This window comes from Miscanthus floridulus, chromosome 18, assembly GCF_019320115.1.
Source record: "Miscanthus floridulus cultivar M001 chromosome 18, ASM1932011v1, whole genome shotgun sequence".
In the NCBI taxonomy this organism is placed as follows: Eukaryota; Viridiplantae; Streptophyta; class Magnoliopsida; order Poales; family Poaceae; genus Miscanthus; species Miscanthus floridulus.
In genome coordinates this window covers 106799434-106870893 of record NC_089597.1, presented here as the reverse complement: position 1 = coordinate 106870893, position 71460 = coordinate 106799434, and the positions used below count along the sequence as shown (strand labels likewise).

At 44.1% G+C, this 71460-nt stretch overlaps 4 protein-coding genes and 4 pseudogenes across 6 annotated transcripts; 3 read left to right on the top strand and 5 right to left on the bottom strand.

The window, feature by feature from the left end:
• The window catches only part of LOC136524335 (fructose-1,6-bisphosphatase, chloroplastic-like), a 7610-nt pseudogene extending 3171 nt beyond the window's left edge, over window positions 1-4439 (bottom strand).
• Window positions 4440-4627: 188 nt separating this feature from the next.
• On the bottom strand, window positions 4628-5570 carry LOC136524334 (uncharacterized; annotated as a pseudogene).
• Window positions 5571-25779: 20209 nt separating this feature from the next.
• LOC136522849 (uncharacterized) lies at window positions 25780-26961 on the top strand. The gene has a single exon (XM_066516646.1). The coding sequence runs from the start codon at window positions 25955-25957 to the stop codon at window positions 26669-26671; it is 717 nt and encodes a 238-aa protein (XP_066372743.1). The 5' UTR covers window positions 25780-25954; the 3' UTR covers window positions 26672-26961.
• Window positions 26962-28085: 1124 nt separating this feature from the next.
• LOC136521564 (small ribosomal subunit protein uS11z-like) lies at window positions 28086-30170 on the bottom strand (annotated as a pseudogene).
• Window positions 30171-33074: 2904 nt separating this feature from the next.
• Window positions 33075-37054, top strand: LOC136522052 (protein OS-9 homolog; annotated as a pseudogene).
• A 2316-nt stretch (window positions 37055-39370) lies between these two features.
• On the top strand, window positions 39371-41745 carry LOC136521185 (amino acid transporter AVT6E-like). Its single transcript, XM_066514889.1, has one exon. The coding sequence runs from the start codon at window positions 39839-39841 to the stop codon at window positions 41291-41293; it is 1455 nt and encodes a 484-aa protein (XP_066370986.1). The 5' UTR covers window positions 39371-39838; the 3' UTR covers window positions 41294-41745.
• Window positions 41746-42299: 554 nt separating this feature from the next.
• Window positions 42300-51210, bottom strand: LOC136520288 (U3 small nucleolar RNA-associated protein 21 homolog). 2 transcript variants are annotated; one of them, XM_066513739.1, is made up of 19 exons: window positions 50377-51206; window positions 49999-50026; window positions 49813-49913; window positions 49314-49517; window positions 48969-49212; window positions 48023-48198; window positions 47523-47605; window positions 47366-47438; window positions 47156-47221; window positions 47028-47070; window positions 45766-45905; window positions 45434-45646; window positions 45065-45149; window positions 44688-44982; window positions 44113-44368; window positions 43741-43954; window positions 43183-43397; window positions 42907-43062; window positions 42300-42679 (listed from the first exon to the last, which is right to left on the bottom strand). In XM_066513739.1, the coding sequence occupies exons 1-18, from the start codon at window positions 50503-50505 to the stop codon at window positions 42913-42915; spliced, it is 2715 nt and encodes a 904-aa protein (XP_066369836.1). In that variant the 5' UTR covers window positions 50506-51206; the 3' UTR covers window positions 42300-42679; window positions 42907-42912. The 2 variants fall into 2 exon arrangements, with proteins under 2 accessions (XP_066369836.1, XP_066369837.1); XM_066513740.1 differs by lacking the exon at window positions 45434-45646 and having other exon boundaries at window positions 50377-51210.
• Window positions 51211-51833: 623 nt separating this feature from the next.
• LOC136521725 (protein S-acyltransferase 24-like) lies at window positions 51834-62218 on the bottom strand. 2 transcript variants are annotated; one of them, XM_066515496.1, is made up of 13 exons: window positions 61803-62218; window positions 60672-60812; window positions 60270-60382; window positions 60053-60132; window positions 59783-59946; window positions 55461-55599; window positions 55288-55387; window positions 54595-54646; window positions 54353-54430; window positions 54169-54267; window positions 53754-53832; window positions 53532-53680; window positions 51834-53013 (listed from the first exon to the last, which is right to left on the bottom strand). In XM_066515496.1, the coding sequence occupies exons 1-13, from the start codon at window positions 62082-62084 to the stop codon at window positions 52582-52584; spliced, it is 1908 nt and encodes a 635-aa protein (XP_066371593.1). In that variant the 5' UTR covers window positions 62085-62218; the 3' UTR covers window positions 51834-52581. The 2 variants fall into 2 exon arrangements, 1 of the variants encoding a protein (XP_066371593.1); XR_010775645.1 differs by lacking the exon at window positions 51834-53013 and adding an exon at window positions 54006-54088 and having other exon boundaries at window positions 53628-53680.
• Between the last annotated feature and the right edge of the window lie 9242 nt (window positions 62219-71460).

The window sequence follows — 71460 nt, the reverse complement described above, 5'->3', positions numbered from 1 at the left end:
AGGTATATTTTATACTTGTTTAACCAAACAAGCTTTCAGTTTTTCTATAGCTCACAGCCTACAGCAGCTTTCCTACAGCTCACAGCCCACAGCAGCTTTCCTACAGCTCACAAGCCCACATCAGTCACAGCTCAACCAAACACACCCTTAATTCACACCTCAACCAAGCTAGGCTGAGCTTCCTGTAGTGTATGTGTAATTCTTTTGAGAATGAAAATTGTGAATCTTTTTAGGAAACAGAAACTTATTCCAGCCACTGCATAGTTTGCATACAGCCTGGTTCATTGATACATCATATCAGCTCACAGCTGAGAATTTGAAGGAAGCAACTATAATAGAATATATGGTGTATCATTTATCATTGATCACAAAGCATATTGCTGAAATCTGCACCCATTCTTGGTGAAAGGGAAATCCATAGTGACCAGCTCCAAAGCTTGGCATATGTTTCATGTCCTTCATTTATTCCACCTTTATACTTTGTTCACGAAATAATGGATGCACTACTATATATAGTTGCTGCTGAAATTCGGCGTACCTGAAGAGCAAATTGATAAATTAACAGGTGGCATCGGATTGCTATGGTGAGGAAGCTTTCAAGTGAGCATTCCTACTCCTAAATTAACAAGGTGGCATCGGATTTTCTTCTATGTTCTTTGCAAAACCGACCGCTGGTGCATATGATTTATGGCCTCTTACGATGCAGACGATGGTAATGATGTCAAGAGGAAAAAGCAGCCTGCGGAATTGACAAATTGTGGCACCTCTATAGGTGCCTATAAAATGAAGCAGAGTAAGACTGGGCAAATGGTCAAATCATCTGGTTATGCTGGTACGGTGCATTAACCCCAAAGAAGAGCACACCAAGAGAAGGAAAAGATGTATTAGGGGGTGTTTGGTTCCTACAGGAAAATTTTAGTCCCTTTCCTATCGGATGTTTGGACACATGCATGAAGTATTAAATATAGACGAAAAAATAACTAATTGCACAGATTGTGGCTAATTTGCGAGACGAATTTTTTTAAGCCTAATTAGTCCATGATTGACAATGTTGTGCTACAGTAAATATGTGCTAATGGCGGATTAATTAGGCTTAATAAATTCGTCCCGTAAATTAGCCTCCATCTGTGTAATTAGTTTTATAATTAACTCATATTTAGTTCTCCTAAATAGCATCCGAACGTCCGATGTGACATGACTAAAATTTAGTCCAGGAAACCAAACACCCCCCTAGTCTATCTGAGGTTCTGGGGTCTTCATTGTCCTGTCCTTTTGATTTATTGTTGTTCTAGCAGAAACAATCTGTAATGATGTTATTTATTCATCTTAGGCCTTGTTTAGATTGGGGTTAGGAATCAGTATTTGGCACTGTAGCACTTTTGTTTATATTTGACAATTATTGTCCAATCATGGCCTAACTATGCTCAAAGATTCGTCTCGTAATTTACAATCAAACTGTGTAATTAGTTATTTTTTTATCTACATTTAATACTCCATGCATGTGTCTAAAGATTTGATGTAATGGAGAGAACGTGAAAAAACTTGCAATCTAAACAAGGCCTTACTCCATGCAGGTTGAAAAATCTTTTGCTAAGGGTGGTTTGCCCTCAAAACTAAAACCAAAGATGGCACTCGATGTAAATGAGATCCTTCTAGTTAAAAAGAAAAGTGTTCTAGGAAAGGATGGACCTAAGGTAAGCCCAGAAAGATGACTATGATATGTGAAGTTCTATCCACACGAATATTTTCGTGTGTCGACTTGAATCAGCTTTTTTCTCCGTTATATACTTATTTTAATATTAGACACCTGCACCAGTTGCTAAGTGCGAATACAATGCTTTTACTTATATATGGTATAATGATATCGGTACGGCAATTATGTTGCACTTGTGGTGTTTTCCTTTCCATCAGGCTTCACGCAGAAGTAGCTGATATGGGTGTTAATCTAAGTTGGAAACCAAAATGCACAAGTTTGTATTTGTAATGTGGTTGCAATTTAAAAGTTATTGCTGCCATGCAGTGCCACTGGAATACTGGATGTTGGTTTGCTATTGTGCTTATAAAGTATTAGGTTGGAAGTATGCTGCTAAAATTCTGAAATTTGAATACGTGCTAGTTCGATGATTCATATAGAGAAGCTTTCTTTCTCAAACGCGCGATTCATATAGAAGCTGATCTGTCTTTGCAATTGTGGGTCTAATGTGGCATGCTTTCCATATTCATAGAGAAGCTGATCCTATTGCTAATGTTTTCATTATTTATTGGTAAAATTTGTAGGCTTGATACACACTATATTGCTTGTCATCCATCTTACGCGTGCGTGCATGATCCATGCGTAAACTCGTGATAAAACAAGAACAAGGTGTGCAAGGCCGGACCACTGAAAGTATGTATTCAACGTATCACAATTGACAACTTAACATACTGTAACTGCAAACTTTTATTATTAATAATGACAAACAAACAGCAAGACAAGGTCCATAATGTAGTACTCGAAATAAAGCATATCAAATCCTTAAATCTTAACCCTTAGCTTTAATCTTAAGCGCTAACAATGCTAACAAAGACAACTCTACGGATCCAAGATATATTTTGCCATCTTGTCTTTCCACCGCCTCGGTTGGCCTAACGTTCTTAGGGCCCGTCATTTCTTGGAGCTTTTCACCTTGAGCACCAATTCTGATGGCGACTAAGTGCTTGTTCACGCCAAGCGGATACGGGAGCTCATTTTTCTCCCGATGCAGCGCAACCCAATAGCCTCCATTCCCGTCGGGCCTCACGTTATCCGGGTATCCTGGCAGGTCACACTACTGGATTAACGCGTTTTGCCGGGTGCCGAATGCACCCGGCAAAGGCTACTTTGCACTCGGCAAAGCCTTTGCCGGGTGCAGCACTCGGCAAAGAGCCTCCGGCAAAAAATTAGTCGGCAAAGATTTCTTTGCCGGGTGCTTTTATCGGGCACTCGGCAAAGACTTTGCCGAGTGCAAACCCGGCACCCGGCAAAGAAAACTGGTCGTTACGGGCGCCGGCTCCGTCATCCCTTGCTTTGCCGGGTGCCATGTCAGAGGCACCGGCAAAGATTTTTTAATTTTTTTTTTCAAATTTTCTTTGCCGGGTGCCGTGCCGGGAGGCACCCGGCAAAGAATTTTTTATTTTTTTTAATAATTTCTTTGCCGGGTGTCGCACCGCGGGGGCACCCGGCAAAGAGTTTTTTATTTTTTTCGTAATTTCTTTGCCGGGTGCCAGATCATGGGGCACCCGGCAAAGATTTTTTTTTTTTTGAAAAAACTTTGCCGGGTGCCCTGGCCCTGGCACTCGGCAAAGCTGGGAATTCCTTTCAGAGAATTCCCAGCTTTGCCGAGTGCCAGGGCCAGGGCACCCGGTAAAGCCTTAAAAATTAATTTTTTTTTATTTTGTTTTTTGATTCTATAATCACAAACACAGCATATAAAAGATATATATCACATCTGAAGCATCACAAAGACAATATAGCATATATATATATCACATCCATCTTATCACAAACTCAATACCACACATATATATCACATCGCGAATACAATACCTCACATACACGACATCACAAACATAATAGGTCCAATTACCATCGAAACAAGTCGATAGTGGATCACAGTGCATCACATGTCCATCAAGCGGTGAAAAAGAGATACAAACTAAAGGTGGGGAGGAAACTTGGTGCCTGGTGAAGGAAACTCGGCACCGCCTGCTTGCGCCTGAGATGGGTCATTCGAACCCGCCGATGGAGGCTGCATAAAGGACAAGATATTCAGGCGCTTACAGTGGGTCATCTAATGAAAGCACTAGTCGAAGTAATATGGATTCATACTCACTGGACTAGCTACAACTGGCGGCGGCGCTGGAGCGAACATCGGCACAGGTACACCGTTCACTTGCCCAAAGTTCTGCAAGGAACATCGTAATCAATGTTATGGGGCAGTAGAAGGTCATCGAAATAGGGGAGCCTCGTCAAGCCGGACTTATGAGTCCACATGTGTTGCTCACCATATCCCACAAAACCACCTTCTTCATTGGGCAAGAGAGCATCTATCTGAGCATGAACCTCGGCACCAGTCTTCAAGTGCGGTCTAGGGTCCGTGACTGCGACACCTTTCCTGAAGTTCTTGGTGTCCTGTCGGAATGGATGGTTGGAATCTAGGAATTGACGATGTTGATCGAACGACGAATACTTACCACCCTTCTTCAACCAAATGAACCTCACAGCTTCCTGGCATATTGGGCACGGGAACTTCCCGTGAACACACCAGGCGCTGAATAACCATACGCCAGGAAGTCATGCATGGAGTACTGGTACCAGACGTACATTTGAAGCTTTCCTTTGTAGCTCGGTCGTATGTCCATACCCCTTCATTCCAAGCTTTGATCAACTCATCAATCACAGGCTCCATGAACACACCCATCTTACTCCCTGGGTGCCCGGGAATTATCAACGTCAAGATCACGTTATGTCATTGAAAGGCGACGCTAGGGGGGAGATTGAGGGGGATAACAAACACAGGCCAACATGTGTAAGGGGCAGACATCATGCCATAAGGATTGAACCCATCTGTTGCCAGCGCAACATGTACATTACGAGCCTCATCGGATTTCAAACGATGCTTGTCATTAAAGCTGGTCCATGCTTTACCATCAGATGGATGCACCATCTTGTCAGGATGGTAGCGTTTGCCATTCTTGTGCCACGTCATCTGTTTCGCGGTTTCCTCGGTCATGAATAGCCTTTGAATCCTCGGCACGAAGGGAAGGTGCCGTAGGACTCGGGCGGGTATCTTAAGCTGGGTCTTCTGGCCACCACCGTCACCAGACTCTACCTCTAGGAACCTGGAGGCTTTACACTTCGGACAGTACTTTGCCTCCTTGAGTTCTTCCCGAAATAGGACACACCCGTTCGGACAAGCATGTATCTGCTCATATGGCATCTTTAGTGCTTTAAGGAGCTTGTGTGCCTCGTACATGGTCTTCGGCAACACATGGTTTTTTGGAAGTAGGGTGCCAACTACGGCCAACACCTTATCGAAGCCTTCTTGACTCCAGTTTAAATCGGACTTCAACCCCATCAAGCGACTTATGGCATCCAGCTGGGAGACCTCAGAATGAGCGTGAAGGGGTTTCTGTGCCGAGTCCATCATGTACTTGAACGCATCTACGGCTGCCTGCATCTCTGCCTCCTCATGTCCTTCGGCAAACTGTGCTTGGTGAACATCATCTACCATGTCTGCTACCCCAGCATCAGCATCGAAAGCCTCGACGCGTTGTCTCACCACCTCCTCTCTCATAGGATAGGCTTCACCATGGTGGACCCACCGGGTGTAGTTCGGCGTAAACCCATTCTTGTGCAGATGTGTACCCATGAGTTCCTTGTCTAGCATTCTCCTATTACCACACTTGTTGCAGGGACACAAAGCCATTTTTGGGAATTTTGCGGCCTTGCCAAATGCACGATTCAAGAAACGATCGGTCTTCTGCATCCATTCATAGCTGGCATCACCCTGACTGGTCCGGCCCGTGTACATCCACTGACGGTCCTCCATCCTCTAGCATATATAACATCACCACAGGTGACCATCAATTGCATCTACGCGGTGTCCCTACTCTCTAATAGGTGAGGATAGGTCCTAATCCCACCCGCGGATGCGTAGATGAGGTTAGTTTCCATGCTCCGCTCCTTTTCGAGACGGAATTTCGGCAGCACCTCCCCACCGTTCTCCTGATACACGTCCTGCAAGGGAGAGTGTGTATCCGGAGAACAACGGAGAGGTGATGCCGAAACACCGTCTCGAACCGGAGCGGAGCATGAAAACTAACCTCAACTACGCATTCGCGGGCTGTCCAAAAAGCGTGGACAATCCGAAATAGATACGGTCGCAGATATGCAAAGGTCCGCATATCTCCGACCGTATCTCTTTCGAACGGGAGACACCTAACTAGGTTACGCGACCAAAAACCACATACGGATAGAGGGGTTATACCTAGGGTGGCGGTGAGGTCCGGGTAGCGGGGCGGTGGAGAGTCGGTGCAGTGGCGAGTCGACGCGGTGCAGGAAGACCCGCAGCGCCGACGAAGACGATCGGGGTCGCCGAGTCCCTCCCACAGGTCCTCCTGCAAAAAAGGGCAAAAATGGTTAGTGTCGACTCAAAATTTCGGCAGCACCTCCCCTGCACGGGGAGGTTCCCAAAACCTGCAAAAAACATGACACGAAGGCCAACAACCACATATATACCAAACATGGCACGAAGGCCAACAACCATATATATACCAAACATGGACACGAAGGCCAACAACCACCAATATATCAAGAGGAGCCATGTACGTTAGTTCTCTTTCCATGCACACGAAAGTATTGAAGTAGTACAACAACAATTACTACTAACCCTACAACTACTACTAACACTACTACTAACAACTACTTAACTACTAACAATGCTAATAGTAAGAACTACTTAACTATTAACAACTACTACTACTAACCACTACTACTTACTAACTACTACTATTTACTAACCCTACAACTAACACTACTAACTACTACAACTAACACTACAACTAAAACTACTAACTACTACTACTAACACTACAACTAACTACTACTAACACTACTAACTACTACTACTACTAACACTATAAGGGTAGGGCTTACCTTGGCGGCAAGAACGGCAAGAGCGAGGGCCGGCGACGACGGCGGGGATGACCGCAGCAGCGCGAGGATCAACGGCCGGTCCGAACGGCGCGGGGATCGACGGGCGGTCGGGTCGGCACCTTCCTCTTCTTCCTCCTCCCCCTTCTCTTTTTCTCCTCTTCCTCCTCCCCTTTTTTTCTTCTTCTTCCTTCCTCCTCCCTTCTTCCACCTACCTCCTCTACTGCTGGCCGGCGGCGGGAGGAGCCCGGCGGCCAGACCACGGGTAGCCAGCCTCGTCGAGGACGGCCGGCGAGGTGGGGCCGCGTGGCCCGCCGCGGCCGGCGAGGCTGGGGCGCCGGGGCCAGGCAGGAGCGCCGGCCGGGCCGAGCGCCGCCGGGGTCGTCGGGGCGGGGCCACGGCCGCGGGGCCGCCGGATCCGGGGCTGGAGCGCCGGCCGGCCGCCGGGGCGAGCGCCGCCGGGCGTGGGCGCGGCTCGCGCGGGCGCTGGGCCACCGGTGCCGGCGCCGCGTGTCGCCTGGACTGGGCGGCAGAGCAGCGAGGCGCGGGAGAGGCGCGGGCGCGGCTGACCGGCGAGGCGCGGGCGCGGCGGAGCGCGGGCGCGGCGGAGCGCGAGGGCGGCGGCGGCGGCTGCGGACAGCAGGCGCGGGGTCGGTCTGCTGGAATAGAATAGGGGTGGGACGGGCCGGCCTTTTTAGTCATGCGCCTTTGCCGGGTGCCAGGTGACGACGGCACCCGGCAAAGAATTCTTTTAATTTTTTTTTTTAAATTTCTTTGCCGGGTGCCACGTCGTTAGGCACCCGGCAAAGAATTTTTTTAATTTTTTTTTAAATTTCTTTGCCGGGTGCCCCATGACCTGGCACCCGGCAAAGGCTTCTTTGCCGGGTGCCCTGGGTGGCACCCGGCAAATTATTATTATTTTTTTGTTTTTTTTACCCCATTTTTTTTGTGGGGACTTGCTACAGTAAATATATCCCTATTTCAAAATTTGGGACAATTATGAGTTCTTTAACAATATTTCCTTAATTTTTTCCGTTGCATTGAATTTTTTCGACTATTCCAAATTTGAACTGCAGGTACATGAAATAATGGAATTTCGTTATTCAAAAAATAGTATTCATGATATTTAGGCTATGTTGAGGCCGTATGCAGGAAGTGGCATGAAATGTCGCGCATCATGTTGTCGTAACATGACGATGTACTCGCGGGGGAAGTTTATTTAAATTATATAAAATCCAAACGATGTCCGAAAATCACGAAACTTGTCGATGTGTCTTGTTATCACATGTGGAGGCCCTGGTTAAAAATTGAGAAAGCACGGTGTTTCGTGGTTGCGACGTCGGCTGCCTAAAACCCAGACATCCAAGATGATGCGCGACATGTGATAACAAGACACATCGAGGCGTTCATGGAGTGCGTGGAGAATCCTCGACGACCTGGAGGCCGGAGTAGCGGTGGATCAGCCTGGCACCGGCACAGCGCGCGCTGGTTGACCGCCAGTGGGACGCCGAGCTCGTCAAGGAGCTCGCCCCGTGCGACCTCTGGATCAAGGACCTGATCGCGCTACCGTTCCAGTTCTTCAAGCAGATCGTGCAGGTGCTATCGCGGCAGGGCACGAAGGAGAAGTATGTCACCAGTCACCCCGTCGTACTATTTTACATGACCAATTTGCATTGGTGCTCTCCAAGAAAACGCGTTCTGGGCAACCACGGCCCATGGACGAGGCCATCGACGGCGAGACCGACGCGAACAGGAGGGTCGCTGCGATCCTGGAGGGCGTGATCGGGCAGTCGGGCTGCTCCCGGCCGATTCAGCGGCAGTGGCTGCGTGCGGTGCCAAACCTGTGGCGTTCTACTTCGCTCGCTCGTGCAGTTCGCTGGTGATCCGAAGCTCCGGCCGGAAAGACTAGCTGAGCTGATCGGAGTCGGAGTCATTCTCGGCCGGTGACTGGAAGACCCACAACCACTTATACGAAGCAATCAACACATATTTAGCAGTAATATAGGTGTTGAATCCTCGATCATGTGACATGTTTGAATTGTTGGCTTGTTGCTAACAAAGAAGCGGATGACGTACTCTTTTTGTTATGCTGTATAGTAGCATCGGGGTTTACGCCCCATTCGTTGGGGTTTGTTTGGCTGATAAGTCATGGCTGAAAGTACTGTTGACTGATTTGGTGTGAGAGAAAAGTATTGTTCGTTAGCTGAAAAAGTACGGCTTATAAGCCAAACAAGCTCAAACGAACAGAACGTTAATTTGATCGGGGAGAAGGGGACGCTGGGCGGCCATCTCGATTGCCGAAAGCTGTCTCATGCATGAGACCGTGGACAACGAGCGAATGCTGCTCGGCGAGGGTGTTCTTCCGGTAGTTCCGCACGGGCGGCCATCGTACCACGGGCCATGGCACCAGCTGCGCTCTACACAGAGCAACGTGCGAGGGAGCCGATCTGTTAGATGGGTTCTACAGAGGGTGCCCGTAGGAGAGAGAGGTGTCGTGGTGATAGAGGTTGCCGACGAGGCCGCGAGAAGAGGCGACAACAGCAATAGTGGTGCTGGAGGCTACGAGGGTGACGACCTGAGTTTCAGAGAAGAAAGAAGAGGGGAGAAAAAAGAATAAAAAAATATGAGGGGTTACATGCAAAGTGTTAGATATTTTCACTGTCACAGTGGCAATGCCACGTTGGATGAAATGCCCACGTGTCCTATATGGACCTACGGTGCACTACATATCAAGTTTATAGATTCAGAAATACATTTTGCAAGTTTATGGACCTAAGTGACACCCAATGACAAGTTCAGAGACCTCCCATGCATTTAACTCTTATTTGTTACACGTTGAAAACAGGCTTGTTTCTCTTCCTGAACCGGATTGAGTGGATGCTTGTGATTCACCGAAACCTGGTTTAGTTCAATTCCAATTGTTCCTAGATGTGGCTCCAATCTGGGCTAAGGAGAGGGTGGAAAGGCTTGGAAGGCCTGATTTCATTTCAGATCGGGCCTATCCGAACAACCATTCTGAGTCGGTCCTATTTTCAATCCGGTTCAAATAATTACAGGTGGAGCGGGCCGTGTTACAGGCCGTTCCGGGCCAAACCGAACGAGGCCTTATATACTAGTATCATACGTAACGTGGCAAAGGAAAACCAGCCTCCTTTAAGGCAACGTGATGATGTATGTATAGTATATATAATGATATACGTGGATAATAAGACAGAAAAAAAAGGCAACGTGACGATCCGCGGAGTTAGTAGAATACTGCAGTTAGTACACACAGGATAACATAACAACTTTTAACAAGAATGAAACGCGCACGCAGAAGGGCAGAAGCAGCAGCAGCAGCAGCAGCACTCCGCCGTGTGCATGATGCGTGCCCCCTCCCACTCCTCTCCTCTTTCCTTTTGCCCAGGCGCCGGCGGCCCCGCCGACCCGGGCGACACGACGACGACACCAAGTGCGCGGGCGCAATCATCCTGCCCGTCCTTTCGCCCAGGCCGCGACCGCCGCGCAGGATCGCCCGGCTTCCGCGCGCCCGGCCGCCGCGCAATCATCTCGTCGACGTCTCGTCCCCCGCGCGCGCCTACGCGGGGCCGGGCACGTACGTAGCCGTGCGACGGCGAGGTGGCGCGCGGGCGGGGCGGATCACGGACGCGGGAATTGATGCGTTTCACGCGTTTCTGCCGATCGGCGAACAGACTTTAGAACGATGTCCCAATTTAGCATTAGCCTCGGCATTTTTTGCCCCCGGGACTAAAGGACCCTTTAGTCCCGGTTGGTAATACCAACCGGGACTAAAGGTCCCTGCCCAACGGTCGTCCGCGGGGCAGGGATCTTTAGTCCCGGCTGGTATTACCAACCGGGACTAAAAGTTTACCTTTAGTCCCGGTTGGTAATACCAGCCGGGACTAAATCTTTTAGTCCCGGTTTGGGTTATGCCCCGGGAATAAAGATTAATATTTAGTCCCGGTTTGGACCCCTAACCGGGACTAATTATCCCGGCCTATAATTCTGCTCAATTCTTCCTCCCCGAGCCCGAGCCATTCCATTATTCAAACTCACTGCCTCTGTTCTTCAGCTTGCTGTTGTTCTTGCACTCTCCCCCTCCATTGGTGTTGCTCTTCGATTTTGGAGGTAACAAACTTAATCCTCTTATGTTTTATCAGTAGCTTATCTCATTTTGCGATGTAGATGCATGTGTAACTTTATATGTTGGACTTTATTATGATTTTATATGTCATTTTTAGCTCAAAATCACATGATGATTTGCATATATGTTTGGATAAACAAAAGTTAAATTAGTTCATCAAAATCACGCCTCGCTCGTCCTCGCTGGAGCACGCGCCATTCTCGTCCCCGGTGGCTTACGTGATCTTAGAATTAATTTTTTCATGAAATGAAAAACTTAGAAAATTGTTAGAAAATTGTAGAAAATCCGCACTAGTTGAACTTGCGGACCGTGTTCATGTCGGCGAGCATGTTCTCTGCCGAGCGGTAACGGACGTCAAGGAGGAGCTTTGATTCTACGAGGGAGAGCGGCAACGGTCGTGGAAGACCGTGTTCCCTTTCTCGTAGAATCGGAGCTCTTCCTTGGCCAAGTACGGTGCCGTCCGGTGGAGAAATGCTCGTCGAGATGATCACGTAAGCAAGGTCAACTAGTACGGATGGTTATTTATTGAAACATGTTTTTGAGCTATAATTTGATGAATATTTGAAAATATGAAATTTACACTAATTTGCAAAAATAAGTATAGAAAGTAGATGACAACTGTTACTGGATCCTCGGCCTCTCGTTCGGTTGCGAAACGACTGAGGCCAGAACTCCCTCTCATTATCTGCGGCAAGTGTAAGCAGAAGATTGTGATGGAGTACCGAGTCAAGAGACAGGGACCCAACAAGGGTCGTGTTTTCTACAAGTGCCCGGATCGCGATGTGAGTTTCTTACGCATTTTATAATTATGGCTAATTGACCTGCTTTTCTTGAATATTTTTGACTAAATATTTTTTGGCTTTAATTTCAGTGGGAGGGCAATGGATGCGATGGTTGGTACTGGGAGGAAGATTATGCTACATACGTGCAGAATTTGGGTGCGCTTGAGGTAGCGGATGCTGCTGATGAGGCAGTGAGCCAGCAGGAGAAGCTTATTGATATTCAACAGAAGAATGATTTGTCTGTTTTAGTTGCGTACGATCACAAAATAATTATGTTACTGAAGTGCATTGTAGTTTTAGTTTGTTTAGTGATAGTTGGGATTGCTTACGTTGTAGCCAGGCTTAGTTAATTAATCAACCGTGTGTGTGTCATTTATGTTGTGTAATAAAATACTTAATTATGTTCAAGGTTTTCATAATTTGTCGTGTAATACAGATTATGTCACGCCATTGGATGTACAATGCCGATCGTCGCTCCCAAGACTTTATAGAGGGCTTGCACTATTTCTTAGGTGTGGCCGAGGCAAATAAGCGGGATGGTTTCATATGCTGTCCATGTGCCCTATGTAAGAATTTAAAGGAATATTCAAGCTCAATGAGTCTTCATTCACATTTGCTTAAGTCAGGTTTCATGTCAAACTATATATGTTGGACTAAGCATGGAGAAAGCGGGGTCATGATGGAAGAAGGTGAAGGAGAAGATTTAGACATTGATGACATTATTGCTCAGTATGGTGCCTTTGATGATACTACAATGGGGGGAGATGAAGAAGAGGTAGCGGTAGAAGATGATCTCGGTGATGCTCTTGGCGATGCCATTCGTGATGCACAACAAGAATGGGAAAGTGAAAAAGAGAAAGTTAAGTTGGAGCGCATGCTTGAGGATCATAGGAAGTTGCTATACCCGATGGCCGAAGAGGGGCAAAAAAAGCTGGGTACAACACTGGAATTGCTACAGTGGAAGGCAAAGAATGGTGTATCCGATAAGGCATTTGGGAATTTATTAAACCTCATAAAGAAGATGCTTCCGAAGCCAAATGAATTGCCCACCACTACGTACGAAGCAAAAAAGGTTGTCTGCCCTTTGGGATTAAAAATCCAGAAGATACATGCATGTCCTAATGACTGTATCCTCTACCATGGCAATGAATACGAGAATTTGGATGAATGCCCGGTATGTAAAGCATCGCGGTATAAAATCAGGCGCGATGATCCTGGTGACGTCGAGGGTGAACAACGTCCTAGAAAGAAAATCCCTGCCAAGGTTATGTGGTATGCTCCTATAATACCACGCTTAAAACGTTTGTTCAGAAATAAAGACCACGCAAAGTTGTTGCGGTGGTATAAAGAAGACCGTAAGGTAGACAATATGCTGAGACACCCAGCTGATGGGTCCCAGTGGAGAGCGATAGATAGAGAATTTTCAAAGTTTGCAAATGAGGTTAGAAACTTAAGGTTCGCCTTAAGTACAGATGGTATGAATCCTTTTGGACAGCAGAGCACTAGTCATAGCACTTGGCCAGTTACTCTATGTATCTACAACCTTCCTCCATGGTTATGCATGAAGCGGAAGTTCATTATGATGCCGATCCTCATCCAAGGTCCGAGGCAACCTGGCAACGATATTGATGTATATCTGAAGCCATTAGTTGAAGAACTTCTAGTTTTATGGAACAAACCAGGTGTACGTGTCTGGGATGAGTACAAACAAGAACACTTTGACCTACGAGCAATGTTGTTCGTAACCATCAATGATTGGCCTGCTTTAAGTAATCTTTCAGGTCAGACAAACAAAGGATATAATGCATGCACACATTGTTTTGATGACCTTGACAGTATATATTTGAAAAGATGTCGAAAGGTCGTGTACCTTGGCCATCGTCGATTCCTTCCTTTGAACCACCAAGTAAGAAAGAAAGGGAAGCATTTTAAAGGTAAGCCAGACCACCGGAAGAAGCCTCATAACCGAACCGGGGAAGATGTACTCGCAATGGTCAAGGATGTGAAAGTAGTATTTGGAAAGGGACAAGGCAGTGAATCTGTTCCCAAAGATGCTAATGGACATGCACCCATGTGGAAGAAGAAGTCCATCTTTTGGGAGCTACCCTATTGGCAAGTCCTAGAGGTCCGCAACGCAATCGACGTGATGCACCTGACAAAGAATCTTTGTGTGAACCTGTTAGGATTCATGGGTGTGTACGGGAAGCCAAAGGATTCACTTGAAGCACGCCAGGACTTGCAGTGCATGAAAGAACGAGACAACCTTCATCCAGAGAAGACAGGTGATGGACGTCATTACTTAAGTCCTGCTAGCTACACGCTTAGCAAAGAAGAGAGGGACATCATGTTCGAATGTCTAAGCAGCATCAAGGTCCCATCGGGATTCTCCTCCAATATAAAGGGTATAATAAATGTGCCAGATAAAAAATTCCTAAACTTAAAGTCCCACGACTGCCACGTGCTTATGACGCAATTGCTTCCAGTTGCTTTAAGAGGAATTCTACCTCCACATGTACGTCTAGCCACCGTGAAGCTATGTGCATTTCTCAATGCAATTTCTCAGAAGGCAATCAATCCAGTGGAACTAGCTACTCTACAGAACGATGTGGTTCAATGTCTTGTCAGCTTTGAGTTGGTATTCCCTCCATCCTTCTTTAATATCATGACACACATCCTAGTTCATTTGGTGAAGGAGATTAGTATTCTTGGACCTGTGTTCTTACATAACATGTTCCCCTTCGAGAGGTTTATGGGAGTCTTGAAGAAATATGTGAAAGTCCGTTCTAAGCCTGAAGGAAGCATCGCCCAGGGCTATGGAACAGAGGAGGTCATTGAGTTCTGTGTTGACTTTATTCCTGACATTGCTCCGATTGGCGTTCCCGAATCACGACATGAGGGGAGACTCAGTGGTAAAGGAACTTTAGGGAAGAAAACATATATTGGCATGGAAGACGATTATTTCAATAAAGCACACTACACAGTTCTTCAGAACTCGTCATTGGTGCATCCGTACATCGAGATACATAAGGAGTTCTTACGATCCAAGTTTCCAGGGAAGACTGAAGCTTGGATTAGGCGTCAGCACATGAAAAGTTTCAGTGGTTGGTTGCGAAAAGAATGTCAAGGCGATGACAATATTGATGAGCAACTGTATTTGTTGGCTAGGCAGCCATCGTGGCATATCCTCACGTACCAAGGGTACGAGATAAATGGGAATACATTTTACACAGTTGCCCAAGATAAAAGGAGCACCAATCAAAATAGTGGTGTTCGCATAGATGGCACAGATCCAAATGGGAATATACAAACATATTATGGCCGCATAGAAGAGATATGGGAACTAGACTACGCACCTAATTTTAAAGTCCCTTTGTTCCGGTGCCAATGGGTGAAGCTGACCGGAGGAGGGGTAACAGTCGACAAAGAGTATGGAATGACAACAGTGGACCTCAACAATATTGGATACAAAGAGGAACCATTCGTCCTTGCTGCCGATGTGAGTCAGGTGTTCTATGTGAAAGACATGTCTACAAAATCAAAGAGAGGAAAAAACGAAGACATCAACTCAATGATCAATGAGCCAAAGCACCACATAATTCTTTCTGGGAAAATAAATATAGTAGGAATTGAAGACAAGTCAGACATGTCCGAAGATTACGAAAGAAATGTCCGAATTCCACCCTTCATAGTGAAGAAAGATCCAAGCATCATGTTAAATGATGAAGACACTCCATGGTTACGACAAGATCATAACCAAGGGTCATACGTCAAGAAGAAATTCACTGTTGTGCCCGCATGATACAACGATGCATGTTTAATATATTATGTTTTAGAGACGGATATTATGTAATATGTTTTCGGAACCCTAGATTGTCTAAAATTGAAAAGTTTTGAATACCAAGTTTGTTCATATCATCAATATCTACAATCCTTATATAGACCATTTTTTCATTTGAGAAAGCTTGAACAAAATGTAGTTCAATTTTCACAAGTGTGTGACATAGTTTTAGAAGTCTATAAGAGATAAGGAAAATTGTGACTAGTGTTTGATAAAAATTTCTCAAATGGGAAAATGATCTATGTAACAATTGTAGATCTTGCTGAGATGATCAAACTTGGTATTCAGAGTTTTTTCATCTGAGGTCATTTAGTGTCTCATTTGAGCAAGTTTGACCAAGTCAAATTTGGTCAAATGAAAAAACAACACTTTGACCCTAGTATTATGGACTCTAAATGACTTCGAATTGAAAAGTTTTGAATACCAAGTTTGTTAAACTCAAAAAGATCTACAATTGTTGTTTTGGTCAACTTTCCATTTGAGAAAGTTTGGATGGTTCAAATTTACGATTTTTAAATTTCGACGCCTACAAACTAGTTTTCGGAACCCTAGATTGTCTAAAATTGAAAAGTTTTGAATACCAAGTTTGTTCATATCATCAATATCTACAATCCTTATATAGACCATTTTTTCATTTGAGAAAGCTTGAACAAAATGTAGTTCAATTTTCACAAGTGTGTGACATAGTTTTAGAAGTCTATAAGAGATAAGGAAAATTGTGACTAGTGTTTGATAAAAATTTCTCAAATGGGAAAATGATCTATGTAACAATTGTAGATCTTGCTGAGATGATCAAACTTGGTATTCAGAGTTTTTTCATCTGAGGTCATTTAGTGTCTCATTTGAGCAAGTTTGACCAAGTCAAATTTGGTCAAATGAAAAAACAACACTTTGACCCTAGTATTATGGACTCTAAATGACTTCGAATTGAAAAGTTTTGAATACCAAGTTTGTTAAACTCAAAAAGATCTACAATTGTTGTTTTGGTCAACTTTCCATTTGAGAAAGTTTGGATGGTTCAAATTTACGATTTTTAAATTTCGACGCCTACAAACTAGTTTTCGGAACCCTAGATTGTCTAAAATTGAAAAGTTTTGAATACCAAGTTTGTTCATATCATCAATATCTACAATCCTTATATAGACCATTTTTTCATTTGAGAAAGCTTGAACAAAATGTAGTTCAATTTTCACAAGTGTGTGACATAGTTTTAGAAGTCTATAAGAGATAAGGAAAATTGTGACTAGTGTTTGATAAAAATTTCTCAAATGGGAAAATGATCTATGTAACAATTGTAGATCTTGCTGAGATGATCAAACTTGGTATTCAGAGTTTTTTCATCTGAGGTCATTTAGTGTCTCATTTGAGCAAGTTTGACCAAGTCAAATTTGGTCAAATGAAAAAACAACACTTTGACCCTAGTATTATGGACTCTAAATGACTTCGAATTGAAAAGTTTTGAATACCAAGTTTGTTAAACTCAAAAAGATCTACAATTGTTGTTTTGGTCAACTTTCCATTTGAGAAAGTTTGGACGGTTCAAATTTACGATTTTTAAATTTCGACGCCTACAAACTAGTTTTCGGAACCCTAGATTGTCTAAAATTGAAAAGTTTTGAATACCAAGTTTGTTCATATCATCAATATCTACAATCCTTATATAGACCATTTTTTCATTTGAGAAAGCTTGAACAAAATGTAGTTCAATTTTCACAAGTGTGTGACATAGTTTTAGAAGTCTATAAGAGATAAGGAAAATTGTGACTAGTGTTTGATAAAAATTTCTCAAATGGGAAAATGATCTATGTAACAATTGTAGATCTTGCTGAGATGATCAAACTTGGTATTCAGAGTTTTTTCATCTGAGGTCATTTAGTGTCTCATTTGAGCAAGTTTGACCAAGTCAAATTTGGTCAAATGAAAAAACAACACTTTGACCCTAGTATTATGGACTCTAAATGACTTCGAATTGAAAAGTTTTGAATACCAAGTTTGTTAATTTTGGTCGAATTGAAAAAACAACAATCCTTATATAGGCCATTTTTTCATTTGAAAAAGTTGTACAACAAAAAATACTATATTTTCTTTATTTTTATAGGTTTAACAAAAATTTCCTGTCAATTTTGGTCAAAAACCGAAAAAAATTGAAACATTGACGTTACAATAATGTGATAATAAATTTCCTATCGAATAATATTAGTTTTATTAATTTTAAGTTACAAATATATTTTTGCATTAACAAAATACTTAGTATTAGTAACATTTATATTCTATATTCATAAAAGAAATTAAAAACTTTAGGTTACAAAATTTTCCTATTTACAATAAATAATTAGTTAATCAATAGTATTTTTTAAAATAAATATTGCAAAGTATTGAAGTTGATATGGAATTAATTGTTTAACCTAGTATTAAACAAAATCAAAACCCCAGGCCAATTACGCTGGCGGGTTGCCAAAACTTTTAGGCCTTCAGTCCCGGCCCAGACTAAGAACCGGGACTAAAGGGTGGGCGGCAATTTCGTTGCGCGCCCAAAAATATCTTTAGTCCCGGCTAGTCAAACCAACCGGGACTAAAGGGTTGGGCCTTTAGTCCCGGCTGGTTGGTGTTACTAGCCGGGACTAAAGGGTCCCGGCCTATATATATCTAACGTCTCTTCTGTTCATCTTCGATCTCGTCTCGGCCGCGCCATCCGCCGTCGTCGAGCTCGTCCTGCCGCGCCGCCGCCGTCGTCTACCCCCACCCGGCCGCGCCATTCTCCCGGCCCGCATCGCGCCGCATCCCGTCTCCGCCGCTGCACCCGATCCCACCCTCCGTCGCCGAGGCTTCCCGCGCGCCCACCGCCGTCGAACTCGATCTATACTGCGCTCTCGATCGGCTGCCGTCGTCGAGCCTCGCCCGCCCGGCCTCGTCTACCGTCGTCGAGCCCCGCCCGCCCGGCCTCGTCGTCGAACTCGCCCGCCCGCCCGGCCTGCCGTCGTCGATTATAATGTTGGATTTTTCATTGTTTTTTTAGATAATACTAATAAACAATATTTAGTAGTTATTTAGTTTTTTAGTTAGTTTTTTAGATAGTTTTTGATATATGTTAGTTAGATTTTTTAGTTAGTTAGATTTATTAGATAATTGATATATGTTAGTTAGATTTTTAGTTAGTTAGATTTATTAGATAATTGATATATGTTAGTTAGATTGTTAGGTGATATATGTTAGTTTTTTAGGTAATTTTTTAGTTAGTTAGATTTTTTAAAATGTATTATCTATTACTAGTTTATCTAATTTTATGTTGGATTTATTTAATTGGATTTAGTAATTATATATTCTATCTCTTATATATATATCTAGAGAGAGATTCTATATGGTATACATATGTACTTAATTATTTCTATATGTATATATACATGTACTTATTTTCATGTGTTGAGAGAGAGAGAAAATTGTATCTAGAGAGACATTCAATGTGTTATCACATGCATATCTAGAGATATAGACATATGCACTTATTTCTATGTGTTGAGAGAGAGAGAAAATATATTGTATCATTCTATGTGTATATATATACATGTACTTATTTCCATGTTTTTGGATCGAAAGTGTTTTTGATTCGATTCCAAAGCCTATACCTTATTATTGTTTATCCTTATGAAATATTATGTGTTATTATATTTAATTGGATTTAGTAATTCTATATGTGTTATCACATGTACTTATGTTATGTACCATAATAATTCTATCTATGTGTTATCTTGAAGATACAAATGGCTGCTCCGGATGATAACTTGAGTGATGACATAATGGCGGATATTATCAACGCCGGCACCAATGTGGATGTAGATGACACGAGTCAGTACTTTGCTGATTATGAGGATATCCTGAATATGCCGGTGGTTGAAGATCAACAAATTGTCGCGCAAGAAAATACTGGCGAGGTATATTCGATTATCTATCATCTCTTATAGATGCATGCGTACGTATATTTGTTGTTAATCGTTGTGTTTCTACTCATGTAGCCGGTCTCTGGATCTACATCAACCACCGACAAAAGTAGGAAAGTCCGAGGGCCAAAAAAGCCATTAGAGGGCCGTTTCATAATATCAGAATTCGACACCGACACTGGTAAACCATTGGGACCACATGCTCAGACATATGTCAATCAATGTGGGTTCATTGTAAGGGATAGGATCCCAGTTAGTGCTCGTGAATGGAAGCAGAAGATATCCGCTCCTAATGTTAGTTTTGTATCTGATCGTGATAAGAACCTAGCTTGGAGAGATATCACTCAGCATTTCACATTACAAGCAGATGATGCTTTGAAGGAGCTAGTGAGGGATTGGACAATGAAGAAGATGGCAACATTGTTCTAGAGTTGGAAGAAGACATTGTATAAAAAGTTTATCTTGAAGAATGCTACGCCGAATTTCAATGCTAAGGCGTTTGTCAAGTTGGAGTCCCATTGGGATGCCTTCGTAGAATACAAGACATCTCAAGACAGTGAGGAACGTGTGATGAGGAATCGGCAGAATGCCCGACAGAAGCAATACCATCATCGCATGGGATCAGGTGGTTATAGGAGTGCTATTCCCAAGTGGCAGAACCTAGAAGCAGAGATTACTGTCAAGGGAATCATACCTGAAACAATAGAAAAGAACTGGCCTCAACGCGCGAAGAATTGGTTCTACGCTCATGGGGGAAGCCTAGACCCAGACACTGGCAAGCTAATTTTCGGCCAAAAAATTGAGAGAGCAACACAGAGACTAGCTCGTGCTAGGGAAGAAGCTGATAGTGGTGTTTTCAAGCCTAACAGAGAGAAGGATGAATTGACATATGCCCTAGAGAATCCCGAACACGGTGGTCGAACAAGAGGCTATGGGGCGGTTCCGTGGCTACACGCATTCCCAGCAGACAAGGATACCTACAGAAGCCGCCAGAGAAAGAAGGATGAGGAGGCAGAACGAATTCGTGCATTGGAGCAATTTGTTGATGAGTCACGACAAGCATTGCTTGAATCACGTGAACGAGAAAAATCTCTTGAGGCAAGAATGCAGGAGGAGATCAAGAGGCAAGTGCAGCTAGCAATGAGTCAAATGCAATCGCAATCAACGCCGGGAGTCACCATTAGCCCCGTTGGTCAGATGAAAAGCAGTTGTGCTTCTACGGAGCTGCCAGTTATTCAAGACGACGCTGGGTTGCGCTTCCCTGTTGATGACATTACCGAGCCTCTAACAAAATGTGAGCTGCACATTCCAGATGGTAATGCATCAATCATGGTGGCTGTCGGGGTTGTATCTCCAATAGACCGAACGAAGACACCAAGAATCCATGGATCAGTTATTCAACCTGGATATGCTAGCGTCTCGGTCGATAGAGTGCTCAAAGGTTACAGCAATGTTCCTCTTGACATTGAAGGTGGTGATGGGGAGAAGACACTAGGAGAAACAGAGAAGACATTTATTCAATGGCGCAAACGCTTCATCATCATTCCTGGGGCGCCACCGCTTCCCCTACCTCACCCTAGGTACGAATGAAAGTGAATGAAATATTATTTTCTATTAATTTTCTATTGGCTTCAAAAATAATTGACACACAAATTGTTTTTATAGCAGGGTCTCTCCCCAGCCTAGCCTAATCATTCATTCCCCATCTCATCACAGCGTCGCGGGGGGCGAGACGACTTCATCCCCACGGCGATCGCCAACTCCTACACCGGCCCCATCGCCTCCACAACGATCTCCAACTCCTACACCGGCCCCATCGCCTCCACAACGATCTCCAACTCCTACACCGGCCCCACCGCCTCCACAACGATCTCCAACGTCTCCACGCCGGTCTCCACCAACACCGGCCTCATCGCCTCCACGCCGATCTCCAACACCGCCCCCACCCCCTCCACAGCGACGCACTACAAAGACGTCTAAGGTCCCGGCGGCAAAGAAGACCCCAAGAAAAAGAGTTATTTCTCAAGAAATACTTCCTGAAAAGACTGATGAGCAAATAGCAGCTGAAGAAGACAAAAAAGTAAAAGATTTTTTTATAGATATCAAAAACAAGAGTCAAGCAAAGCTTAAGGAGAAGCCGTACTTTTACATACCACGAGATGTGCTGAGGCAGAAGGTCGATGCTCACAAGAAAAAGATGATTGAACTTCGTAAGCCTTCGCCACTATCAGACTATGACCGCTCCCTCGTGAAGTCACATGATGCAGATAAGAAAAGGAAAAGAGCATCAGGGAAGGATGTCCCACAGCTCGGACAACAGAAGCAACCAATGCAAAATCTTATTGTTGCTAATGAATATGGTTCCAACATAGAAGTCTATCGACCAGACAACTCTGGAGAAGTGTCGGTTCAAGCCCTTAATGCTTTTTTTAAAGATACTGGTTTAACCTTGGATCAATTGACGGGCAAAGCTCCAATCCAGAACCTGGAAGTTGATACCTGGAAGACTTATAAATATGGCAAAAGTCTGTACAACCCTGCGGCTCTGAATGAATTGGGTACGCAAATGTACTTGCTCAACAAGTGGTACATGCAGGCGTGTGGCAGGGGTGAGCAGTGGATCTTTGTCAGATTTAGAGACCATCATTACTTCCGTGGCGATGACATCTTACATATTAGTTTCGAAGAATTGCATCAACTATTCCACTTGGACGCTCTGGACAAATCAATCATGAGCTCCTTTTGTTTGTAAGTGATTCTTACTTTTATTTAATAAACTCACTTCCATGCGTACGTGTATATAATTATCCTCACATGTAACTTATATTTATATATAGATTCCAGATGTCAGAGCTCCAAAGAATACAAGACACCAGTGTTGGCTTCATTGATCCTTATATCGTATTCAAAACCGATATTATTGTCAAGGACCACTGGGTATCTGAAGCACAGAGGAATATCATGAAGTTCTTCGTGAAGCAGCACGACAAGACAACAATACTTTTCCCGTACAACTTTGAGTAAGTGTTAATAATAATGTAGTCTACACATTTTATGTAATATCAATACAACTTATATGCATGTACGTGTGTGTATAAACCAATGCAGTTTTCACTGGATACTCATTGTCATTGAGTTAAACTCAAGTCGGTTACTAATCTTTGACTCGTTGAGAAAAGAACGGGCACTATACCAAGATATGATAGATATTATCCAGGGGTAATTTCGATCTCTCGCGCACAACTATTATTGAATAGACTTTGCCATAATTTATTAACGATCGTACATTATTGGTCGCACAGGGTTTGGAAAGAGTTTATTCGGCAACATCGCAAGGATTGCAAGGCACCACTTAATGTAGTTGAAATACCAGTAAGTTGTACTATATACACTTCCCCACGTGTTTAATTACTATATCGTACTTCAATTTACGTGTGAGATGATGAGAATAATCTTCTTCTCGTACAGTGGTGTTTGCGGCAGGAACCAGGTAATAACTTGTGTGGATACTACGTTTGTGAATTTATCACTGCGCACATAAGAAGAACTCCTGAAGATGTCCTCAGAGTACGTATATATCAATATTTATTTATTTTTAAAAGAATATATATACATATATGTGTATTAATACTTTTCCTTTTATTTCAAATGCAAGACTGAATGGTTGAAACGAAGGGTCATGCAAAAAGACCATCTGAAAGCAGTTCAAGAGTCAATAGCAGGATATCTTCTAGAAAAAGTGCTAAATCCCAACGGCGAGTTCTACTTTGATCTTAAGGAATAAATGATGTAAATTAAATGTTTGTTGATATCGTTATTTTCGAGAACAAGATTATGAAAGTGTTGTATATACACACATATATATATATATATATATCTATAATATATATAGTTTCATACTTTATTCGAATATAATAATGCTCAAGATGAGAATTAGATGTAATTATATGCATGCGTGTATTTATATTAGCAACGTAGAATACGTACATAAAAACATATTATATATTAAACAAATACGTGTAACTGAACTGAAAACAAATTAAACAAAAAAAAAGAAAAAGAAAGGAACCGTTAGTCCCAGTTGGGGTTACCAACCGGGACTAAAGGGTGAACCATTAGTCCCGGTTGGTAACCCCAACCGGGACTAAAGGGTGCGCCAGGTTCGCTCGGCTGGAGGGCCTTTAGTCCCGGTTGGTGTTACCAACCGGGACTAAAGGTCCCTCTTTAATCCCGGCTCGATGACCCGGGACTGAAGGTTCCACCTTTAGTCCCGGGATCGTTGTCCCGGCGCGGTAACCGGGACTAAAGGCTGTTACCGCCCGGGACAACAGGTCCATTCTGTAGTAGTGGGTGTTTCACGCGGTATATCCCAATCAAGATTGGTGTCCATACAAAATATATGTATTCAGATCAGTTTAAGAGGAGCTTTACTATTTGCTTAGTACACCGGAGCAGATCGCGTATATATACGGAGTGGATGGAGGCAAGCTAAACAGCCTAGAGCCTACGTACGTGCTTTTTAAAAGTTTTTATTTACTCTATGCGGCTATACATGTGTTGGTAGTCAACTCCTACTTCCTCCGTCAAAAATATATATATATAATCCGAGCTTTGAATCTGGACACGGGGACGGAGGGAGTACCCTTATGAGTGAGCCTCTTCTTTTACTTCTACCCTTTTTGGCGCGAAACTAGGCATGGCTAAACAAACTCGAAAGGTGGAGATGCTTTAGACAGGACGATGAACTAAACAAGCTAGCTACTCATCATAGCCGTCGCGTTTGTTTGAGGCATGCATGCAGCTCCAGTCATCCAACAACTCATGTTCCTGTGATTCCTATCTAACGCTTCGGAGTATCTACTAATTTACTGCCGAATTCACTTTTTCCCATGCCTAATCTTTTTACGTATCTCGTGACTTCCTCTAATATAGCTCGCTCCATGACCAGACAAGAAGTAAAGGTCCACACATGGAGCTTTCAAAGTGGCTCCAAAGACTCGTCACAGCTTTTCCTCCCCTACGTTGTCCATACTCATCAAGCTGTACTGTACTATACTGTACTGTACTACCAGCAAATGCATCCTGCGTGACACCTTTCACACACATATCCTCTACGGCCTCTCCTAATTTTTCTATTTTTCTACCGTCGGATTGTAATAAAACGAAACAGTAACACACTGTAACAGACACGTAGGCCCCGGGTCACATTTCTCCCCTGCCCACCCACGTCGCCCGCTTTGCTCGCGTCCTTTCCCACCTTTACGTGTCCGTGGTCCTTCCTCGCAACCAACACAAACACAGCAGCCATCATCGTCATACGCGTCTCCCTCAAACATCTCAAGTGATCTTTTTGCATGCATTGCATTGGCCCCAACCCAAAGCCAAAAGAAATCTCAAGTGGATAGAGATTACATGCGTCTTTCGCATAGAAAAGTACCATGACGACCTGAATCATAATTATCATGAAACCAGACACGATGCAGCAGAGTATGTATGCCACCACAAATTGCCCAGCAAGGCACTTAACAACCTTCACTTCACACATAGTGGTACTCCCTCCATTCCAAATTATAAGTCATTCCAAGAACTTTAGAGAGTTAAAATATCTCAAATTTGATTAAAATTATAAAGAAAAATTAAAAGATTTATAACATCAAATAGGTATAGTATGAAAATATAATTAATGAAGAATCTAATGATACTTGGTTGTTACTATAAATATTATTATTTTATCATCATATAAATTTGGTCAAATTTGAGATCTTTTAACTCTTCAATTTTTTTGAAATGATTTATAATTTAGGATGGAAGGAGTAGTTTATTCAGGCTTGAAAGGGAAGCCATCCATTAGCTGCAGCTCCACTCTGCAGGGGCATGTGACCAATCGATCGAGCGGCCATGCATGCCCACCGCAAGGTGGTGGCAGGACGGAGATGGACCGCGATCTGCGTCAGATCTATCAGCCTACTGGCAGCTTTTCAGCTTCATTTGTGGGTTTATGTTTTTTTTAGATCGTGGGTGTTTAAAGGAGTGTTTGGATCCGTAACTAAAATTTAGGAGGTGTTGCATGGGGTGTTCAGATACTAATAAAAAAAAATATAGAATCCGTCGTAACTCTACGAGACGAATTTATTAAGCCTAATTAATCCGTTATTAGAATATGTTTACTTTAGCACTACATTATTAAATTATGGACTAATTAGTCTTAAAAGATTCATCTCGTAAATTAGTCATAAGATATATAATTAATTTCGTAATTAGTCTATTAGACATATCTCACTGGTCGCTGGCTCGCTGCAGCCTGGAATCCGCGTGAGGTGGCGCAGGCATGCATGTGACCTGGGCCGTGCTGTGCAGCTGCGAGCTTCCTTCTACCAGCTCGGTCAGTGTCAGTCTCACTCCCTGTGCATGCCTCCCTATAAATCCTACTAGCGCGAGCTGTTGAGGCGAGCAGTGAGGGGCCTCGTGAGGGCGCTGGGTCCTGTCCTGTGCACACTCCCACAGCCGCGGGAAGCAAGTAGTGGTGGTGGAAAAGGAAGCGAGGGAGGGCAGGCCGGCCGGCGCCGGCCACCGCGCCACGCCATGGACTGGTACGCATGGCTGTCGCGAACGGGGCTGGCGCCGTCACTGACGTACGAGTACGGGCACCTCTTCAGCCGGAACGAGCTGGAGCCCGGGGACGCGGCCCACTTCGACCACGACCTGCTCAAGAGCATGGGCATCGCCGTCGCCAAGCACCGCCTCGAGATCCTCAAGCTGGCCAAGAAGCAGGCCGGGGACGGCGCGGAGGCTGCGGGGGCGGGCGCCTCGTCGGCAGCCTCGCGGCTCGCGCGCAGGGCCACCAGGTGCCTGTCCCGGTGCGTGCGCCGGCTGGCCGGAGGAGGAGGAGGAGGAGGCGGCGGCGGGAGGAGGAGGGGCGGCGCGTCGTCGGTCACCGTCGTCCCGAGGATCTGCAGCGGCGACGACGCCGTCCGCGTCGGCGCCGTGCAGCGGAAGAGCACCGATGGCGGCAGCGCCACCAAGAAGATGGTGCTCATGATCACTGACGGCGTCGTCGCCGGAGCGGGCGGCCTCAGGGGCGGCGGCGGCGGCGGCGCGAGGCTGTCGGCGTCGTCTCAGAAGGCGAGCCTGATGTTCCATGATTGCTACCACGACGACGACGAGGAGCACGAGGAGGGGGAAGAGGACGAGGACGAGGAGCACGAGGAGGGGGAAGAGGACGAGGACGAGGACGGCGGCGCCGGCGACGACGACGACATCAAGTGGGACTCCATGTTTCAGGACCTCAAACCCACGTGAAGATAAAGTTGTTGTCTCCTCTGTCCTCTCCTCCGATCGCCGGACTCCGGCTGCTGGAGTTTGGTGTTGCTGCGTGAGTCAGTCGTCATGGCTTCGCTTGTGGACTTGTGGTGTGAGAGAATTTTAACAACTCTCCTCATGGTGTTTTGTCGTTCTCCCTTTCCCTGAGAAGAGAACATAGTACTAGGAAGAAGGGTAATGTGTGTTTCACAATGTTGAGCAAATAATGTCGAAAATGTGTAATTTCCTCCATCAGTTTTGCAGTGTTAAAGCTAGAGCAAGATGAATCAAAAGGCCAGCACTGCACAAAATCCCCCCTCGCCATTGGCAGAGTAAACAAAATGTACTGCCGATACATGACGAACTTCGCTTGCCAAGTCCGAAGCGGCAACGTACATTCAGAACCCTGTATGCCTGACCATTGCAATTGCAAGACCATCTTTTTACTCTTCAGACTAGGTTATACAAATCGTAATTAAGTAGTAGAGCTAGATCAACGTGCAGAACTAGATTATGACCAAGGAAAGAAAAAAGCAGGCGACATCGTCATAGTTATTACTCCTTTATTACAATGATGTCTTTCTATAAGTAAAAAAGGCACTGCGATTCTTTTCATCATCGTCATCATTATTCGATAAAAGCTCGTAATGTGGCAATAGTAGTTCTGTAGTAGCTTTTATGCAGCGCAGATAGTTCTGTAGCTGTTTTTATGCAGCGCAGTTCAATGTGGCACTAGTTTTGTAGCTGCTTGTATGCAGGGCAGTTTCAGCAAAAATCGAAATGACCCTACATTGGGCCCGTCATCACCGACTCACAGCAGCTAAGACTTTGGGAAAGGAGCTTGGTTTGAGAAACTGAGTGGTTATCACTCGTCGATTTGTGGAATGCAATGGATTCATTCATCAAAGTCTAATGGACCACATCAATCCTCAAAAACCAAACACCCAGCAGACTGCAAACAAACATGCTATCTGCTCATAATTCACACGTGCCACCCTCTGGCGCTGCTCCTGTGCTGCCCAGACCAGTCGACGCCAGCAACACCAGGCGGCGGGGCGCCAGCGTGCCATCGTCTGCTTCCACCAACGCGCCGGCTGTTACAACAGGCTTGCTGCCTGAGAGGTTGAGACGAACTGCTACGTCTATTTGTGGAATAATAAATACATGCACCATTGCTTCTGGTTGTACTACGGTCTACGTTGCACTAGTATCTGCCTCTCTGCCTGTGGCAAATAGCAGGCAGGCAAACATCCACATCTTTAGAAACTAATTCTCGACACAATAACACACTATCATAACCTGACACGCTGAAACTCGTAATCAGAAAGCAAGTTCTGATCAGCATTCATCAATACAGCAAAAATCAGCAGCAACTCATCAAAACAGCGCATTAATCCAATGCCCGGTCCTATAGTAGAGTGAAAATGCATTTTTAGCATAATGTCAATTCCTCAACCAAAACATTATCCATGCACATCATAGATTCGAATAACAGTAAATGATCATCGACATAGAGCAAAATTAAAGCTCCTCTTGACAAGCATAGAAACAGCAACACTACCCAGAGGCCAGTGCCAAGAGATGGCAGAAAGCAAGGAGAACACGCCTACAGCCTCCTTCCCCTCCTACCACCCTTTCTGCGAGTGCTGTCAGTGGGGACCGGGGTAACATCCTCTGCACATAACACGAATGTTGCCATTAACATACAGAAACAATGAAGTAATTGATTATGATAACTGATGCAACTTCATTGAAATGGGGCAAACCGGTACAGTTTGCCCTTGCAAGATTCAGATTTCTTACCAATGCGTCCAATTTTCATCCCAGAACGAGCAAGAGCCCTGAGAGCAGACTGAGCACCAGGTCCAGGGGTCTTGGTCTTGTTGCCTCCAGTGGCACGAAGCTTAATGTGCAGCGCAGTGATACCAAGCTCCTGAAGACAAGAGACCAACTCACAAATTACTTATCTGGCCACAGCAATCTAAGCAGCCCTACATAATCCTAAGCTTCAGTTTAATTAAGCAAACATCATCTTTGGATACACAGATGAACCAATGAGTGAATGCGGTAGAATCTCTCTAATGAAATTCTTGACTTCACTACAAATACCTTGCAACGCTGTGCAACATCTTGAGCAGCAAGCATAGCAGCATAAGGCGACGACTCATCACGATCAGCCTTGACCTTCATGCCACCTAAATAGTTTAGAACACCATGGTTAAAACTAAATACAATTGCCATGATGCCATCTACGTCAAGTATGGAGCAAGGTTTTAGGATGGTACCAGTGATCCTAACCAGAGTTTCCCTCCCAGACAAATCAGTTACATGCTGCATATTACAACATCACATTTAAACTGGGGAAGGGAATAAAAAGGTCCATCCACAGAAAAAAAAAAAAAAAAAAAAAAACATCCAGCACTTACAATGAAGGTGTCATTGAAGGATGCAAAGATGTGAGCAACACCAAAGACAAACTCTCCTTCACGGACAGTGGGTCCAAGGGTAACGTTCTCCTCCTTGGGCTCCCTGGTCTTCCTCCTCGACTGCAAACATATATGACTATCAGATTAGATTGAACTTATTGTCATGTTGACAGCCTCCAGAAACAATTTCACCATGCACAACGAGTGAACCTGAGTTCACCTCATGTTCTAATTTTAAGAGCCTAAGAGGACCAAAAGGCCATACTAATTGAGCACAATGCAGTATGAATAAATAGCCTGTCTGTGGATTTATACTACGAAATTGTGTTGAGCGAAAAAACGGATAGAAGCCATTCAACAGCAAATCAATCTCAGTATACTAATCAAGTCAATCATTTCAAGGATTAAAACTAGATTAGCATCACGATGTATATTGGGAAACAATAAACCTTGCAAAACATGACTTTCCAGCTTCGTAAATACTTCCAACCCAAGCAAATCCCCAGGTAATCAGCATATCTAACTCTTAGCTCGTAAGCAGTAGGTAATCAGCATCTCCGACTCTTAAGTTTGTAAGTAGTAGTTTCTACTTTCTAGCCGTATCAATACTTCCACAGTTTTAAAAGCACATCTCAAATATTGCATTTGACAGCTAAACATCTTCACCTAGAAGACTGATATCGCGATTATATTCACAACAGAATTACCCCAGCACATCACTTCAGTCTTCAACTCAGGAGTACGAAATACAGTCAACTAATTCAGCAAAAGACGAATCACGATTGCGACGTAGCAGCCCACAGAGCACAAGCTCCAATCAAAAAAATTTCCACGCAAATCTACGCTCTCAGGAACCCCCACCGCTACAGAGATTGCACCTAGATCCGCGTATTTAACCAGACGAGAAGCGGCTCGCTTACCATGGTTGCGTGGATCGACGGGTGACCGGAGCCGAGCGCGCCTGGGGCTGAGATCACGAGCACACCGCCGCCGCCGCCTACGCCGAAACTTCGGAAGGGAGACGGATGAGTGGTGCGCGCACTAGGGTTTAGTCCCACCTCACTCAACGCAAGTTCCTCTTTTGCCCTCGCTCTTCCGTCCTTGCAGGGGCCCACTTCTGCACTAGGACCGTTTGGTGGCTTGAACTCCCAATGGGCCGATAATGTTTGGGCTATCTAGGCTGGATAAGAATGCAGCCCATTTAGTCTCGTATTCTTCCCATCGCCTTGTCTGATTTCTCGCTGGATAAGAATGTGTTTACACCTGTATTTTTTGCCACCATTCCTGAGCAGTTGTTTCATTAAGAAGAGGAGGATTTGCCTCCATACCGAGGAGCAAACAACCAAATTCACGAATTTACGCCCGCATCATGTGGTGATGTAGTATACAGATACACAGTTGAAACTTTGAAACACAACCGCATAGTCCTTTGCCTCCATCACTCACATTCACGTCCATTTCTAGTACGCAATTCTGAGTCCTGATCGTCTCTAAAAACAAAACACAGAGCACTAATAAAAATAAAAAATATACAGGCGTCTGACGTGAAGCCGCTCTGCCGCTGCACGGTGCTCCTCGGCCTCGACGCGCTCCAAGTAGAACCGGCTGGACATCCACACGTACCGGCGCCAGCGCGCGTACTCGCTGAACGCCCACCCGTGCGCCTTGGGCGGCGCCACCGCCACGGCCTCGGCGCACTCCCCACCGCCGCCGCGGCGCTGCGCGCGCATCCAGGCCCGGCCCGGCGCGCCGTCCTGGTGCAGCGCGCAGCGCAGGCCCGGCGGGAGCCTCGCGCAGCAGCACGCGATGACCTTCTTCAGGCTGCACCCCTCGTCCGCCACTGCCGCCGTGCTCCGCTTCAGCAAGCGCGTGGCGACCCGCTTCGCCAGCGCCTGCCGCATCCACGCCTTCGCCGCGCGCTCCGCGAGCTCCGTGCCCGCCGTGGCGCTGGCGCCGTTATTCCTCCTCCTGCTGTCCGCTCTGGCGCCACCGCCGCCGCCGCTGATTGGTGGGAGGGGCCTCAGCTCCCGCGGCGGCTTCTTGACTGCATTGCTTGACTGGACCGTCGTCGTTGTCGTCTCCTGCGCCGCCGCCGGCTCCCTCGTCACCGCCTTCTTCCAGACGTGCGGTAGCCGTGAGATGGAATGATTGCTCGCCGTCCAGTGCTGGAAATTAATAAATCCACGTCGATCCGGAGCGCTAGCTCGATCGGCCAGCTTATAACCCCGCGCACGAGCATGGCAGCACGCGGCGAGCAACCCCCGCGACGGCCACTCGCGGGACGGGACACGCCGATTTGTTTTGCTGCGCGGCGGGCGGTTCGCGCCACTGCTCCGCACGCTGCATTAGTTCAGCAGGCGATGGATCGGGACGACCAGGGGTTGCGGCCGGCTTTGCGCGCGCCACCACGGCACCACGCGGCGCCGCGCCGGAAGGGACGCGGTCTGGTACGTACCCTGGCTTTGGCTTGGCTCACGACACCACCGGTGACCTGCTAAACAACCACAACTTGAAGAACAGCTAGCAGAACTGCATGGACGCAGCTCGGTGCAGAATTAGCACATGACTCCGTGCAAGGTTAGTTGGTTCAGGGGTTAGGGAGGAGGAAGATACACTACTGCTCTCGTCGGAGCTAATCGTTGTGTCATGCTGTGCTAATCTAGAGCAGAATCGATGACTCCTCGTCACTCAGGGCTGGTTTATATACAGGATACACTGTAATTCTCGAATCGGTAATAAATTTGAAGTCAAGTTTTGTTCCAGCTCATACTTCCACTTCCACCACCACAGATGGAATTTTAAGTCACGGACTCAACAGCCGCGCGCTCGAGCTTGAGCTTCACTAAGTTTTCTCACATATATACAGGGAAGGTGGTACATCTTTGTTTTATCAGCAAAAACCAAAGAAAAAATAGCGGTACATCTTTGTATATTAGTAAAAGGAAAAAAAAAAAGGTTTGAGTACAGTCATCCTTGTAGGTTGCGTCTCAAGGCCACAAGTCCCATTTTATTTGTTATCTCCTTCACGGTTAGATTGTAAAATTTTGCTTGTTATTCTAAGTATCACTCACCCACCCATCTTCCTTCAATCTAGCATTCCTTGCTCTCACTTGTTCTGATTTGAGTTGAAGCTGCTTCTATCTAGCATTCCTTGCTCTCACTTGTTCTGATTTGAGTTGAGGCTGCAAAAAGCGCCGTTTGTTTCGCTGAAAAGCTAGGCTGAAAAGTACTGTTGGCTGATTTGTTGTGAGAAAAAAATAATATACCATGGCTAATAAGTTCAAGCGAACAACAGGTAAACGCAATATCCATCTATTTAAGTTGAACCAATCTCCGATCAATTTTCTATACGTGATTAATCCTTGGTTGTACTGACTTTTATATGGGTCTTGAATTGTATTTTGATTTAAGGTTGGATTAAGCCTATTTAAATCCAAGAAAAATAGTTAGCTCATTATTATTGGCAGCTTGTATAAGCACTGTAACAAAATTGTAAACGAATGGATACATTTGCTAAGGTAGTGTTTAGTTCCTAAAATTTTGCAAAATTTTTCAAGATTTTCCGTCACATCGAATTTTTAGACGCATGCATGAATCATTAAATATAAATAAAAAATAAAACTAATTACATAGTTTAGACGAAATTCACGAGACGAATCTTTTAAGCCTAATTAGACTATGATGGGACACTAATTGCCAAATAACAACGAAAGTGCTATAGTACCATTTCCCAAAAAATTTCGCCAACTAAACCAGGCCTAAGTAAAACTTATTCACAAAACTCTTTTACCACCAATAGATCAAATTATTCTAGCGGTTGTTCAGATATAAATATAGGAAAGATACAACATTCGTGTGTAATGGAAAACAGACGCGTTTCTTCAGACCAGATTTCTGTAAATGCTCCAAAAACAAAAAAGACCTAAATAGTAGTCTTTGAAGGCGTAAACTTGTTTTCGTTCGGTTCGGCGCACGGCCGCGCTGCCACACCGATCTCCGGAGTCCGGACATCGGGGCTCAACTTCAGCTGACGGCTGACACTGACGAGAAGTCACGGAAGGGGTGTCGAAGCGAGGTGGAAAGACCCACCTGCCGTCTCCGATGGGCTTCGCTGGTCGGGTGTCCGCGCTGCTCTTCCTCCTGGTCGCCGGCGCTGTAACAACCGACCAGATCTTCACCAGTTCAGGTGAGCGCCGCGGGGCCGCGCTGGATCTCACCGGCGCCATTGAGGTCCCCCGCCCTCTCCGCGTTTCCTCCCAAAACCCAATGAATCTACGGCTTCGTCGATGTCTATTGATGTCTTGTCGAATCAAAATGCTGTCGATCGATGTTGGCGGTAACCTAGTGGCTAGTATCCATATACTGTAAATTCTTTTTTTTTGAAGGTCAACCGGGGGTGGGGGGGGGGGGGGGGGGGGGGGGGGGGGTGGATATAGCGCCCTGTAGTAGTGTAGTTGAAAAGGCTCTGCCTTTAACTGCGCATATGGATCGAGGGCTGGATTGGTAGTCTTGCTTGCGCTTCGGTTTCCTTTTGTTCAACACTGGTATGCGCTGGAGTCGAGCTTAACTGGGTGTTGATCGTCAGGTGTGCCATTTGGGCGGAGTTCGCGTGAGCCAAGGTACAGCGTCGAGTTACACCCTATTGATTAGCTGTTCCATCCGGTAGGATTTCTAACGGGTTTGTCCTTCTGATCCTTGTTTGTAACAAAGCAAGAGCTTTGGTTTGTTCTCACTTAATTCCGTCGCTAATTACGTGTGGGGAACTGGCTGTATGGGTTTTAGGTTCTAGTGAACTGTAATTAAAACTACTTAAAGATTACCGGCAATTTTTGAACGCTCATATATATCAATATAAATCATTTTTGACTTCACTACAGTTGGTAATTGGCTGCGAAAGATAAGCAACTATAAATCAGGCAATGAAACTTACATGTTTATGCTAACTCATGTGAATTTCATGCTTTCAGAGAAACCATTATTTGAATTTTCCATTTCACATTTTTCTCTGGAGATTATTGCTTGGCATAATTCAAACCTAATGCCTTTTATCGTAACTAGAGATGATTATGTTGTATTCAACTGGAGAATGGTCAGGAATCGGTACCAATGGCTAGACATGAGGGGAAACGTTATAAGTGCTTTCTACCAGTTGAAGACACCAAAACCATGAAGTCAATGCTCCCACAAAATGCAACTAATTCTTTAATAGAAAGTGAAAGGAAAATTAAGCCAAAGGAGCCAGATGAGTTACTTGAGATTCTCAAGGATCATTGTTTCTACAGGGTGAGCATGCAGATGCAGTTCTTTCTTATGCATGAGCATGCACAGTGTATTTTCAGTCGTGTGTATATTTCCTGGTAGGCAATGCCTAAAAAAACTGATTATTTTTTATTTCGGCACAGCATGAAGGTTGGTGGTCCTATGAATTCTGTTATCATGGGAAAATGAGACAGGTCCATGTAAACAATGACAAGGTAAGACTTTGTTTTCAATAATCTTGTCTTTTTGCCCAGCCCTGTAATCATAACATTTTTTTGTTATTCTGTATTTCTGTCTATCCATCACCTCAAAAAAATCTCGGGATGTTCCAGTGCAAGAATTGCTAGCTTCAAATGGAGAAGCAAGCTCTGTACTTTGTGGAGAAAATAATATACCTTGCCTTTACTTTGAATAATAGTAACTGTAGCTTCAGTTTTATTGACATTCCGACATATGCAATCAAAAGTTGCTAGAGCTACAGCATGGCTGTGTAAACTGTGTTTATTTTGTTGAAGGTTATTCAAGAATTTGTTCTAGGCGAATTCGATGATGACACGACTGCTGCATACCATGAAAATAGCACCTCTGAGTTAGCTGACGATGTTCATCACGGGAAAGATATATCTAAGAGGTGCTGTACTAAGCTCTCCTGAAAGTGGGGAGAGAAACAACATAGTATGTTCCTTCGTCTTGAATGAATATCTTCTGTTCCCGCTTTGTTTCAGGTATCATGTTCACTTGTATACAAATGGGACTGTATGTGATCTCACAGAAATTCCCCGGGAGACAGAGGTGAGAAAGAAACAATAGAAGACCATATAAATCTATGAAGTAAAGCACATACTTGCCATATCAGTGCATTTGACTGTGCACACCCTGCCTTTGTTCTACAGGTTAGATTTGTCTGCTCGGGGCCTACTGTACTTATTAGTTCAGTCAAGGAGATCTCTTCCTGCAAATATGTTGTAACAATTCAGAGTCCGATGCTTTGCAAAAACCCGTTAGTGCTAGCATTCACCTAGTAATCTCTATCTTTGCAGTAACTAAGCTCACTATCTTTGTTCTGCTTGCAGGTTGTTCCAGCAAGAAAAACGAACCCTCTCCATCCACTGCAATGAGTTGCCTGCTAAAACAGAATCCAGTATGGAGGATGACTCGCTTCCAAAAGAAGCGCGGATTTCCATCATTCCCGATCAGGATGAGCTACATGATTTCCCAGCTTATGCTACATGATGTCCCCTCCAATAATTATGTCTGATGTAGAAAAAGCGCAATTTTGGAGGCACAGTGGCAACTGACCAACACTATGTATTAACTATCCCATGGATCCTACAGCAGAGGCTCCTTGTAAAGCAGGTTGAGATGATCATTCTCCGGCGCTAATTATATAGGATGATTATGAAGGTAGAAGGTTTATCAGTATTAGGCCATGTCCGCTTCGCTAAAAAGTCATGGCTGAAAGTATTGTTCGCTGATTTGTTGTGAGAGAAAAATAATGTTTGTTCGTTGAAAAAGTACGGCTCATAAAACAAGCGAACAGGGCCTTAGTAAAGGAAACACGTTTGAGACTGAGCTTTGCTTGAAATGTCTATAACAAGAATGGTGCAGTAATCTTGAAATGTAGGCGTGCGAGCAACTTTTTCTCGAAGTACTATTGCTCTGGTGTGACAAACAATCTGCTGGAGGTTGAGAGGAAAAAGCACTTGACTTTTAGTACCAATCAAGGCAACTCGGAGGTCCAGAGGAGAATTGTTTAATTGTTAGGATGACATTCTTTATCATCATCTTTGGCAAACAAATCTCAGGAAGCGTGGGCTAGAGTGCTCAGAAAACAAAGGCACCTGTTCTTTTATTGCAGGTCAAGAAACTCAGAGGCCCAAGGAAAATCATCTGATGTTAGGATGTCTTGGCTCTTGATAATTTTCCTTTTTTGTCAGCTTTACAGTGTCGTACAAAGCCAAGAACCACACACTTCAGTGCTTGGAGAATAAATTCACGAACACCTCCTGGGAAGTGATATTTGGAAATATTCCTTAATTACATGTTTCAACATTTATTTACATCCTTTGTCCTAAAAAAACTGATCATTACTGCTCAAGTCAGGACAGCAGCAGGATGCTCGAGCCAAATTTATTTGGGGAAGCCGTGCCCCGCGCAGAGTACAATTCTTCGCTTGGCTCTTGCTCAACAACAGAATTCAGGCCAAAGAGAATTTATTCAAGAAAAAGGTAACTGACAATGATACATGTGAAGTCTGCTCACAAGAGATCGAAACGGCATGGCACATCATGTTTGGGTGCCCCTTTGCAAAGGTCTTCTGGGAGTTGCTCCAGGTGCAGACAAACAACATCAACTCTGTGGAGGATATTCACATGCTTGCACGCCCTGAAAACATTCCGGCAGCACACTTTGATGGCTTTGTCACCTTATGTTGCCGGCTCTTATGGAAGAGAAGGAATGAGCTTGTATTCCAAAGGGAAGCGATGACAATGAGACGCTTCCTGAGTTTATGCAGCAATGAGGCGCTACTCTGGAGCTGCAGGCTGCCGGTGGAGACAAGAAGCACACCTAACGTCTGGTGTTCACTGTTTACAACAATCATGAACCAAGGCTCCGGTGCTAATCAATCTAATGTGTAATAAGTTTTAAGTCTCTGAGCAATGAAGCTCAACTATGATGTAAAATGAAACTCTTGGGATTTGAGGCCGCTGGGGCCAAGCTGAAATATATACAGGTGGGGACCCTCTCCCCCCTCCCCCCTCGGTGACATCTATATCTATATCTAATAATAAAGAGGCAAAATTTCTGCCATAAATTTTTTTCATCCAACTCTGATTTCTATTCGGATTCTGGTTTTTTTGTCCGGTAATCCTCTTTTCAATGTTCTATTCGGTTTGCATCCAATCTTTAATAATTTTCCTTTCCTTGGTTTGTGTCCCCACCTCCAAGGTGATGGACTCTCCATATGAATCCAATAGGAGAAATCGAATACAATTCAACGAATCAATAAATAAATATGAATCCAATAGGAGAAATCGTATAAAATACAAATTAAACCACCATATCAGCGCCGGCGAGGCGGCATGAAAAGATGTTGAGGCCGGAACGACGATGGTGTGAGGCACAGAGATGACGGCGAGGTCGAGCAACAGAGGGGCAATCTGAAGAGACGGCGACATGAGCGAGACCGATGCGAGGATGTGCGATGGCGATGACACGGGGCGAGGCTGCCAAGTCGTTGGGGGCGTGAGGCCACCGGGGCTCTGTTGCATGGACCTGCCAGGTTGCCGGGACGCCATCGCGTAGACCAACCGGGGCGTGGTCGCGTCGGGGCTCCGTGGCCGCCTTGGCAAGGCTTCATGCAGACGAAGTTGGAGGCTTCAGGTGCGAGTGGATGAGGCCACGTGACTCCGAGTCCGAGCTAGCAGATAAGGATGAGAAAGAAGAGAAAAAAGAAAAAGAAAAGAAAAGAAAGGGTATTATGTTTCCTTGTTGATTAATTGTGTGCTATTGGTCTCGACTTTAACAAAAATTGCCCGATGAAGTGTTTAACACTATATAAATTCACTGATATGCAGTATGCTCCGTTATATTTGTGGATTCTTTGATGCTATAATTAGAAGTGGAAGTAAAAACGTGCGCCCTTAGCCCTTCATGTTTGCCTGCGCTATGACTTAGATGCAATTGATTACTTAGGTAGAAGAAAATATATTGAATCAAAATTATTTATATATACTTTTTAAGCATAAAGTCGAGTGCAATAAAAACATAATGATGTAAATGAAAAATTATAGCTTTCAAGACAAAACAACACATAGATATCAAAACTTTGGATACCACTATATCTTTCCTCCCGTTGCAACGCACGGGCACTTTTGCTAGTTATAAAAAAAGATCATTATAGTATTCAAAATTTGGTCAACAAAACTTGTCATTGTAGATTTAGACAGCTACTAGTGAGGTCCATGTATATCAAATAAAAAAAACAAAGGCTCACCTTTTATCTATTTGCCTTAATTATATATGTATGGACAATTATTGAGCCAATTACCCACGTTACAACTAATCTTTTTATAGGAGATGCCTATTGGGCCTGTTTAGAACGTGATATTTTTTTTGTTCCTACGTAATTGAACTAATTTATGTAAAATTTATATATAATTTCTGTGAAATTCCTACGTTCAAATGAACTCTAAATAGAGACGCCTGAGTCATTTGAGTTCCACGCTAGTATTTGCTAATATTTCAGAAATTTTATAGAATGACAACTTTTGTCGGAGGGAGTAAAAGAAGATTATGTCTGAATCTATAAAATATAATATAAAAGCTTTCTTATAAAAAAATCGAGATGAATCTACACGTACAGTTCCACATCACAACTTGATATTGTCAATGATCTATCACATGCTTTGTACTTGTAGTCAAACAAGACAAAGCTAATTGATATTTTGTGTGCGAAGAAACTTCGAGCTGTACCGGGTCAAAGGAAGATATTATTTCAATGGAAGACTTGAAGGTTTCAAGGCAACCTAAATACCCACTTTTGTTAACCGTACTCTAGGGAAAAAAATGTTCAACTAAAAACTAAAACAACATGGAAACAAAAAAAAATTGGAATTCAATTTATTTTCGAAAAGTTTATACGAAATTACAAAATTCAGGAGGAGAGATATTTTTGGTCACCGACAGGTGGGGCAGATTGTAGTAGGTGGCACAACTAGCCAGCAAATGGGTCCCGCTCCGACTTCAGGTTGCCGGCCAATCAGATCGGAGAGCTGTATCCGCGCGTCGAATGCCCATGTGGCCGAACGCGTGGGCCCAAGACAGACAACTCTTATGAGTAACTGGAGTACCCCCTCACTGTCACTTGTCCCCGCTTCTGTTTGGACCCACACGTCATAAACATCTGCGCAGAACACGCGAGTCACATGGTTGGTGTAGCCATCCGTACTCGGAATTAACGTAAATTGACTGTGCTCTCTTCGCTAACGCTAAGAGTACTCGTCAATCGTCATCCGAGAGAAGGAAGAACACGGGAAGGAGTGGCAGAAGTAAATTAAAATTAAAAAAAAATATACAAATGGTATGCAAGAGAGATAAAGCTCAGATCTCTAGCCGCAGTTCAACGCCCCAATCCTCCCTCTCGGTCCACCCCCCTTGGTGCTTCCCAACTCCCAAGCCCTTGGTGCTCACCAAGATTCATCTCTTCCACCGTTGTATCCCCCAATCTCCGCCGCAGGGAATATATGTTGTTTTGGTTTCCAACCCCCTGCTGCTAGATAGGCACTCTTTCCTCCCCTTTCTACAGCAAGCGATTTTGTGTTCTTAGTTGTAGATTGGGCGCGAATTTCCTTCCATTCGTGGGTGATTCAGGCATTCGGATTCTATTCTCGGCGCAATTTGTTCCTGTATCCGGTCTTGCCAAGAATTTTCCATCTCCCTCTTGGCTTTCTGATCCATCTTTGATGCGCCAAGAGGGGAGATGAACACGAATTACTCGGCGCTCCCATTGACCTCCCCCTCCATCGAGCTCCAATCCAACGGGGCCAAATCTAGCGCCGCCGCCAATGGCGTCCTCAACGGCCACGCTAAGATCTCCAAGCAAGATTCGTTCTTGGGCGAGGTGGAGGACGGCGGCGGGGAGCACGACGAGCTGCCGCTGATCGGAGACGGCCCCGCCGGGCCGCCAGAGGGGTCCGGCGTGCCCGCCGCCGTGTTCAACCTCGCAACATCCATCATAGGGGCCGGCATTATGGCGCTCCCGGCCACCATGAAGGTGCTCGGCGTCGCCGCTGGGCTCGTCTCGATCCTGGTTATGGGGGTCCTGTCCGAGATCACCGTCGAGCTGCTCGTGAGGTTCTCGGCCTACTGCCGCGCGCTGTCCTACGGCGAGGTCGTGCACAGGGCGATGGGCCGGCCGGCGAGCGTCGTGGCGCAGATGTGCGTCATCATCAACAACGCCGGAGTCCTGGTGGTGTATCTGATTATCATCGGGGATGTGATGTCAGGGTCACTGAAGCACATCGGTGTCATGGATCAGCTGATTGGCCATGGCGAGTGGGATAACCGGAAGCTGCTGATCTTGGTGGTTCTTGTCATCTTCCTAGCGCCATTGTGTGCGCTTGAGAAGATTGACTCACTGAGCTTGTCATCTGCCGCATCAGTTGCCCTTGCTGTTGTGTTTGTGGTTGTGTCCTGCATCATTGCTTTGATCAAGATCGCCGAGGGCAAGATCAGTATGCCGAGGATGGGGCCAGATTTCAGCTCGCGAGCAGCAATGCTAGACCTGCTCGTCGTGATACCCATCATGACTAATGCCTACATCTGCCATTTCAATGTGCAGCCGATCTACAATGAACTCAAGGAGAAGACGCCCCAGAACATGTACAAGGTTGGGAGGATCAGCACTGTGCTATGCGTAGTGGTGTATGCCCTGACTGCCCTCTCAGGGTATCTCTTGTTCGGTGAGGACACCGAGTCCGATGTGCTCACCAACTTTGACAAGGATCTTGGGATCAGATTCAGCTCTTTGCTCAACTACATTGTCAGGATTGGGTATGTCATCCACCTGGTCCTCGTTTTCCCAGTTGTCCACTTCTCGCTCAGGCAGACAGTGGACGCACTGATCTTCGGGGAGCTGGCGACCCCTAGCAGGAAGAAAACACTCACATTGACAGTGGTGCTTCTAGCGCTCATCTACCTTGGCTCGACAATGATACCCAACATCTGGATGGCTTTCAAGTTCACCGGAGCTACGACAGGGTTGGCGTTGGGTTTCATGTTCCCGGCTCTGGTGGCATTGAGGCTGGACAAGGAAGGGAGTCGCTTGGGACATGGGGAGAGGCTCCTGTCACTTGGGTTGCTGGGGCTATCAATAGTTGTTAGCGTCATTGGAGTCGTTGGAAATGTATACACCTTGAAGAGTAAGTCTGAATGATCTCTCAAAGATGGACAAGTTGATAGCTAGGGTTAGAGGAAGCTTTACATCATGACGACACATGGTGTGTTGCAACGACAGGCATACAGATCGTGTAACATGGCGACTATACACTAGGTCAAAAATGATATTACATTCGAGAGAGCCTCAGGATCCTATATGCATTTTTACTTAAGAGGATTAACACTGGACCATCCTCGAGGGAATTCTTTTTGTACTTCAGACCAGAATCTTCTATGTATGGATTTGATTGTGTTCTTACATGAGGGTTCTAGAGTCACTATTTGATCAGCAACAAAAAAGACCGGTTCTGATGTACTGTGAGAAGATTGCTTCCCCAAGTCATTTAGTTAGGCTGTTTGGGGGCATACAATTCTTAACACAATTTTTATACGAAACATGCATCCAATGACACATGATATTGTCTGCCGTGTTATGAAATTCAAGAAGTTTGCAACATTACATTTTCATTTTCTGGATGTTGGTTCATATGTATGCACAGCTGATTATCAGCCTGAAGCTCTGAAAATTGTTCAGCATTTTTCATGACTGTATATTCTCATTAAACACCCCGTATTTAGAAACGGGTGCATCTAAGTTGCAAACACTCTACAACAGCACTTTTCAAAATTATAAAAAAACTGGAATATGTGAAATTATGTAGAAGGTCCACGGAAAAGTCAGCTGCAAAGTCGATTAGATTTGTGAGTTAGAGTTGAAAAATTCAGGTGCAACAAAGCTACACACTGTTCACACCCACATCTCAAAATCTCAAACACGATCTGAGTTTGAATTTGCTTTTTATATTGTTGCACAAAATAACTGCTCATAACGGTGATTGTTTTCAGAGATTCTTGGGGGAGAAATCTACGTAGTGTTTCTAATATATTTGCAAACTTTGGTACATTTTGGATATTTTCACCTGTTCGTTTCGCTGAAATTTGACTTATGCTAATGTTTATGCTGATTTGTTATGAGAGAAAAACATTGTTCGTTCACTGAAAAGTACTGCTGAAGCAGGGCCGCATTTCTTGCAAGACTGGTGTTTGATACATCAGTTTGTTACAAAAGGATGACACAAATGTAAAACTACAAAATTGTTACATCACAAGATGGAGCTGTTTTGGTAGCTATCAATGTTTACCAAGTGGACTCCTTGCTGCGTAACTGCTACAGCAAAACTGTAAGCATAGAGTATATAGCCATGTCTGCTGCTCAACGATGCTCCAATATCTGTGCGGACAGCTTGGACTGCCATGATTGAGAACGTCCAAATCCGTTTTACTGCCATCTCCAAAACTAAGCTATACCCACTTGCTCAATCCAATGGCCACAATTCCTGCAGGTATTAGACACCACGTATGCCCTGGTATGTGGAGCTCCGGCCTATTTAGGGACAAAAGAAAATAGATTACGAAGCTGCAGAAGAATATATAAAGAAGCTCGCTGAGACAACCAAAATGTCAATGGTAAGTTGAGCTCTGAAAATATTCTACCTCCAAAAAAATGCAGCATTACAATTTACAAGTGTTGTGAGAAAAAAGGAAGGTCAAAATCTAACCAGTCAGTAAATGAAGCGAACTTGTTTCACAAAACAAATGACAGGGAATCACCTGCTACTAAAATTGTGAGTTACTGAGGAATGTAACCATGCATCGTGCACCCTGAAAGATCTTATCAATCTTCTGCCAAACTAAGCTCTGGACCTCAAGAAGCTTCTTCACCTTACTCTGAAGCATCGAGTGCCGTCGTATTGTTTCACCATGTATCTGCTTCCCAAAAAAAAAGACTTCTAAGTACAAACTTGATGGGTTAAGATGTTATGTACTTATTATCACATGCCTTTGAGCATAATTTTAAACCAGTCAAAACAATGCACAGATATATACCTTCAAAAACAATTTCAGAACAGCCTGGACAAACTCGAAGTTATTCCTAAAGGAAAGTTCATGAATGAAATAATCCAACAGCGATGAAATGGACTGAAGCTCAGGTCTTTGCTCCAGATCTTCAGACTCTTCATCATCTATTATCTGTAGCATTCGCAGTTCCATATCTAAAGATGACGGTGACAGGCCTTTCAGGTAGTCAGTAAAAGCCGAATCTGCAAAACAAATTCGAGGTCAGTGCTTAAAATCACGAGCATCAGTCTCTAAAAGCAACATAGTGAGAATGCATCTCCAGATATTTATCCTTCTTTCTGGTTGCATATGATGGTTAGAGTCATCAGATATACGGGATTGAACAACAATGACAGTATGACAGCAACCTTTTATAGGATTAACAAGCTAAGCCTTACAAGTGTTATTAAGGAAAAATTACTTGAGTAAAGATGGATTTAACAATAATGACAGTATGGCAGCAACTTTTTATAGGATTAACAAGCTAAGCCTTACAAGTGTTACTAAGGAAAATTTACATGAGTAAAGATAATAGTAAATACTCACAGTCCTTTGTTTCACCACAAGATTGCAACAGCTGACTGAAATGAGAGGAGAGCTCAGACATCTTGTGATATGTATTCTTAGTGGTACTGATGTCTGTTTCTTTTGTGCTGGCAGGGGGCTCAAACAATATCTCCCCAGAAAGGGATGGAACTGAAGGCAAGAAGAAAGGTGCCTTCTCAGGTTTCTTAGGTGGCTCAATTGGTTTATTGCGAACCTAAAAACATAATACAAAGGTTAGGACATTAATCTAGTTTTTCAACACAATAAAGCTCTTTTATATAAGGTTTAAGCAAGCAATATAGTATAGGCCACATAATTCATAACTTTGCAATGTTGAAACCTGAAAAGCTAGAACCAAGACAAGCATATTACCTTTATAATGTCAAGATTTGTCAAACTTTGCCATTGACTCTTTGGAAGTAAGGAGAGGGTGACTAGATTGGGTATTTGATGATCCATTACGACAAAAGGTTTAATACTGGACTTATATGACTCTCCTGAATTCTGAACTTGTTCTTCCTCGGATCTCTCTGCAGATGAAACAGCTGGCAAACACACATTCCGTACATGTTTACCACTGCCATAATTTTCAGTATTTGTTGAGGCCGAGAATAAAGATTGATTAACCCTGTCAAATTTATAACACATGTATGAGACCACAGATGAAAAAAAAAACTGGAAGAACACTATATATATCACGGCGTATAAAATTGCATGCTATGCCACACAACTCTAATTCGGTGCATATGTTGAAACAGAGTGTACTGATAATACTATTCCGTTGGCTATAAGTGAGATGAATAACATATTTGTGCAAATTGCACCAGCTGGAAGGCCAATCTCATGATTTATTTATTTTCGGAACTATATATATAGCTACAAAATGAATTGAGATATGCATGGGTGATATAATTGGCTGAGCATAGGGTGATGCAACAGAACTCTACCAGAGGTAGACACCATTTTGATCAACATGAGTGGTTGCCAACACATCCATATTAGGAGACATAGAGATAGATGTTATAGATACATCAACATGCATTGCATCTATCTGCCTTGCTAAACTGATGTCCCAAATCCTAAGAGTCCCATCCATGCTAGACGAGATGAGCCATTTTCCATCCTCACTGAAGCACAAATCAGTGATACGGTCTGTATGTCCTTCAAATCTACGAACCATTTTCATGGACACCGTATCAAACAATATAAGTACCATATCACCTGCTACGGTAGCAAGAAGACCTGCCATAAATAGCAAATAATTGTTAGTTGTCTGAAAACTTCCTCATGGGAATACCAAATATGTTGAACACTAGTATACTACCATTTGGCCGGTGAAATGCAATTTTAGTGACAGATTTACCAACATCCAATCTGGATTTCAGCTTGCAAGTTTTAAAATCCCATAACTGCAAGATACACAATTTTATAGTTAATATAATTGTGGCCAAAATTTCATTGAGACTTTTAAAGAAAAGTTCAAAAGTGAGTAAATTTGATAAAAAAAAAACAGGTGGATCATACACGGCTATTGTTGATTGTAGGGTTAAAATATTTTGAAAGATAATATGTAAATGCCAAGGAAACAATTTAACTAGTTGACCCAGAAAATGAAGAGCACAGTTCTCCGTAACCGTAATGTTCATGCCTGCTCACAACAAGAAGCACACTACAGCACAACAAAGTGTCATACCTTAATATCACCATGGTATCCCGCACTAATTAGAGAGCCATTTGTGGCATCGCAAGCTAACCCAACAACTTCACCATCATGTGCACATTGCATTGCCAACGAAGTGTCAATGTAACTACCACGACTAAACCCTGATTGAAGGTTAAATTTTTCGATCCAACCACCTTCAGTGCCCAAGATAGTAAAATTACCACATGCACTTATCACACAAGCCTGTCAGAAAAAGAAAATGATGCTTCAAAAAGCAAATAATAGCACTTGAATTTTAGGAATCACATTTTCTAGTCTACAATGAAATCCGATAGATGCAAAACTTCAAAAACAAGCATTACCTTAATCGGTGTCACAGTGCTTGATGATGGTGTCAAAACATGTTCACCAATAACGAAGTTCTGAAGACGCCATACATATGCCTGTGGAGTATCCATGTGGCAAGTGACAACATTACACCAGTCACGTGCACGTATCTCAGCTGAAAAAGTGAGGGCAGTCTAAATGTTAGATTTGCATAGCATAGACAGGTATATAAACAGAAGATATGAGATCTGTGAAATATCTTAAGAGGTCAAAGATGTATAACTAACATCTCAGGCACAATTTAATCCGTTAGGTGATAGTAGTGCGGTGCTGTGCCATTGATTGCGGCAGTTATTGATAATCACTACATTTAGTAAGTTTGTTGCATAAAAAATAAGCAAATGGCTAAGAGCGCTCATGAAACGATTTCTCGGATAGCATTTGCAATGTCATGAGAGCTAGGCAACATGTCTGCCGTTGCCGTGTCTGGTATCTTACAAACAACATGATAGACGATACTAGAAGGCCCATACTGGATAGCATCAGAAGTCACTTCAACCAATCTTTGTTAACATGAAGCTCTAACCTTAGCAGCAATAAGCTACAACACTGAGATTGTTTGTCCAATGATATGCCAGCCTAAGGTGCTTCCTAGTTTAAGTTTACCTACTTCTGCAACTTATATTTCAGCTATTGCTCTCCTCCCGCCCCTTTCCAAAATATCCACATTTTGGTAACATTATATATCATATAATGAGATGAAGGTCATGCGGTTTGTTGGATTAAAAACTCTACAGCCAATTATCGAGATAACAGTAACACTTTTCGACACAAAAATATATCTTAAACCTCCTGCTTTTATATGCTCCCAAAAAAAACTTGCTATGCAAAGCAGCAGAATTTATATGATGAGTGTGGATTCTGCGAATTCAGCATTTTGCAATCTTCCGAAATTCCATAAAAGAATCAGGTATCCAGTATACAAAGTTAAGACAACCTGCAAAAATCTAATTTCAAATTCACATGAAGTGTGACATTGCTCATCATGTGCTAATATACTTCTACTTGTCTTTTCTGAATCTTGACATCAAAGGTGAAACTGAAATCTGAACTGAATTTCTGCAGGTTCTACGTACATGGTATATTTATGTAATTAATCTTTTAAACATTCCAACATGTTGGAATGATCCTATTTTCACTATTGGCACGCCGGCTCCCCTGGATACCAGTGAATTTTCTTAACGATATTAGCATAATATTAAGAAATTTTGCAACTTGCAAGAAACCAAAATAGTACCGCAGTCAAATGTAACAACTGGTTTTAGCTTGATCTCTTCCTCCTGCAGGAAAAAAGAGAAAAATTTCAACACCCAAACAGAGGGAGGGGGATTGAACGCAATAAATGAATAAACCCCAGATTTGCACCTTTACTCTTAGCCTTTTTGCTCTTTTCGCCACATGCCGCTGAGAAAGCTCTCTACTTTGTTGATCCTGTTAAGAAAAGTTACATCACGAGAATTAAAACAGAATGAGAATATTAAGTTTTTGCATCAAAAAGGGAAAGTAGCAAATCAGCCTGGTATTTGAGGTGTTCTTATAAAAACACTATTACTAAGTTATGATGCAATTAGTTACCTGGATAACTGAGAAAAGACGAAATGCACGATCTTGACCAGCAGATAATATGCATTTTCCATTGCCATAGAATCTAAGAACAAAAACAGGTTGACTCAGCAAAAGCACAACTGACAGGAAGCAAAAGAAAAGACACAAATTGGATTGTAAGCTGCACCTTATGCACCTAGGTGGAGCACTGTGACCACTTCGAAATCGTAACAGACGAGCATCTCCATCATTACTATCGAATATCCATATCTGGTAGAGCATATTAGATTAGGACCTCAAAGTTAAACGAGGCCATTAACAGGCAACATTGATAAGGGAATTGTATGTTTGTTCCCGGCTATTTTGTTAGCTGCACTTATTAGCAGGCTATCAAGTCAGATGCTAGTTGTCAGAAAGAAGATTCTTGTTGCCCCTGCCCATGTTAAAATATGTAAGGCGCGCCAGGCTAACATTGAAATATTGCAACCATACAAGAAAATATACTCCTCGATGTGAGGCATAATGGCCTGCATAATTTCAGTACTACTGAACCATTATGAAGATAAAGCGTGCAAAGGTTTGCAACTTCCAAGTGATTGGACAGCTGGTGAAGCTGGGTAAGTAGACAGTGCATGCAGTTTTCTACCATACAGCAACTGAGAAGTAAAACCAAAAACAGGCACTAACTTTGATTGAATTATCAGCAGCTGAACTCATCAGAATAGGTTCGTTCGCAAAAAAGTGAAGTGAAACTATTGAACCATCATGGGCCTCCCTAATCACAGAATGCAGCCGTCTCTTCTCAAGATTCCATATGCTGATAACGCCTGAAGAACCTCCAGAGGCCAAAAGGGGTTGCCCATCTGAAAAAAAGGTAAATTTGGGAAAGACCGCTTTAGCTAGTCTGAGATACAGAAGTGGTATAACATTACAATAGTGCAACTTTGGTGTAACCAAAATGGAAAGTCAGACATCATAACCAAAAAAAGAAAAATAAAACATTGATGTCAGTAAAGTATCTGGCTATCTGCCCAGCAATAAGAAAATCCAAATGTGATTCCATAATAACCCAAATGTGGGCTCTATAATTTTACAAAAAATTAGTGTCAATAAAGCAGCAAAAGTTTATTCAAACTAGGGAGGACTCTTCAACACAACTTTAATGATAAAAGTTGTGTTTTTTTTTGTCAATTAAAATCTCGTTCAAGCTCCAAACAGTAAAAAAACAAAATAATCAAATTTTTGAATGCAAACAAAATAATCAAATGATACTCCCTACGTTCCAAATTATAAGTCGTTTTGGCTTTTCTAGGTACATTGTTTTGCCATGTATCTAGACATAATATATATCTAGGTGCATAGCAAGATCTATGTACCTAGAAAAGCCAAAACGACTTATAATTTGGAACAGAGGGAATTAGTAGGTACACTGGCTAAGTTGGATCTCAGGTACTGGGTGGTACCTGCACTAACTAAAATTTTGATAAGGAACCGGTTTAGGGCTTGAGACAAGCATGTTACAAGGAAAATAAGGATTTTTGTTGTTCTTGTAACAATGTAGTTGACTAAGCACTAATAAAAATTCCATTATCTAAAGTTTTTTTTTTCATTTTACAATATATTACTACATCACCTGTTCGAAATGACAGTGCAGTCACAGCACCACGAATCTGATGGTTGAAAGACATCAATTCTTCATCATATCTTACATTATGAACATGAACTGACCCATCAGAACATCCGACAGCAACTACATCCAGAGCAGGCGAAGAGACACAACACCGAACCAGTGAGTTCCAACCATTGAAATCATACAGTTTCTTTTTTGTGCTGATATTCCACAGCTGCAAGGGGCCTTCTTCGCTACCAACAATTACCTGATGCAGAAACAGACTTGTTAACAGAAAAGAAACAGAATGCAGATGAGCTTCGGAATGAACACTATTTCTGAAGCAAAACTTCAGATAGCTTCAAACACCTTATTTAGGAAAGTATCAGGATGCATGATACATGATGGGGTGAACTTATCTCCCAATGATATGCTTCCAACTGGTTCACTGTTTGGTTCTGCTCCTCTGAAGGCCCACATGAATATATTACCTTTAGCATCTGCACTTAGAACATATTCTCCAAACAGGTATAGCATGTTGACCTTTTCTTCATGTCTACTCCAAGTAGCCACCTGATTGAAAGAGAATGTGGGAGACATACATTTAACTATTTAAGCTTTGTCCAAGTAGCAGTTGATGGGAATATATGGTGAGGTATGGATCTCCCTTTGTAAGCTCAGATGATCAGCATTATCCCAAAGTTCTAATTTCACATAATAATAGCACATCTTGACTACTTTCTAATTAGAAAAAAATGAACAAGGCTTATAGCAAAGAAGAATGAGTTTGGACAGCCAAGGGACCAATATAACTTATGCCGGACAGATAGCAAAAGTTTAGGTAATGGTAGCACAGCAATTTCCGTACCTGATCAGTCCTTTTGAAAACTGCAATATCACTTCCATAAGCAGCAAATGTATAATCCTTGTAGCATGCAATAGCACGGATCTTCTTGGGCAGTTGGGGTCCTTTGATAACATAAGAAACTCATAAACGACAAGGAAAAAAACAGGAACATTAAAAAGAATACATGAACTGAAATAACAGGCTTACCAGCAAGAACCAAATTCAGCTTAGCACACTGCAGAACAAAAGGGAAAAAGCAAAGTGAGTATCGCAAGCTTCTAGAATGAAATTCGGTTGCAAAGGAGGCATGTAATGGGAACAGAGCAGAGCAAGGCTCAAATGACAATCACGCAGCTCGGTTGACTACATTTATCCCCCACTAGGAGCAACAAGTAAAATAAAGTAAACTATGAACTCCGCACCAGCTCAAAACAGGTTCTAGTGATTTACTACATTCACTTGCTCTCACTATTCACGATACTGAATTCCAGCAGAGCAAACCACGCCACCTCGACGCACGAATCCTTGTCGAATTTTTTTCAAACGGCGGAACAGACGGGGGCGAGCTATAGGGTGGCGACTTACGTTATAGACGTGGAAGGCCTTGCCGACGCTGACAGTGACGAAGGTCTCGGTGCCGAGGCGCTGCACGGAGAAGGGCACGCCGCCCGCCGTGATGTAGCCGATCGCACGGAACGGCTCGAAGATCCCCATCCTCTCTCCCTCTCCTCTCCGGTCGTGGAGCCCCCTCCTCAGGCGGCGGCTGCAGCAATTCCTGTCGCCACTGCTTTTTTCTAGGGTTTCGCAACGCAGGAGAGGAGGCGGGCGCGCCGGCGGCGAGGGTTTTAGAGTGGGTTTGGGAGGCAGAGCGGCGGCGGGAGGCGGGGAACGGGGGTCGGGGGTTTTCCGGGTAGGTCAGTTTGGTTGGCCGTGTGAGGTACTGAGGTGGGTCGGGTTGCGCGAGGCAGCTGCCGAACCGGGTCGGGCCGGGCCGAGCCCAAACATGTCTTTTCTCCCACTTTTTTGAAATGTTTGCTTCTCTGCTTTTTTTTCCGACACTTTTTTATCTCGCTATTTTATTACTACATTTCTATAATCGGTTTTTAAATGTCTTTACTCTATTTGATTCGATTTTTCACGACTACCTGAATTTACATTTCTAATCGGTTATTAAATGAAAGCAAGTACAACAAATTTTCACCACCAAGTCAGGGGATGTTTGGTTGCCCCCTCCTAAATTTTAGCTGTTGTCCCATCGAATGTTTAGACACATGCATGGAGTATTAAATATAGACTAATTATGAAACTAATTACATAGTTTACGACTAATTTGCGAAACAAATCTTTTAAGCCTAATTAATCTATGATTTGACAATGTTTTGCTGCAGTAAACATGTGCTAATGACAAATTAATTAGGCTTAAAAATTTCATCTCGTGAAGTACCGACGGATTATGTAATTTATTTTTTTATTAGTATCCGAACACTCCATGCAACATCATCCCAACACACCTCTTAAATATTAGTAGCTGGATCCAAACACCCTCTTAACCCAGTTAGTAATCTCTACAACTATAACATTCATATTGTCAACATCTACCCGGCAAGACCAAAACACTCATGCGATTCATATCCGACAGGCAAATAATCACTGCATCTCATGCGACCCATATCCAACAGACAAATAATCACCGCATCATGCGATCCATATCCGGCAGACAAATAATCACCGCATGGAGACACTGGAAGGCAAGTAAATAAAATAGAATAAAACTCACGAAATCACCAGCAGACAAATAATCACCACAAATAATAACATCTCATTCAATTTATGTTGCACCTGTTGCAATGCACGGACACTCATCTAGCACAGTAATAATTCTATAAAATGACGCTGTATACATGTTTCACTAGGCGCATTCACAGGCGTTGCCCGAATACAATGGATGCACAGAAATTTGTAAACAGAACTAGACTATCAATATATGAACATCAGGGTGTTGATTAGAAATTCATAGAACAGAGCGAATGACAGGTGAAGAATAAGTGAACAAATAACAATAGCTTAGAAAAAGTTACAACAATAATGAAGGTACCTTTTGTACCAAGCAATTTGATGTAAGCTAGAGTAACTCACGCGAGAAGTGATTAGTCATGCCATACAACTTCTGCATCAATCTTTACTGTCAGTATCTAACATGCTTCATATCGTAACAACAATATCCTTAACTCTGAAGCACTCACACGACCATGCACCACCAGTACCATAACCAGACCCAACTATAATTGAGGTACCCATACCGGAAAACCAAAAATTCTTTCCGTGGTTCATAACAATAACCAGACCCAAAAATGAATGAAAAGTGGGAAAATAGCTAGTGCTGCAGTGAGCTTACTAATCAATTTACAATTTTCTCGATTTACAGTTACCTTTTTCCAAACTCGTATCATGCTAAACAATGGGGGTACCACCGAACCTGATGTACACAACAATATGTAGACATCTCATGCTATCTGTTACCTTTTCTGCACAAGCTCTCTGATATTTCCCGACTGCAGATCAGCTGATAATCGCAAGCCAAATTGTTACCTTCAACTTCTGAGTTCACCGCAAAACTACAACACTAGATATATTTGAATATTCCCGAGCTAATGGCCCAACAATGTTAACCCTGCCCAGCCAATGCTACATGGTGAACCATGTCAAGGGCACGTATAACAGAAGATGGAGCCGGAGCAGTGAACAAATCCAATCTACAGTGAAACAAACACATGATCTCCAAATGATGGATCACAATGGGATAAGAGATCGAACATACTGCCGGGAGGCACTGTTTCGCCCAAGGCCCAATCCTAGGCCCAACGGTGTCCTATCAGTCCTCTTACTGTGATCACAACACTGAGACGAACCCACTTGGCTATGAGGTTTTGAGTTTGCCCGAGAATCAGCACAACTATGGTCGGTGCCATTACCATGATGTAAATGATTGTCACCACCATTCTGCGAAACTGCACTTGTCATCTGTATCATTCCCATTTCCTCATCGGTGTGCAATGTCTGGTCTAGTCGTTCAGTGTCCTCATTGTATCCATTTAACAAGAAGTCAGAGCAGTTCTTGCGAATCCCATGATCATACGGGTTCCTGAATCTGCCACCTGGGCCTCTGAGATATGCATATCTCATGGAATTTGCCATCTCATTTGTTGTAATGTTCCTTGCTATCTGCAAGTGAGATGGAAGCAAGGCATGAGCACAGTGCAGGTATGCCTTTAATGTATAATGGAATGATGGAATGAATGGATAGCTATAGGATGGAAGGCAACATCCTACACAGAAACCTCACAGAAAGCAAACTGGATTCTTAACCTCCGTTACTTCATAATGAATCCGAAATAACATAGCAGTTTTACTCTTGATATTCTAGAGTTCGAAACCACGATCAGTACTTAGATGTTAGTGTATACTATCAGAAGCCATACACTTATGAATCATGAAAAGGCTGAAAATGGCATAAACAATACAACAAATCCAACAAGGCTTCAAAGATTTCAATGGTGAACACAAATGGCTGCAGTACCAGTTCCTTACAAGTTCGTGGTGTCTAATCAAAGTTGATGTTCCAGTTAGTGATCAAACAATATTTACAGTTTCACAAACAATATAAAATCACTCTGTAAAAGCTAGCCAAGTTTCTCTGTAAAATAAAAGAAATATAAATTCAAAAAAAAAAAAAACTTTACCTGCGATGCTTGAACAACTGTAAGAACTGCAACGCCAAAGAAAAGGAAACAATCCAGTGCGAGAAATGAAACCACCCCAGGATGCTGGAATGCAGAATAATGAATCCAAGCACCAAAGGATGATGGGGAATCTGGATCCCTTACAATTCCTGCAACAAAAACAGCAATGAAGCAACAAGAACTTCCAATGTAATAATTAGGATAAAGGACTCAAAGCATTACTTATAATGGCAGCAGAGCCAGTAATGATCATTGCAAAAACTTCTAGAGTGAGGAACATGAAGAATTCCCATTTGTTCTTCTGCAGTTACAGTTCACAAATAGATCAGATGAAAGAACACACTCCCATTGAAGAAACAATGAATTTTTTTTAAAGGCCATAATTCTCTTTCTAATGTTACAGGGAGTAATTCAGTAAGATTCTGAGAGAGAGAGAGAGAGAGAGAGAGAGAGAGAGAGAGAGAGAGAGAGTACCATGATTTTTATGTCAACTTTTATCAAATTTCATTGTTGATTATACGTTGGTGGCAAGCTTTCAGGATTTGTTGCTCGAGTATCTTTAACTCAAATACAATAGAGAAGGCAGATACATTAAATCACAACTGCGCAAATACGAAATCACAACAGAAACATGTACCTTTCCTATGCAATTAGATACCCAAGGGCAGTGGTGGTCAAACTGCTCCACGCAACGATCACATGTAGAACAATGTTTCGAACGAACAGGTCTGACTATCTGGAATGAAGATGTTAGGGAATCTGATCCATGAGAATAACAATCAAGGAAAGAGACAACTGAATTGCTCAATCAAGTGACTTACTTTGCACGTTATACAAAGTTGTGACCAGTTGCCAGAAACAAGCGCAGGATTTTCTAACTCCATCTTCAGCAATGGTTCCTGAAGGAACAAATGCATGTGATTTAGACAGCAAAATTTGGGATTATGTTTTGACTTTTGAAGTCTGGAAATGCATCAAGCTAAAAGAACCAAAGTTCAATCAGAAGATAAAATTACATGCAGGAAACTACATTAATTAATGGGTACTTATATTTGAAACTTACATCATCCCTTTGATTTTGTGAGCTCCTTGTATTGATGTAACCTGGATCTTTCCTGCATAAAGCAATTGTCATGATGGTGTTGAATGATAAAGGCTGCCTATATATCTATATCTTGTGCGTGATATTATGAAAGTAGTAGGATAATTATACGACAAAACAATAGATATTTGTTATTAAAAATGATATAATGATTTAAATAATTTGGTGTCTATCTGAGCATGCAAGAGTTGATCAAACAGTCAGCTACTAAAAATCGGTTTAAGATATATCACACAAAGTTTTAATTTTCCATGCTCCACAAGGTGCATAAACTGAGAGAGTTTAACCAAATACCAAAAAAAAAAAATCACAGACCCACAATATTATCAAGAAGTAATAAGTACTTCCTCCGATCGAAAATATAAAGTCCATCTAGGTTTGTCCTAAGTTTAAAAAAAGTTTGACTAGCAACATCTACACAAAATGTATTATATTAAATGAAGAGAGGTTTATCCCAAGGATTTTACATAATGAATCTAGAATTGTCAATGTACATAAGATTTTAGATATTGGTGGTCAATGTTAAACTAGTTTGACTTAGGACAAACCTAGATCAACTTACATTTCTGATCAGAGGAAGTAGTAACTGGCGATCAATGCCCTCAGGTCTGGTTTGACCAAAACTATCAACAGAATGCAAATTTTTAGAAATACCTGCTACATTTATAGAACATGACCAACCCAGCAGTTGCAAGAAAAACTCCAGACCATGCGAATATCCCAAATGGTGTTGTCATAGTCATGGCATATTGTCCTGAGGAGACCAGCAATAACATATTACAGAAGATCAAGATAGTGAAAAAACATAAAGATGCTACTCAATTTACCTGATATAACAGAGTGTATATATGTAATAAGCATGCCAATAATGGTGCACCAAAGAAGAGGAGCAAGCCCTAATTTTGACAATTTCCCAAATCTGGTGTTTGCACCACATCCTCTGTCGTGTACCCTTCTAGCATTGTCCTGAAAATATTGGTAATACAAGTAAGCAAATGGAAGGACATTTCAGCTCACAATATGATCACTCTTATCCAGCTTAAGTGGTAAATAGAAGGTAACCATTTACAAGAGCAATCACAAGTCATTGACTGATCATCGAGAAGTTCATATGGAATCTAAGTGTCGGTGCAGAAAGTGACCAACAAGTAAATATTTATAGTTTTACCGTACGTTGTGATCGGAGGTGGCCTAACACTCAATGACACAGGGTTTATACTGGTTCAGGCAACGTGCCCTACGTCCAGTTTGAGTCGGTCGGTGACTTTATTCCTGAGCCCAGGTGCTCGAAGTTTGCAGTGGGGTTACAAACGAGAAGAAGAAAGATGGAGGGGTACAAGAGGTCCGGTCGGACTCCGGTCGAAAGGGCCGAGAGTGACGGGAGCCCTGCTATGAGCTAAGTGTTCAAGCGTGTGCTTGTGGTTCGAACCTGGCGGTTCTGTGGTTGTGTACTAGTGGACTTGATCGATCTCGTGAATCTGGATCAACTTGAATGAATCTGAATGTTGGGAGAGGACGCATCCCCTTTTATAGATGAAGGGGATGGCATTACAAGTGAGAGGGAGAGAGTACGAATGCTTCTAAGCCTTATTGCCCACGCCGACGGGTACAAGATGATGGTAGGCGCTCACAACACTGTTGGATGTCAGATGCACGTGGGAGGTTGCGTCGTCTTGTTCGGGTATGACAGATGTCGGTACCTGCTATACTGTTGATGCCCAGAGACATGTGAGGAGTTTCACCATGTTCACTCGGTACGGTGAATGCCGACGCCCACAACACTGTCGATGCCCAGAGGCATGTGGGGGGAGCCTTACCGTATGGGAGTTAACGGCGCCCACAATATTGTAGGGAAAATATCAGCGCCTACAACACTGTTTGGGCTCTGTTGTGCCAGGGAGGTTGCAGAGTACTGTTTCTGCAGGCGTACAGGGTATGGTCCTTGGTATCGTGGTTTGACTTGTTCGTGGGGGTCGTTCGGCTCGGGAAGGCCGCGCAGAAGCATTGCCGCAGCGGCGATGTTCTGATTGGCTCGAGCGAACTGTGGGGGATCGTTCCCCCTGTCCATGGTGTTGCGCTGGACCCGACGGGCGCGACCCCGGGCGCTGCTCGCCGGTTTATGCGCACGGGGCACAGTGTGGTGCGCCGAGCGTACTGGCACAGTTGGCGGCTCGATCAGTCACTGTTGTCGTAGCTCCTCGCCGTGCTCCCGTGTGAGCTCGGGGGTCTCCGCTTGAGGGTCCAGAGGGGCGTGTCTGTAAGGACTCCGTTACCACCGGTGGCTGTCCCGGAGCATCCGCCATAGCGCACTCCCGGGACGGACGGTGGCTAGGCGCCACGTCGCCGATGCTAGAGCCGTCACTCTCAACATCGTCATCCATGAGGTCGAGGAAACAGGTGGGAGCATAGCTCGCCATTCCCACGAATTCGGACGTGAGAGGGGGCGGCGCCGGCATCCTTCGAAGCCCCCATGCATACGCGTCCGCGGGAGACGCGAGGCCGTAGAGGAACCGGTCGTATAGCAGTCGCGACGGGGACAACGGGGTCCCTCCGGGTAATTGGTGGAAAATAGAGAATAGTAAGTAGATAACAGTATGTACATTACTTACAGCGGGGTTTGAACATAGTTTGCTCGGAATGAAGCGCAGATGCCTCGTTGTTGAAATCGTCGCGCGTCCCGGAGCCGATGGAGGACACCCCTCCGACGGGTGCCGGAACGAGTGTCTCCTCGCGGAGGTGTAGTACGCCGAGCCGGTCGGCGACAAAGTCCAGGCTTTTGAAGAGGAAGGCCTGGGACGGCTTGGAGACGGGTGGAACCCACATCCCAACAGGTGGGAGTGCGGGAAACTCCAGTGAGCCGAAGCGAGTCGTATCGCCTGAGTCCGCCACGGCGAAGGTGGCGGAAAAGTGGGTCATCCGATGACCAAAAAGTGTTGAACGTACAGCGTCTTCCCCACGAACGACACCAACTGTCGGTGCAGAAAGTGACCAACAAGTAAATATTTATAGTTTTGCCGTACGTTGTGATCGAAGGTGGCCTAACACTCAATGACTCAGGGTTTATACTGGTTCAGGCAACGTGCCCTACGTCCAGTTTGAGTCGGTCGGTGACTTTATTCCTGAGCCCAGGTGCTCGAAGTTTGCAGTGAGGTTACAAACGAGAAGAAAAAAGATGGGGGTACAAGAGGTCCGGTCGGACTCCAGTCGGAAGGGCCGAGAGTGACGGGAGCCCTGCTATGAGCTAAGTGTTCAAGCGTGTGCTTGTGATTCGAACCTAGCGGTTCTGTGGTTGTGTACTAGTGGACTTGATCAATCTTGTGAATCTGGATCAACCTGAATGAATCTGAATGTTGGGAGAGGGCGCATCCCCTTTTATAGATGAAGAGGATGGTCTTACAAGTGAGAGGGAGAGAGTACGTATGCTTCTAAGCCTTGTTGCCTACGCCGGCGGGTACAGGATGATGGTAGGCGCCCACAACACTGTTGGATGTCAGATGCACGTGGGAGGTTGCGTCGTCTTGTTCGGGTAAGGCAGATGTCGGTACCTGCTATACTGTTGATGCCCAGAGGCATGTGAGGAGTTTCACCATGTTCACTCGGTACGGTGAATGCCGACGCTCACAACACTGTCGATGCCCAGAGACATGTGGGAGGAGCCTTACCGTATAGGAGTTAACGACGCCCACAAAACTGTAGGGAAAATATCGGCGCCTACAACACTGTTTGGGCTCTGTTGTGCCAGGGAGGTTGAAGAGTACTGTTTCTGCAGGTGTACAGAGTGCGCTCCCTGGTATCGTGGTTTGACTTGTGCGCCCTGCCTTGCTTTCTCCGTTCGTTCCCTGGTTCTTTCTGAGCGGACGTCCCCGGTCGGTTGGTCCCAGTCGGCTCTGATCGTGCCAGTCGGAGAAGAGCCATGAGCAGGGGTTTGGCACATCCCCGGTCGGAGACGCAGGTCGGAGTCGGAAGTAGTGTCTTGGCCAGGCCTTCCGGTCGGAGAGGCCGTCCGGAGGCGGGCTGGAGACCGAAGTGAGCGCTCTGGTCGGAGAGGTGGGCCGGAGTCGAAAAACGGACGCCGCTCCTCCTCGGCCAGACCTTTCGGTCGGTGATTGGATCGCTCTTCTGGCCTGCTGTTTAGATACTTGGGCCGGCCCATGAGTTGCGCGTTGTCTGCTTAGGCCGAGCCTTTGTTGGGAAGCCGGTCCACGAGGAACCCCGGATTTATGAACCCGACACTATGAAACCTATATCAGAGAGCATTTAAACATTAGAAAGGTTACCTCTGTTTCCTCCTTGGTTACCTCTGTTTCAGTATTTTAACATCTAGTTCTTACTTCAAAATTCAGAGGAAAATTACCACTAAACAGATTAGACAGCATGTTATGCTGCTCCTAACCGGTTAACAATAATTTACAGGGAAACAGGCATACAAAACATACAACGATCCAAACAATTAATCCTTCACAGTAACATGACTGTATATTAGCAATCCATGTGCCACAATCAAAACTTAAAAATAGAGCATCCTTTACAACAATCATTAGCAGCTAGTAGTCTAGTGTTATATTACCATTTTATTTCATTACTTTCTTGCTCTTTTAGTTCATGTGTCTCATGTCAGGTTTCATCTAAAGACTACCCCAACTTGCTTAAGACTAAATGTTTTGTGGTTATAACATGTCTGCATACAAAACCATAGTAAGAAACTTGCTGCCATGTGAAACATAGGCATAGGTATTCGCGTAATAAATGGAATATGAATCTAGATAGCTAGCTAGGGAAAGTAGCACAGAAAGGAATTCAAGCATGGGCAAGGTGTGATTAACGGACTAGCGTAAAACAGGATATCCCTCCTTTTCGATTAGAGGACTAGTTCAATTAATGAATTCGAGTGAGGAAGTCATCTAGCAGCAATAAGATATTAATTGCAGCTGGCTCTGGAAGATAGGATCAATCCGTCTTGGCAAGATGGGGATACCCGGAAATAGGAAAGGAAGAAGTCAATAGTCAAGGCTAATGTGTCTCACTGGGGCAGTTAGGAAAGTATCAGATGGTAATGCTAGGACATTGGGACTCTTGACTCTTACGACGCTGCAGAAACAGGACTTCAAGTAGATTACGAAATATAAATGTCATGGTTAATTTTACTCACGAGGAAAAATGCAACTTGCCGATGATTCTTATCGGCAGCAAGCTGTGCTGGAGTTAATCCAGTTTTGTCTTTCACCATCATATCATCCTTTTTGCCAACCTGAACTAAGACAGTGGATGCCTCAAGGTTCCCCCGAATAGCAGCCCAATGTAAAGGAGTACAACCTAAGAGTAGCATTTGCAGTTAAAAGGAACAGCAACCAAATAAGCTGATATAATTACCAAAGGAATGATTATAAATAATATAGGCATGAGATAAATTTACACATGCCTTCTTTGTCTTGCCGTCCCCTATAAGCATCCAAAAACAAAAGAAGCCGTATGGAGTCTGCGAATCCCTTATAAGCAGCCCTAGAAGGGAATATGTAAAAACAGAGAGAGAAATAAGCAGCAAAATGTTAAAATTCAGCAGGGCAGTATGTTACAAAGTGCACAAGCAGAAATTACAAGGAGACAAATGAGAAACATATTATAACACAAGTACAAACCAGTGTAAAGGGCTCCTTCCATCATTATCAGGGATATCTGGATCAGCATTCCATTTCGCAACAATGTGGTATATGAATGCAGTCTGACCATGCTGTGCTGCAACATGTGTGGCCTGAACACAGAAGTGTATTGACTTAAAGAGCTGCGGCAAATTCTCTGCATAATCAACTTCAGTGATTCTTTTTTCCCCTAACCCAGAACAATCACATGACCAAAGTATGTTTTTAGTCTACTATTAAACTCTGACCTGGTAAAGTGGATATAATTGGTCAGCTGCGGATATACATCCAAAACTGCTTTAGTTGGCTACCGGTTGTCAACGAACGATAGGCAGCTAAAAGTGGAGACAGGCACAACAAGGACCAAAGAGGCAAAGAAACAGCAGGGAAGAGAATACAGACCTGATACCCATATAAATCAGCAGCATCCACCTTAGCTCCTTCTTTCAGAAGTAGTTCGGCAACTTGAATATGACCACGTACAGCACTCCAGTGAAGTGCTGTTTGTCCAGTGTGATCCACAGCATTTATGTCTGCTCCATGCTATTCAAATACAAGCACGAAATCATCACCAAAGGGAACCAAGGAAATCCAATCAACAACAGTCATCAACCAAAGTAGCTAATATGCCTTTCAACCACAACCACCTGATCAGAATAACAAAGCGATATCTACTATGACACCAAGATACAAAATAATCCGCATCATCACAACATGGGTATTGCATGAGATCATGCATTCATGCAATAAAAGCCATATCATGAGCAGTAATCATCTTGGTCTAGACTATATCCTAAGCATATCATTTACACATTTGATCTAAATTGAAATGGTTGAAGGCACAAATAGAAGTAGCTAGTTGACACCGCAAGGCCATCCACATTCCTCCTGAACTGTCCTGTTGCAACTGTCTGCAAGTATATTTGATCCAGATGTACCAACAACCTACACCCATCCAAATCCCTCCTCCACATAAACCAGCCCCGAAATTCCAAACCCACCACCACGGCAAAGCATTCAGCTTGCAGCTGCACACTTGTTCACAAACAAGGATGCCTCGGCCATAGAAACTGACAGGAATGATGACCACCGAAGGTGCATGGCTCCTCCACGCAATTACACAAGCAGCCCACGGTTCTAGCAAACAAAATTCCAGCTCAGAAAGTGCATTGCATCGCAACGCAGCCTACCTGGAACGTACCCTAAATCCCCCAATAGCAACGCAAAGCGAATATATATATATATATATATATATATATATATATATATATATATATATATATATATATATATATATATATATACACGATAATGTTTGTACCAATTTACGATAATGACAATACACATTTACGATACATGGGTTACTATAATTCAAGATGATACCATAATATTATAATAAATCACTTAGGAGAGAGTTACCATAATCTCAGTAAATTAGTATAGTAATTATGGTAACCCAAAGTGGCCACAGAATAACTTATTCTGTGGTTGCGAGGCGTTGGAGGGGGCGCGGGAGCCGGGGGAGAGGGCAACCTCGAGGATGTACTGGGCGGCGGCGACGCGGTTGTTGAGCGCGGCCCACTGGAGCGCGTGGTAGCCCCCGCCGTCGGGCTCGGTGACCGGACGGCCCTCCCCCTCCACCAGCCGCTGCAGCTTCTCCAGATCGCCATACGCCGCCGCGGTGTACACGTCGTTCTTCAGCGACTCGTCCTCCGCCGGCGCCCCCGCGCCCTCCGCGGCGGAAGGGGCCGCGGCCGCGCCGAGGGAGGTCGAGGAGGTGGTGGTGTCCTCGAGCACCTCGATCTCTGACGCCATTGGTTCGGTGGGATCGGGGCGGGGTCCGGGGAGGCGGCGAGGGAGGGGAGGGAGGAAGGGGTCGGAGTGTTTTGACTGGGCGCTGGGCGTTCGTTGATTTTGCGTAGCGTTTGTCCCTGGTGACTCGAGAGGTGCGTGGCCGGAGCCGGAGGCGGAGAACGAGAGGGAAGGTTGGGCCCAAATAGGATGTTGGATTTTGCATGTCAGGACCCCGGTTTTTTCTTGTGTCAAGATTTTGGCCTGTCAGAGCTGAGGATTTAATAAGTGCACAAATTCTAGGGCTTGTTTGATTGCCGGTACCAAATGGCCGGCTACGTCCTCTAGGTGCAACTAGGCCTGTTTGATTACCTGACTCAACCTGCGAGCGAACCGTGCACGCTCGTTGTTGCCGTCACCTTCGGTTCGCAATCTTCCGAACCCCGAGTCACCCCCTCCCCACCTCGCCATGGGCAGCGCCGCCTCCTCAAGTGTTGCCGTTGCTTATTTTTCCATGCGGGGGAGGGGGGGCTCGGTTTTTCCATGTGCCAAAAGATTGAGAGATGTTTTGCGGTCTCCTAGGCAGCTGCGGCATGCAATCCTAGTCCTAGGCGACCGAAATGGGATGCCTGGCCAGACAGCTCCACGAGAGAACCAAACACGTCCATACTGTCTAAGATCTTTTTCTTAACCGAGAAATGAAGATAAATAACCTGTATGAGAAGAATATGACCTACACAAAATCAGGTTGTTGCGATCTTTCGTTTTTTACTTCTATTTCTTTAGATACACTTGCCCTTTGGTTACTAGTTACTACCTGAAATGGACATATACACAACTTATATAATCTCAAGTGATAAACACCCCAGATTATATGGCGTGGCAAGCGCCCGGACGACCGGGCACTAGCCCCCGTCCGGACACCGACGCTTGCCCCGCTTGCTGCACCTGCCCGTGCCTATTGCTGCTGCGCGCCCGCCTGCTGTTGCTGCTACGCATGGCCGCCTGTTGTTGTTACGCATGCTGCTACACCTGCGCCTACCCCGCCTGCGGTTGCGCATGCACGTGGGACCAACCACGCCCGCTTCACTTGCCTCGCGCTCGCGGGGACCACCTACGCCCACGAGGACCGCCTCCGCCTACGCTCGCTTCCCACGCCTGCCAATGAAAACACTTGCAACATGAAGCACTTGCTGCAACATACATCTGAAACAGGTGAAATGTTTAGAACATACTCTTGCAACATCCATGTATAGCCACTGCAACATATGTGCCACTACAACATATGTAACATACAGATAAAACACTTATAACATACGTCCGAAACAGCCAAAACATTTGAAACACACACTTGTAGCATACGTGTATAATCATTGCAACATATGCAAGACCAGATCTACTTTTACAACATCCAGATAAAATATATATGAAACATACATCTGAAACGCATGAAACATACGGAGCTCGATTCCACGGAGTGGCGTGGAGGTTGCTGGTGCGGAGCTCATCGGCGGCACGGATCCGGCAGGCGGACGGAGCGCAGTCGCTGTGGGAGACACGGTATGGTGGAGGCGGTGAATCCGCACGAGTGGGGGTAGGGGCTTACGACGCGGGCGGGGTCTGTTTGGACGGACGCCCTATAGAGAGCACTACCATAGATTATAAGCTAGATTATATAATCCAGGCCCTTACCGTATGATAAGCTAGAAAGCCACCTCATTTCAGTTTTATATCTGGCTTTCTACCAAAATGTCCATGCATTTGCCTGTCAATGCCATTAGTAATTTTTGAAAGGTCATTGCCATTATACCATTACTACTGAGGCCTTTTCCCATCCTAAATGAACAATTCACACCTCCAATATTCTAGGCTGCCAAACAGTTTAACAGCTTATTTCCGTCGGCTTATCTCGAGCCAGCTTATATAATCTAGCACAGTGAAGCAAACATGGCCTTAAGTCCTTAACCAAGTTACAACTTATATTCTAACATAAAGTAAACTGACAGATAAAATTAGCATAACAACACTGGAAACGTAACGAACTTACTACCAACAAGCCATTGATAAAAGACAGGATGAATGCACGCCGAGGGAAAACCACTCGAATTTCGATTCAGGGGACATGTCAGCTTCTCCTTCCCCCTCGCTCTCACTGTTGTAATCATCTTCCTCCTTCTGCTGCTCCTCCTGGATATATATCGGAGAAATCGAGGCCGTCAAACAAGTCCGCGAGCTGTTCCCGGATGAACTGCCGCTTCTCTTCCCTATACTCGAAGAAGCCATCGTCCACCTCGACGTAGCCCTTGGCCTCGTACTCGTCGCATACCTCCGCCTGGTACTCGGCAAAGTTGTTGTTCCGGACATTGGACGCCTGGACCGCCCTGCGCATGATCTCAACTTCTTCCTTCGGACATGTTAGAAGTATCGGGCGCAAACTCCCTCCTCTCCCAGTCCCAGGAGAGGGTAAACTGGACCTCCGCGTCTGGCAACCGATTCTTCACCATGCCGCCGCACGCCCCCGTAGCCAGAGCCCCTTCGCCATCATCTCCGTAAGCGGCGGTAGTGGCAAGGGAAGTTATTATTACCGGTAGAAATGCACGTGCGCCGTATTTATAAAAATATTTATTATTCGCATTGAAGCAAAAAAAAATGTTTTGAAAAGTTAGATTAGATGTTTTATCAACTAAAAGGATAAAATTGCATCTATAAAGAAAAAATATTATTTTTAAATAAAAGAATTAACAAGTAACACGTAATATCTATGGTCATAAGAAAATAGCATCAAATTAATTTTACAATATTTCATGATCAGAAGGCATAAATTTTAACCACAAACAAAAATCATGTTTTTGCCGTTCGTCATAGGCGTATTGCACCCCGCAATAATAACTTTGAAGTTAACCACTGAAACAAAGAACTTCTAACGAGGCGTATGCCATATAGCTGGAGGCCCCATAATTCTTGTATGGTTGCTCGCATTTGGCAACCGCAACGATAGCAGCATTTGGCAAGCGCACCGTGTATATCGAAATGGAGCGCCAATCACCATTGGCTCCAAAATGTTCACCCCGATGGACAATTCCTGAAGCAAGCGAGGAAATATCATTTTTTTTTATGCTACCATGAGAAAAGAAAGCACAGGGAGAAGCGGAAAATAATGAAAAGAAAGCACAGGGAGAAGCGGAAAATAATATGGACAAGAACACAAACCATGCGGATGATCTTCTAGTGACCCCAATGGCATAAACTCATTAACAAGAAGGCGTTGGTTACCATCAGCACAGCATTGTGTGATGCGACTGAGCATGAGAACCTCAACCAGACATTCCCTATTTCCTTGGAGACCATTACGATCAAGTTCCTTCACAGCAACAGTTGGGGAAGTAAAACTCTGTTAGTATCAAGGACTAAATCCAGGGCGTAATTATAATTGTTAATTTGTTGTGTTAGCACTGTCGACCAACATGTTACTTAATGTTTCAACTCAGAAGCCAAATTTGAGAGGATTTAGCTTTACAGACGAGCATTAAAATGGTTTCAGACAGACTTACCTGCCAATTCTCCAAACGTCCTTCATATACACGACCAAAACCTCCCTCCCCTAAAAGGCAATCTTGCCTGAAGTTCTTAGTGGCTGCAGCAAGTTCACGAAAAGTGAAAGTCTGTTGCAATATTTTGACTGTTCCCGTCCCTATGGATAATTAGATCCTTCTTAGAGTCTGGTCCACCTTGTACTACGCCACACCTTGGCCACTGTTTGACATTTTTTCCACCAGAGTTAACAAGGTAGGGGAACTTACCTCCTAGTCTGTTGTGCTAGATGACATGGAAACAACATGCGAGAAAGTTAAATCTGCTCTGCAGCGACATGCCAAGAATCAATAGAGATGCAAGCCTTTTTTTTGTAATGCATAGAAGCAGTCTCAAACTCATATCACTATTGGCCTAGTCACAAACTCATAAAAATTTACACAAAATCACTTGTAATGTCATATGGAAGAATATTATTTCTAATGCATAGAAGCATAACGAATTGGTTTTTCTGGTGTTGTAGAAGCCGTCACAAACTCAAATCAATATTATTCTAGACCCAAAGTAATAAACAATTACCATCACCTCTATCCTAACTGAAAATGAAGAATATTGAGCTAGGCATATATATTCAGGTGATTTTACTAACTGATATGGCATCCATGGCGATCTCAGTTGACGCGTCATTTATCCAGTGGCGTAGCCAGGATTTGTAGCTATGGTGGTCCATTGTCAAAATTTTTTGTCCATTGTCTAATTTTATTTTAACCGCTATAAATTTAAAATGTCGATACACAAATATATAAATTATAAAATGCAATTAAGGAAAAAAAAGGCATACGGAGTTCATAAAATAGACGAATAGTATTACATACCCATAATAGTTGAAGAACAATATGTCACTACTTCTTGTCAGGTCAGCGCTTTCTAATAGCCATGAAAGTGTTGATGATCTCTTCTTCACTCAATTGTAAGAAGATATCCCGCTCAATAAAAGTCATTAGACAATCATCTAGAAGGCTAGCTATCACCCATCTTATTTCTAAACTTATTCTTGATAAAGGTCATTGCAAAAAATATTTCAACACTTGCGTAGCCACCGGTAAAAGCAATACCAATTTGATAAGTATATAGACACAATGATAAACTTTATCCCTCTTTGTTTCAACAAGTTTTACTGAGAGGTCAACAAGATTGTTTAGGCCTTTGAACATTTCATCTTTTCTCATGTCATCAATAAAGTTTTCAAGTTGTAAATCGAGTCTTAGCAAGTCAGAGCTTGATCTGGTCCATCTTGTTCTTCAAATTGCTCTTCGGAAACAGCAACAGCCACAGAAGGAGATGGAGAAGCAGCCTTTTTCTTTGATGCATATTTTCGAAAAAAGAGGCAATATCACTACTCTTCGTATTTCAATGTCTACAAGAGAATAAAATATTATTTCAATTCATCATTCCAATAATGTACACTACTACAGAAAATCTTTTCCACAACGTTTCAGTTCGGTTATTCGAGGCAGGGCAGCCGGGCAGCAAATGCCTCGGTTAATACATTAATCGAGGCGGGCATTATAAAATAACCGCCTCGGTTAATAAGTAAAATGACCGTCTCGATTAATACATTAACCGAGACGGACATTGTAAAATAACCGCCTCGGTTAATAAGTATTAACCAAGGCGGTCATTGTAAAGAAACCGCCTCGGTAAAATCATTAACCGAGTCGGGTATTGTAAAATAACCGTCTCGGTTAATAAGACGGTCATGATAAAATAACCGCCTCGGTAAATCATTAACCGAGACGGTCATTGTAAAATAACCGCCTCAGTAAATCAGGCCCAGCCCGCTAGCCCAAGAGGCCCAGTTCCGAACACATATATCTAAGGAGCACTTAGGGTTTTCACTCCTCACTTCAGTTCCCCATCCACAGTCTAGGCCGAGCGGAGGGAGAGCCCGACCGCGCGCCCCTCGGGAGGAAGAGCGCGATGGCGACACGGGCGGCTCTCTCCTTCCTCCACTCTCTCCTTCCCTCCCTCAACTCTCCCCTCCCTCCACTCTCTCTCCCACACCACTGGCGTGCATCCCTGTGCCTCCGGCGGCGCGGGCGGCTCCCTCTTTGGCGTGGAGGCAAGGAGGAACACCGACGCGCGTTCCTCTCCCTCCGATGGCGCGGGTGGCTCCCTCACCCCTCGGCGCGGCGGCCCTCTCTCCCTCAGGCGACGCGGGTGGGGAGGCTGGATCCGGCAGCGGGGAGGCCGGATCCGGTGGCGGGGAGATCGGATCTGGGCTCCTCCTCGCCCTCGCAGCCGGATCCGGGAGCGAGCGAGGTGGCGGCGGCGCGGGCAACGCGGGCAGCGCAGGTGAGCGGCGGTGGCGGTGCCCCTCCTCCACTCCGGCCTCCCCACGGCGGCACTCCTCCCCTCCTCAACTCTAGCGGCGGTGTGGAGGCCGGATCCGGTGGCATGGAGGCCGGATCCAGCCTCCCCACGGCGGTGCTCCTCCCCCTCCACCTCTACGTCAACTCCGGTGGCGCTCCTTCTCCTCCCCGCGGACGCGGAGCGCGGCGGTCATGGCTCCCCCAGCGGCGGCGGTGTGCAGGGGCTGCAGAGCCAGGCCTAGATCCAGGCCCAGTTAGGGCTGGATCTGGGCTTTTCATTTTTTTGTTTTTTATCCGATTTACCGTGGTGAGCATGGAACCGCCTTGGAAAATGTCACATTTACCGTGACCTTTCCGCCGAGGCGGTTGCAAAAACTGCCTCGGTTAATCGTTTTTGCCCACCTCGGTAAAAAATGTTGTAGTAGTGGTAATCAACAACAACAACAACAAAGCCCGTCAGTCCCAAGCAATTTGGGGTAGGCTAGAGTTGAAACCCACCAAGAGCCCCTAGTCACAGTTCAGGCACATCAATAGTGACTTTCCAAGCACTCCTATTCAAACATTGATCTCTAGGTATATCCCAAGCTTTAAAATCTCATTTTATTACCTCCCCCATGTCAATTTTGGTCTACCTCTACCTCTCCTCACATTATTAGCTTGGCTTAGGACTCCACAATGTACTGGTGCCTCTGAAGGTCTCCTTTGGACATGGCCAAACCACCTCAATCGATGTTGGACAAGCTTTTCTTCAATTGGTGCTACCCCTAGGCGGTCACATATATCATCGTTCCTAACTCGGTCCATTCTTGTGTGATAACAAATCCTTCGCAACATACGCATTTCTACAACACTCAGTTGTTGAACATGATGAATCTTTGTAGGCTAACATTTTGCTCCATACAACAAAGCCGGTCTAATCGCCGTTCAATAAAACTTTCCTTTTAGCTTTTGTGGTACCCTCTCATCACAAAGAATGCCAGAAGCTTTCGCCACTTGATCCACCCTGCTTTGATTCTATGGCTAACGTCCGTATCAATATCTCCATCTCTCTGTAACATCTATCCTAGATAACGAAAGGTATCCTTCTTAGGCACTACTTGACCTTCTAAACTCACATCTCCCTCCTCCTGTGTAGCTCCGCCAAAGTCACATCTCATGTATCCGATTTTAGTTCTGCTTAATCTAAAACCTTTAGACTCAAGGGTCTGTCGCCACAACTCTAGTTTCCTATTTAGTCCCGTCTGGCTTTCGTCCACTAACACTACATCATCAGCGAACAACATACACCAAGGGATATCCCCTTGAGTGTTCCTGGTAACCTCATCCATTACCAAAGCAAAGAGGTACAGGTTCAAGGCTGACCCTTGATGAAGTCCTATTTTAATCGGAAAGTAAGTTGTGTTACCATCATTTGTTCGAACACTAGTCACAACATTGTTGTACATGTCCTTGATGAGGGGTCACCTACTTTGATGGGACTTTATGTTTGTCCAAAGCCCACCACATAACATTTCTTGGTATCTTGTCATAAGCCTTCTCCAAGTCAATGAAAACCATGGTAGGTCCTTCTTCTGCTCTCTGAACCGCTCCATAACTTGTCTTATTAGGAAGATTGCTTCTATGGTTGACCTTCTGGGCATAAAACCAAATTGGTTCGTAGATATCTGCGTCATTCCTCGCAGGCGCTGCTCAATGACTCTCTCCCATAACTTCATAGTGTGGCTCATCAACTTAATTCCCTGATAATTAGTACAACTTTGGATGTCTCCCTTGTTCTTGTAGATTGGTACCAATATGCTTCTTCTCCACTCCTCAGACATTTTGTTCAATCGAAAGATATTGTTGAACATTTTGGTTAACCATACTATAGCTATATCCCTGAGACATCTCCACACCTTGATTGGGATACCATTCGGGCCCATTGCTTTGCCCCCTTTCATCCTTTTTAGGGCTTCTCTGACCTCTGATTCTTGAATCCTCTGCACAAAGAGCCTATTAGTGTCATCAAACAAGTTGTCCAGCTGAACATTGGTGTTCTCATTCTCACCATTGAACAATTTATCAAAATACTCTTGCCATCTATGCCTAATCTCATCCTCCTTCACCAAGAGCTGCTCCCTCTCATCCTTTATGCACTTAACTTGATTGAAGTCCCTTGTCTTCCTATCGCAAGCCCTAGCCATCCTATAAATGTCCTTCTCCCCTTCCTTCGTACTCAAATGTTGGTAAAGGTCTTCATAGGCACGTCCCTTTTTGCCTCACTCACCGCTCATTTTGCAGTCTTCTTTACCACCTTGTACTTCTCTATGTTGTCTGCACACCTGTCCTGGTACAAGAGAGAATTAATAAATCTTTTGAAAGAGTATCGAGATTGTTTTGCTTAGGAGTATTACGAGATGCCTGGTCTTAGCCGATCGATCGTAAAACATCGGCTACCTATCAAAGATGGATATCGACCATTTAAACCCGAGTTGCTTGAGGACATTAAAAAAGAAATCACAAGGCTATACGGAGCCAATTTCATTCAGCAATGTCGATATGCCGAGTGGATTTCAAATATAGTCCTCGTGCTCAAGAAGAATGGCAAACTAAGGGTTTGCATCGATTTTAGAGACCTAAACAAAGCTACACCTATAGATGGTTATCTAATGCCGATAGCTGATCTATTAGTAGATGCGGCATCTGGGCACAAAGCTATCTACTTCATGGACGACAATGTAGTCTATAATCAGATTTTTATGGCCGAAGATGATATTCCTAAAACTGCTTTTAGATGTCCTGGAGCCATTGGATTATATGAGTGGGTAGTCATGACTTTTGGTTTGAAAAATGCCGGTGCAACTTATCAGCGAGCTATGAATTATATTTTCCATAAGTTGATCGGCAGAATAGTTGAGATATACATCGACGATGTGGTTGTGAAATCTAAAGGTTATAGATAACACCTAGCTGATCTATGAGAAACTCTAGAGTGCACAAGGAAGCATGGTTTGAAGATGAACCCAAACAAATGTGCTTTTGGGGTATCAGCCGGAGAATTCTTGGGTTTCATGGTGCATGAAAGGGGGATTGAAGTTGGGCAGAAAAGTATGAAGGCTATTGATGAAGCAGTTCCACCAACAAATAAGACCCAGCTGCAATCTTTGATCGGCAAGATTAATTTTATCAGGAGATTTATCTCAAATCTATTAGAAAAGATGTTGATGTTCTCTCCCCTGTTGAAGCTGAAAGCTGATCAAGAATTTAAATGGGGCAACGTACAATAGAAGGCGTTTGATGAGATTAAGGAATACATGAAGGCTCCACCAGTGCTGGTCCTTTCACAGCTTGGCAAGCCCTTTAAATTGTACGTGTTGGCTGATAACCGTACAATTGGATCAGCCTTGATGTAAGAGTTTGAAGGGAAGGAACGGGTCATTTTCTATCTGAGTAGAAAGCTTTTGGACCCAGAAACGAGGTATTCTCCTATGGAAAAGTTGTGCTTGTGTCTATATTTC

Coding starts and splice junctions, on each gene's coding strand:
- LOC136521725 (XM_066515496.1), bottom strand. CDS start 62,084: ATGGCGTCAGAGATCGAGGTGCTCGAGGACACCACCACCTCCTCGACC. Junction 55,600..59,782: donor GGCAAGTTGCATTTTTCCTC/GTGAGTAAAATT, acceptor CAATATTTTCAG/GACAATGCTAGAAGGGTACA. Junction 54,647..55,287: donor ATGTTCTATAAATGTAGCAG/GTATTTCTAAAA, acceptor TGCTTTATGCAG/GAAAGATCCAGGTTACATCA.
- LOC136521185 (XM_066514889.1), top strand. CDS start 39,839: ATGAACACGAATTACTCGGCGCTCCCATTGACCTCCCCCTCCATCGAG.
- LOC136520288 (XM_066513739.1), bottom strand. CDS start 50,505: ATGGGGATCTTCGAGCCGTTCCGTGCGATCGGCTACATCACGGCGGGC. Junction 44,369..44,687: donor CAAAATGGTGTCTACCTCTG/GTAGAGTTCTGT, acceptor TAAATTTGACAG/GGTTAATCAATCTTTATTCT. Junction 43,398..43,740: donor TTGTGGTGAAACAAAGGACT/GTGAGTATTTAC, acceptor TTTGTTTTGCAG/ATTCGGCTTTTACTGACTAC.
- LOC136522849 (XM_066516646.1), top strand. CDS start 25,955: ATGGACTGGTACGCATGGCTGTCGCGAACGGGGCTGGCGCCGTCACTG.